The sequence below is a fragment of the Tachypleus tridentatus genome, unplaced genomic scaffold, assembly GCF_004210375.1.
Source record: "Tachypleus tridentatus isolate NWPU-2018 unplaced genomic scaffold, ASM421037v1 Hic_cluster_2, whole genome shotgun sequence".
Taxonomy (NCBI): Eukaryota; Metazoa; Arthropoda; class Merostomata; order Xiphosura; family Limulidae; genus Tachypleus; species Tachypleus tridentatus.
In genome coordinates, this window is record NW_027467782.1 from 12,009,911 (window position 1) to 12,081,999 (window position 72,089).

Genomic DNA, 72,089 nt, shown 5'->3' on the forward strand with positions numbered 1-72,089 from the left:
GATGGAGTGATGAAAGAAACATATATTGATGATTCACTGAAAGTTGGAACTCAACTTTCTGTTTTCCTGGAACGTAATTCTCTCACTGGCCATTCCGTTTTTTTTTAATTAATTTTATGATATTGGCTATCCCAGACAGACAAAAAGCTACAGTGTTTGGTTTACTCGCTTTATAGACTTAGCAGAAGTGGATATTTGATTGCTTCAGGAATAAGCTGCATGTTCTACTATGTTCACAGCATTAATAACAGGAACCAATGGCTTAGTGTTCCCATTATGTAAAAGCACAATTTTCACACTAACTTTAGATGAATTGGTAAAATGTTTTCTTTCTTGAGAGTATAATCAGTACTTGATTCTTCAATTAGTGCATCAACATTTGTACAGAAACACAAAGTATCTTGCATGCTGTAGTGAGAAGCAAGACTTTTATGATAAATTCCATTGCCGTAAATGAAAGTTCCCCATGCTGTTTCAGTATAAAACAAGTCACAAATCTGATCATTTAGTTCATCTTGTGTGATCAGATGAGGCAGTTTATGCTGAGATGCCACAGGGGTAAAATTATTAAATGAAGGAAGTAAAGATGATTCATTGTCTTTTTTGCAGTATAACTTCTATTTCCCACTTTGCTGCTGGATGTGACACAAGAAAATCATCCCCATGAGATACTGGTTTCATCACAGATGCAATCTCTGGATATTTAGTGTATTGTTTAGTTTTGTCTGAATATCCAGAAATATTAATGCAAAAATAACAGTAAGTTAGATGATCTTTGGGCTCACACTGTATCATTGAAATTGTCAATGACACAATTGTTCTTCTTTTATTTAGCCACTGTGTGAAGCCAGATTTGGAAACTGTACAACACAAATGTAGCATAAACTGTTTAGGTGGTTTTTGGACTTTACTAGAAGTGAAAGCAGTCAGTACATGAACTAATTTTCTAAAAAGTATAAAGGAATTATGTTTAGAGAACTAGTTTAAAATATTTTAAAAACAAAATTTTGATTTTATTTGATTATATCACAGGTATGATGTGAGGAAGATGGATTTTGTTTTGAGTGTGCACAGAGCCAGACAAAGTAACCAACTGAGTGAGTGAGTGAAAAGCAGTTGAGAGAGAGGTGTATCACTCTGCCCATTTTAAGCTCTGTTGAGGGACTCCTCAAATGTTCCTGGGCAGAAAAGGTGAACATGGGAATGAAGCAAAATTGGTGCAAGTCATTATAATTTTATCAAGAACAAGCAGCACACATGAACAATATATATGGAGTTTTACACCAATACAGTTACTGTCTGAAGTTATCAAAAATTTATTCCTTTTGTTCATTAAACTTTCTATGTAAACTTAATTTCACAGTATAAACCTATTGAACTGAACTGATTGTATGGTATTACACATATTGTTGATAAAGTAGTGAGATACTATAGTATCTTAAAATCTGGAGGTGATGGACAAATTCTGATTACGTGTCTGAAACCAAAACTATTTAATTACCAAATAATCACTTGAGTTTTCTATTGTAGCAAATGATTTGTTATGCAGTGTTACCTAGAACATTGTTTAGGGCAAATTTGTGTTATAAAGATAAAAAAGTTTGTTTGTTTTTTTTTTACTTACAATGGTGTGTTTACACTTTATATTTTATAATGCATGCTTTTGTACCAATTGCAATGTTTATTTATTTATGAAAAGTGTATAACTACCTTTCAAGTTGTTTTAGAAATAAAATTATTGCTAAAAAATACAAGTTTAAAATAATGCAACATTTTTTAAAGGGTCTTATTTTTTTTAGGTAGGTCTTGTTCAGGCTTGTAAATGAAAAGGATAATAATTTTAATAATATAATTAACTAATTTTTTAAAATATTAATTTGACCTATCCATACTTTTAGTGTGAATTAATGTTCTTTACTCCCTTAAGGGTGAGAGAAGCAGACAAGAAGAAGTTGGTAGAAACTGCCCTAAAACAGCTCAGACAGTTAACATCAAACAGTGATTAGTATAATTGTACTTAATTCTTCCCTTTGTTACATATTTTGGTTTCCTATAATTACTGGCTTGATGGAAAGTATCCATTCAGTTTTTTGTGTGTTTAATGAATTAGTAAAATGTGACTGTTCAATGTCAAGAACATTGATATCAATTATTCTGAGAAGTGACTGAACCAGGCTTTCAGTTAACATTAATAAAATATAAAGATTCTCATCATTACCACAGTTTTGTTAAAAATGGATAGTTCTAGCAGCAGAGCTTACCATATTAATATTTGCCTTACAAGGAAATTAGGCCAAGAAGTGCACTTTCTACTTATTTCTAACAAAATATATTGACCAGTTTTTAATTGTTTGGCTATATAGTTTTAAAATTTTGTGAGAGACAAAAACGTTTATAACACTAAATTATTAAAATTATTTGACCCATGTGTTGCTTTATTTCTCAGTTTTAAATCACTTTTTGTTTAGCCCATTTATTGTGTTATAGAATAGGAAAGTGTGATTCTGAGGGAAGTTTGATATTATAATTAAATTGTAATCATAACACAAATAATAAAAAAAAAGACATTAAACACGGGTCAGTGTTGTCTGGCAGATTTTAGTGTATTAGTCTATTAATAATTATACCTTGAGTGAAATTATAAGTAAAATATTACAATATAAGACAAACACTGAAATATTTTCTAATATAAAAAAAATAAAATTCATAAGGTTTCTAGCTGATTTAGAAATTTAGGGAAAAAAAACTTCATTATAGTATGAATGTAGACATTTCAAGAAATCACTAGGTAAATTAACATGTTGCTATTGTGGTACATGTAATAGTTCTGTTCTAATTTTCCATTTGATTTAATAGCTAGCTCATAACTGTTTGGTCTCAAGGTAATATATAGATAGTAGAAAATGAACTTGAATCATCTTATAAACTGTTGTTGTGACACAACTGAATTCCTCGTGTTTTCTGAATATAACTCAACAACTAATTGTAAAGTTACATACAGATATTAGAATATAAACAAACCTTGTAGTATAATAAATAGCAGCTATGATAGATCTAAACTGTCTTCTTTATGATTCAACACACTGATATAGTTGTGTTAAGAGAGTCATAAACAATATCTGTAAAGATGTGTTTTCAAAACAAACACCAAGGGCCTTTATGAGATTTTTAGAATGGTACTTAATACAGTTTCTCAAGTGTGGTCCCAGACACTAGAAAATCACAGTATTATGACAAGGGAATAAAAAATGGTTATGTGCTAATATGGTAATACTCTAATGTAGTGGGAGATGCTAAAAACAAACAAACAGTACTACAACCATGAAAAAGTGGCTAAATGATTGTCACTGTGCTGTACCTTGATGTTGCTATAAGGTGACTGTTTTGTGGTGCTAAATAATTTGACAAAGTTGTTTACCAAACTAATGCAGAAGAGCATATGATGTTACTACTATAGAATAATTCAGTTTATTTGTTACATATACAAGACAAATATGTCTGTAGTAATATTACAAAGTAGTATAATTTGTTTGTCATTGTATAAACAGACTTTTCATCCTCTACTTACATCAGACACTTAGAGCTGGCAGCTGGTTTTTACTCAATATTAAACATATTTACGTGCTGCGTATCTGAAAGCCAGTGTTCAGTTTATTTTGAAATAAATCTCACACATCTCATGCTTGTAAGAAATGTTTGGTAGGATAGTCTACAAATGGGAAAAGGACTTTTAAAGAATCTTAAAATGGGAATAATGTTTGACATGTTTCTCTAATAATTTGACACTGAAAGAAGTTAGTTGTGCTTAACTTTATGAAACATTTAAAGTTGTACATTTTACTTGTCATATAAGTATGCTACTGGTTGAATTGTAATTGACTAATTAGATAAAATAATTATTAGCTATGTTGTACTGTGCATTTTAGGCTCATAATGAATGATACATCATCAGGTTATTATGGGGTATAATTTTCAACAGTTTTTGTACTTTACATTAAATAAAACCCACTATCTGGTAGATGGTGTAGTTAAATACTTTTCCTTTGCAAAGAGGTTTTGGAATAGTCCATTGCAGTTAATAATAAGGTAATATAATTTACTTTGTTTGTGTGAATAATACATACTTCATGAAAAATATGTTAAGATCCATTTTTTTCATAACAGTCATTAAGTGTTGCTTTTTTTAATATCATTCATGCTTTTTCATTTATAAATTTGACTGCTCAGAGAGATGTAATTAAACATTAAGGGTTTTTTTTTCTCTCTAGCACTATACTGTTTCTGCTTCTGTTTGTTTAATTTGTTTGTTACATGAAATTCCAATTTTGAAGGTCCCAAACTTGTAGATGTTTACAACACTAGAACTACTAGTAAACATTTGTTAATGAAGAAGAATTTTTGTAACATTACTCCTGTTATCATCAGGAAATTGATGTACTTTCTTTTTAACTTATCTCTTTAATAATTAACAAAACCAATTCACTGTTTTAACTGATTGTAAACAGAAGACTTAGTACTCATGATTTACATATTAATTTATGTTAGTACAAGTATAGTACTATATCATGTTGTTGTTTTTTTAATTCATGGAATACCTATTGTGAATCATATAAGAAACTCAAGAGATTCAGACAAATAAAAAAAGGTACAGAGCAATATAAAATTCTAACAAAAGATAGCCATGTTTAGATAGTGAGTAAAAAATTATCATGTTTTGTTTTTTTGTTATTTGTTGTGAAAAAAAAGTCAGAGTGGCCTTTTAACTAATATAAAACAATTTGTTAATGATAGTGCAAGTTCCCTTGCACAGGCCTTCAACAGTTACAGAGATTAGTGATAAGGGTTAACATTTTCTGTGACCATTAGTTGTCTTAAGGGTTCAAAATATTTGTAAGCTAATAACCATCATGAAGGGTGGAAACTTCTGTAAGGTATCAGCCTCTGTGTTTCTTAAATGTTTTCACAAAAACTCTTAGTTGTTTACAATCCATTTTGTCAGGTTGGACTTCAATGGTCACATCATGATTCAAACTGCTTACTCTTGAATGTTCAACATTTAGTTGTTTCTTGTCCCAGCCTTTTGTATTACTTTGTTTTGACTGTAGGCAATTTTTTTTTCAGAATAGTATGTTACTGTGGACATGAATAATTAGTGTAAATATGTGTATATTGCTTTGATGTTTTGAACTATGAAGTGCTTCTTTATGCTTAGTTTTACACTTCTGGAAACAGCTAAAACCATTTAACTCAATTGGGGATTTTAACACTAGTTAAAAGGTTATAAAATTTGATAATATTGTCATGCTTTTGCTTTTGTGTAAATGATAAAAATTGATCAGAGAAACCAACTTTAAAACATAATATTTATAAGTAGACTTCAAATAAAACAAGTCAGAACTATTTTTGTGTGTGTGTGTGTTTGGAAAATATTTTATTAATCATTATAAACTTATAACTGCTACAAAGAAACTGTATAACATACTTATTTTTCTGGTTGTGTTAGATGTTGATGTTTTTCAGTTTGAAGAAATCAAGTTTTGTGGAATGTTTTTTTTGTTCAGTAACTGAGAAGGATATTTATCTGTGTTTTACATTGTATGTTTTTTTTGTTTGTGGGTTACATTTGTTTTCCACAAAATAGTTTATTGTAACTTATCTGTTTATACCTTTGTTGCTGAGTTTTTGGGAGATAGTTTTCAAGTGCCTTTTGTGTGCAAACTAAACAATTTCCATAAAATCAGTTTATAAGTTATTGGTAAATTTATCCTATTTAATAACACCATTTTTTTGCTTGAGTTGTATATAGAGCAATATTTACATGTTTATGTACACAGTATATTTATTACTTGTTTTGGTTTCTGAAAATATTGGATGGATGAATGGATAGAATACATTAAAAGTTAATTGTATACTTAGTGTTGTTTTGTTAGCTGGTGTTAATTTTTAATGTTTTAAACAGTAATTTGTATGTATTTAAGAGTACTATATTATATGAAACTATGTTGTTTTATCCAATAACAAACAAGCATACTTCAATAAGATGTTGGTTGTTGTTTTTGAAGTTAAGAAATAATAATACAGTTGTTAACAAAATGACTAGTACATAGTTTCCAAAAAATGTTTTGTAGATTGTTTTTATTATAGGCTGTGTGTGACTTACAGATATTGCTGTATAGTCACAGTTCTTTGTAGTAACATTTACTATGCAACTCTAGATACATATACTTCTCCCTCAAGTACTTTTGTCAGACATCATTTCATTTGTAGGTCATAAAAACGTGATGAATATAATCTACAGCCTTTGTTACTGTTTGTTTTTAACAACTAAAATAAGAAGACAATTTTTTATGATATACTATCAAGATGTTCCTCTCATTTGATACTTCTGCTTATAATGACGTAAAATTATTTTTATGGAAGTAAACATTACAACTTTATTCAACATACATTATTATTGTGGCATTATATTTTATTTCATAACATTCAGTTTGAGATGTTTTAAGGATAGTTTGGTACAGCTGTAGCAATGTATCCTTGTCTGATAAATTTTTTAGTGTTCCTCTTTCTTTTGTTCATGCAATCATATGTCCTAATGTGATATTAAGTACAGTGGTTGTGAAGGAAAAAGAAAATTTACTGAATTTTTAACATGATACAGGATATTTGAATATTTTGAGTTATTTGCTTGAATCATTTCATAATGTTCATTATGAAGAATGAGGATTTAACAATCTGGATTAAACAGAAGTTTATTTATACATTGCTATTTATCTTCAGTTAAGACATTTTACACTTTTCTGTTAGAGATTCCATCTTTTGATTTCCCATCCTATGTTATAATCCTTGTACAAATTTTACAACCCTAGTCATTCCCATTTGGTGATCACGTTTGTATGTATATCTTCCCCTTTAAATAGCTGATTGGCAAATAGCAAGATTTTGCCCCAGCTGTTATTATCTTTGAAGAAAGTTCACTGAATAAAGTAAATTAACATTTTTCCAGGGATATTTTTAGCATGATACAGCCATGTTCTCAAAGCTCTCTTTGCCTTCAATTGTAAATTCAAGAAGGTTTACTGTTAGTAATAGGGATAACACAAGATGAGTCTGTAAAAATATTTTATATATCAGTTTTTTTACTTCCAATAAAAAATTTCCTTACAAGAAAACGAGGACAGTTTCACACTATTAACTCATCATCTCTTTTGTATGCCTTTTTCAAGGAGCTTCCATTAATAAAAAATTAACTTCTCATACTGAACCTGTAGCTTAAGGTAGGCATGTTGCTCTCTTTATAATCATGAGGTCCTGTGTAAGTAAGTAATAACACAAAAAGTAATTTAGAATGTATAAGAGTGATATTCAAATGCAAGTAATACCACCCTAACCAACAATGGAATTACAAGAGAATGATTGTCACATGCATTTAAAAAAATTAATGTTATGTGGTAGTTAGTCTTTGGAAATTCTTAAAACTGTTTAACACCTTAAAACTTCCCCTTGTGGAGACTACCAAATAAAACTGATGGTCCAAAGATTTTGAGATGCTTGTTAAAATGTTCTGGGATATTTGTAATCAGTGTGATATATAATGGTCAGGATCGTGTAATTCTGTGATAAAATACTTAAGTCCTGTCTATTGACTTGAAGATCCCTTGCATATTTGGTCTGGCATGGCCAGGTGGTTAAGGCACTCAACTCATAACACGAGAGTCGCGGGTTTGAATCCCCCGTCACACCAAACATGCTCACCCTTTCAGTCATGAGGTTGTTATAATGTGAGACTCAATCCCACTATTTGTTGGTAAAATAGTAGCCCGAGAGTTAGTAGTGGGTGGTGATGACTAGTTGCCTTCTATCTAGTCTTGCACTGCTAAATTAGGACTGCTACTTCAGATAGCCCTCAAGTAACTTTGCACAAAATTCAAAACAAACACACAATTTATGCATATTTACTCTTATTTAAAGGAACTTTGTAACTTTGGACAGTGACATACTGGAAAAAAAAACCTGTTTTGTTTATTGCTAGTAAATTTTGTTATTTTCGTGCCATTGAAAAATAATTTTCTTTCTTTCTTCTTCTTTGTTTATTTTTCAGAGGTTTCTAAAGAAAATCAAGGAACGATCTTTGTCGCCGAGTGTCTATGAGAAGAAAACAAAGTAGTACTAGTCAGGAAGATTCAGAATTAAGTGAAGGTGTTAAAATTTGTTTATTTTAATTTAACTACTACATGAAATAAAAGTAGATAACTATCAGTTCTCTTGTGCCTCGCTGGTACAGCGGTAACTCTACAGATTTACAATGTTAAAATTAGTGATTCAATTCCCCTCGGTGGACTCAGCAGATAGCACAATGTGGCTTTGCTATGAGAAAAACGCACACGCCAGTTCAATTAGTAAAAGGTAAAAAGATTTTTACCCAATATAGTTATCATAGAAAACTCTAATTCAACATTTTCTAACTCAAAAATACTTTAGAATTGGTTATTTTATCATTTTGTAACATTTTTTAAATAAAAATTGGAAAGAAAATTTAAAAAATGTAAACACTTGTTTGCATACAGCTTTGAGGGGAATCTCTTGTAAATGGTGCAACTTTAAATTATTTTCAAATTTTCATTCCATCCCAAAACATTGGTTTATAGATAAATAAACTATCATACTTTAAGTACATAATTAAACATTTTATGTTTCTTTCCTTATTTTTATTATTACAGTTTTCAATTCCACCCTTTTATAATGTCACAGCATGTAGTCTGAACTACAATGAAGAAAAGCATAAAGAATATAGCTACAAATAAGGTTTGAATGCCATTAGATGGAGCATATTATAAACTGTTTCCATCAGTGTGAAGCAAGTAAAATATTTAAGCAGAGGTCCTCAGAGATGAACAGAGGAATCTTGTGAAAAGTTTAGTAAACATAAAACTAAACTAGAGATCTGATACTTTTATTTTTAGTTTCTTTAGGTGTGTTTCTAATTGTTAAAAGGTGTTTTTTGTATTAAATTATATCTGTTTGAAAGCTATGAAAAGTTTCTCTTACGACCAGACATTAGTTAAATTTAGAGGGTAGTGAAGGTAACACCAATATATTATTTTGATTCAAATCCTTATTTATTTTGTTAGGTTTATTGTATGTAAATAACACAAGTAAAATAACTTGATGAAACTTACATGAATAGATGACAACTGCCTGTTGGAGAAAAACAAGTGTAGATGATAACATTTGGAAAGTCTTCCACCTCTGGTCTTCAAGTGGAAGACTTCAAAATGTCATCCTCTACACTTGTGATTTTACAGCAGTTATCGTCCATTCAACTAAGTTTCATCACAAATACTCTGTTTAAACAAACAATCAAAGAATAGTAAAACAACGTGTTATTTTGTGAAGATAGATTGGTCAAGTCTAAGAATATGGTTAGCAAACATATTTTTAACTACTCTGACCACTTTGGTGGTGATACCTTTGTTAAAGTTCATGATGGTAGGTTATGAATAAATCTTTGTAACAGAAAGAGCCAGAAAATTTGAAAAGTATTAATTACTGAAGAAGGTATACAACAAATCTCAATAAAAAATGTATTTATTTTCATTATGATTGAATATTCATATCTTTTATCAGGCCTGCAAAACTGTGTCAATAAAGCACCAACTATCTGTACAAATGTAGCTGTTCTGTTTTCACAGTTTTCAGAAAATATTTACAGGGTCATCACTGTGACCAGTTGTACTTGGGCACAGTTTATAATTTGTCAAATTAGCTCTTCTGAGCCATTAGGTTTAAATGTTTGTACTTTAGCACAGATGTGACACCATTTAAGAACTTTCATGAAATTGTATTTTGTAAACATGAAAATGTAATTATATAAAGCTGTAGGTTTGAATTTGGGTATTTGTCTGTAGTTTGCACTAAATACTATAAAAGTGATTTGGAAGTCAAGATAATGAAATTTCATATCCAGAAGTACTTAAAATATTATAATTGTAAATTATTCATAGTGAAATGGTAAAACACCCTTTATGTTAAAAATGTAAAACTGTGACAGTTATGCTGTACAACATAGTGATTAAATGCTAACAAAGCTTTGTGGAAGCTTAACGATAACCACGATGTCACATTACATTTCCCAGATAAATATTCTTCAAGATTTTAATACATTTCACCATTTCAACTTGTGACTGGTTAGATATCTCACAATAATGTTAATATGATATTTTTATTTAAAAAAAATTTCAGGATTGGTAATTTTCAATTTTGTTTGTATAAAATACAGCTTTACTATAAAAAATATTGTCTGGTCATTAGTAACTTTAGTGACACAGATTTTATCGTATCATTATTATTTATCTCAGATGCATTGCATGGTATTTTTAAATATTGTAAGTATATATTTTAAAGTGTCTAACAGATTGTATTATTTCTGTATAAAATTGTTCAATATTATTACGTTCTTTATGACAGAGACTTTTTTACTCTGAAAATAATTTATGTTTTGCAATAGTTTATGTCAAACAACCTCATGTTGGATTAAAGTTATTAATGGTATTTATCAAGTTTTGGACTTCGTCATAACGATGACCAGAACAGTTTAAAATAGTTCCAATTTATCTTCTTCATTTTTTATGACTTCTAATAGATCAGATATTATTATTTCTTTGTTTTTTCTTGTCACATTTTTGAGGTTTATTTCAATAATAACTTTATATTTTTCATTTATATCTTTGTTATGGATATTTAAATATAAAACTTTGTAATTTCTCAAATGTCTGTCAAAATTCTTTATCATGTAAATTAGGGTTTCCCAGAATGGTTGATATTGATCCCCTTGGTTTGGTGAGACTGTAAAGGGGTGAATAAGGACTTAAGTGTTGATAGGAGGACAGAAAGAACTCCTGTGCTAAAGTTGGCCTATGCATCTAAGTGCTGTATGACTCTCCAAGTTTGTATGTTGTTAAAACTGCAATTAGTCATGTAAATGGTTGGACTTCTGAAGAGACAGAGAAATAGGTTTAATGTTAGAAACTTCAGAGACTCAAACTCTGAACCCTACAGTCCAATATTCATCAGGCAACTTTTAGAGAAAACCTCATTCTTTTTCACATTTTATGTTTCCTAATGATTGCATCATAAAAGTTGATTATATTTTGAAGTTTCACTTCTAATTTATGTTCTAAGAATTTGAGAATCAGTGACCGCTTTATAAATTTCTAAAGGGGTCAACATCTCAAAAGGCTTTAGGAAATCCTGATATTATTTTGATATATTTAGGTGTATGGTATACGATGTACTTGTGCTGTTTATGACCTCTAAGTTCTTATCATTCATGTTCTATGTAAAGTATAAAATCAGTGGCCTTTTTTAATCATTTCAAACCAGTTCATGTGTTTGGTCGAATAAACGTACGACAAAAAATTTGTCATTATCAATTGCTAACTAATTTCTGTGTGTTATGAAAACAATGATTCAGGTCATTCTGAGTCAGACTTAGAAGAACAGCAGTGACACAGCTAATTGCACCAGTGGTAGTATAACTGAGCATGGAGTCGAAGAAGAAGAGTTGAGTGACTACGGTGAGCACAGTGGACTTAGTGTTGAGAGTGTCACGAGCACTGCTGTTGACTGCAATGGAAGACTAGAAGAAAATTTGACTAGTAATAAGGCAGTTCTGCAAAACGGACTTGATTATATTAGCAAAAGGTAATAATTGTTAGCATTGGCAAAAATATACAGTTTCTGAATGAAGTTGCACAAATTCTTGAATGGCTATAAGTAAGCAAACTATAGCAGCAAGCGTGATAGTTAAATTTTCCTAAGACCAAGTTCCGTAGTTCTTAGCTATATTCAGTTGTATAAATGATAATTTATAGAACTGGAAAATTAACTTGATTAATCAATATAATCAATTACCTATGAGTATTTATAAATTATGCCATATAAAATAATTCATTAATTGGAGTTACTGTAAAATCAGTTGATGTTGCAAAAGTAATCAACTGATAAAGTTGATGTTCCCCAGTTTAGTGAAAATGTCGAGAGACCAGTAAATGATAAAGAAAATGATTCTACAATGACAAAACATCAAAACCACTAACCTCTCTGACAATGATGAACAGCTGGAAATACTGGAGAAGAGAATCCAAGTACATGGGAAACAACAAGGAAAGTAGAGAGCTAAAAAACCCTGAGTTCCACACCCAACGAGTAGTGAAAGAAAGGACAAACAGGGATTGCCATCCCAAAACAGACATTACACAGATAAGATAAACAGTAGTGATAAACATTTTATCCTGATACACGAAATCTCAAGATACCTATTATCAGAATATAAATGTAGAGCGAGCCACGAGACAAGCTCAGCCCTATCTTTCCTCAAATAAAATGCTAAGACGATCAATAATCCATATACAACTTTTCTCCAGGGGGGAAATGCAACACCGACATACCGCATAAGAGGTAAGACCTGTTGATAAAGAAATTACAAATTAGGTATAATATAAGCAGGACTGTAACAAAAAATCGTTCATAATATAATGAGAAGACAAAAACATCAAACCAAAGAACGTCAAGAGAGGAAAGGAACCAAACCACAAAGCATTTTAAACCATACTTTGCTAATGTCAAGTCAAACGGAATATTAAAGGAAGATTCAAGATGACCCAACCATCTGGCCTTGAGAAGATTCGTTTGAGCTTTACTAATCTGAGAGTAACGTCTCCATCACAGCAAGAGCAGTACCAATGGAAGAAGGCCAGATGTAAAGATGTTGACATCATGTGTATGGCAACACAAGTTCAACAGGAACATCATGAGATAACTAGATACTTTGAAGCGTGTTAAAAATAAAAAACGAAACATTCTCAGTGGTCAAGGTATGCAGCAGAAGAAACAATTGGCAATCATAACACGAACCTTGATGAAACTAAACAGAATCTAATTTTAATACAAAGGGTAAAATCACATTTTTAACAAAAAGTATAAATCGTTGGTTATTCGTAGAATTGCTATAAATGTATCCAAAAACAAAATATTAGGTACAGTAAAAAAGTACGTAAACAAGTAAAGTGATAGTGTAGATGGACAGTGTTTAAAACGATTTAAATCATTACGTTGATTAGCAAATTTATTTCGTTTTACATATACCTCATAGAAATTTTACGAATAACTACCATTCCATATGTTTTTATTTCCTATTTTACAAGGGTATGATCTCTAAAAAACAAACAGATGTAGTCATTACGTTTTATTTTACTCACTAGATAGCAGGTCACACATTATGAGAGAAGATTTTCGACCTCTGTTTTGATCAAAATCACAAAAAACAGTTACTAAATCATTAAGAAGTTATCGAGTAATAACGACATCTGGTCTTGTTTCACAGCTGGAAGTGTTTGTTGTTAAGCGCAAAGTGTCGCAGTGCAGTATCTGTACTCTGTCCAACACAAAAATCGAATAAATTAATATTTTAAACCTCAGATATAACGGTTAGCCTCCAGAGCTTTGCTTGAAAAAATATAGGGTTATATGTTTTGTCCATTGACGGAGGTCTCTAATCCCAAATTTTAAGTGGATAGCCACACCGTCATCCCATCAGAGATGGCATTTGATTGGCTAATTAAGCAAAGTTCTAATAAACTTTCCACCGTATTTACTGAAGAGAACTTAACCTCGGATTTTGCGTTGTAAGTCTGTAATTTTACCACTAACCCACCAAGGGACCTTGTAAAGAATGTTTATTTGCAATACTTTCACAAAAAGAAAATCTTGAAAGAACATTTAATTTTTATCTGTTGTTATAAATATTAGTTGAATGCATGTATTATATTTCTCGCTGGATAGAAGACAAATATGAGGTTTATAAGGCTAAAATTTGTCGTTCCAGTCCCCTCCATGAACACAGAATAGATAGCCTACTGTATAGCTCTGCGATTACCAAGAAATAACTACAATAGTAGCAATAATAATACCACTATAATATATTCACGTGTCTGGGCTTCAGATTTCTCGTTCTAGTTGGTGCGACCTCTACGCCAAAGTATTTTTTATTGTATTGTTGATATGCGTCTCAGAATAAAGGCCTTGGAGCCTATTTGTAGTTAGGAGTGAATTATCACAATGGACAATATGCCATGAGTCCCTTTCGTGCCTGAAAAATATCCATAAACACCAGCAAATAGAAACTATTTTAAACACTTGTGTTGTTGAGCACTACTGCAGGTAGGCGGCGCCAGTAAACACATCACGAAGCTTTTCTGTGGTGCATGTATATCAGGCTTAGAAGGTGCGAGAGAGACTGCCGAATAAAGAACAACTATGGACAAACGTCATCACAAGGGTAGGAAATCTAGTGTTCTGTGTCCACCACAACAGGTGATACACGAGTGAGGTTTATTAATCTCATGTCCTGGCCTGACATAAATTTTTAAAACAAATGATTTTCTTAATGTTAAGTAACTCCCCAGTGGCATAGGCGTACATGGGATTTTATGTTTTTAACCTTTTTGTTCTCATTTCCTTCTACTTATTTGTTTCAACAAAACGTGAATTGAAGGACGTAGAAGTTTTGTTTGTTTCTAAATTTTGCGCAAAGCTATTCGAGGGCTATCTGCGCTAGCCGTCCGTAATTGTGCAGTGTAAGAATAGAGGGAAGGCAGCAAGCCCACACGGCTGTAAGGGTTAGTATATTTGGTGCGACGGGGATTCGAACCCGTGGTTTACAAGTCGAACGCCTTAACCCACCTGGCTATGCCGGACCTTATAGAGATTTTCTTTTCAACTGAAGTAAGTTGATATGAGCCAGTAAGTTCCGTTTGAAAACATTTAGTTAAGTATAATGGTGAAAGTTTCTTATTCCTGTCTTGAACTTGTACTTCGTGTTTTATAATTAATTTGTGACTCTACTGTTATCATGCAGTACATGTAAAATGACTCTTTGACATCACATTTGTTTGGAACGAAAGTTCACAAGCGTTTTTGTTGCTTTTTGTGGCATAGTTTGTCATCTTACGGAAGATATTTCTTAGCGTAAAAATGATTGAGGAAACCAGTCTTCCCAGTAGCACGGTGGTATGTATGTGGACTTACAATGCTTGAAAACAAGTTTAGATACTAAATGTGTGCTAAACACAGATAGCCCCTTTCCGGAGCTTCTCAGTTAATAAGAAAGAACAAATTGAACTGTTCCCTTGCAGTGGCGTATAACGAAAATCCTAAAATTCCAATTTCAACATCAATAAATGTTATCGTACTTTAAATAACGGAGTCTAACAAATAAAAGATATGTTTTCTTTCTACTTTTAGAATATTTAGAGGTCTTCCCCAACTCACTGTGTGGGTATGCAACTGATGACCACATGCCAGGGTCATACAATTAATAGGGAGGACACTATACGGACCCTAAGCCATAAAAGTATAGTACCACGCATACCCACATAGCTGTTGGGTTTTACCCCACTTAAAACATTAAGCAAAAGAACGTCTTAATATATGATTTGCTACTAAATAACACAATGGTGTAAACTAAGTTTATAGGCCAATTTCTATTTTACAAACACTTTTAATTGACTAAAGTGTCACGTTATTTGATAAAAATAATTTTTTTTGTTTTATTATTTACTTTTTATTAGTTTAGGTGTATGATGTCACCCTTATAGTGTTTTCAATAGATAAATAATTTATGTACAACTTGAAAACACTATAAGGGTGACATCATACACCTAAACTGCCCTGACATCTAGTGAAATGTGAATTACATTCAGTAAATAAGATTATTAATTATTAGAACATGAGCTGTTAAATTATTGTGTGGACATTTGTTATTTATTTTATTTCTACAAATAACTTTAATAATATGATAAAAGTATAAAAGTAATATATTTTAAATATCATTTTATGTTTATTTGTCTTTCTGAATTATTTACTATAATATATGAAAAATACTATTAAGCACAATCTACATTACATAAACTAAATGTGTATATTCTTACTGGTTGAAGTATAATATTTATAATTGGTTAAAGATGTAATATTGAAGACATTTTACAATGTTATTCATTGTGACCAACACTTGTTTTAAAAAGTACAGTTTTCTTTCATTGTTTATTGTTTAACTATATGGTGTAATAAGCAACATTGACCACGATATAATATTTCACATTGTTCGTATGTCATTTGAATAAATGGGAAGAGAAACATAGTGTTCTAATTAGTAGTTTTAAAATCTAAAATACATTATTATACTTGTGTTGTGAATTGTTTGCATATTTCTTTTATCAGTCAGTAAGTAAAATACCACTGGTATTGTTATTTGAACAATAAACAGAGATGCGAGGAATGTGAAAAAGTATTACCTCTTGTCTATTGTTGGCTTTGTTCTTTCGAGGACTAGCCTGCAATGTGAGAAAGACACAGATGAACTGTACAAAGAGATGGGTCGATATGCAAATAATTAAACGTGTTAAAAGATAGAAATAAATACAGTTTCATAATATCTTATTATAAATGAAGCTGAAAGTTCATTCTCAATCCCATATCTAAAGGTTTTCTTGATAATTTGTATAGTAAAACTACTTACACTTATGAAATACTATTTAATAGTGGTATAGATATGTCTCGTACACAATGATTTTTTTAAAGATAAATTTAAGTATGGGATTTGATATAACTAGATTATGAGACATTAAAGTTCTTAATATAATTGTAAAATGATACTAAATGCATAATGAAAAATATTTGAAAATACAGAGAATTTACAATATAAATCATCTAAGACTAGAGGGTTTGTTTGTTTGTTTTTGAATTTCGCACAAAGCTACTCGAGGGCTATCTGTGCTAGCCGTCCCTAATTTAGCAGTGTAAAAATAGAGGGAAGGCAGCTACTCATCACTACCCACCGCCAACTCTTAGGCTATTCTTTTACCAACGAATAGTGGGATTGACCGTCACTATATACAACCCCACGGCTGGGAGGGCGAGCATGTTTTAGCGCGACGCGGGCACGAACCCGCGACCCTCGGATTATGAGTCACACGCCTTACGCGCTCGGCCATGCCAGGCCTTAAGACTAGAGGGAAAACAGGTAGTCATCACTACCCACCGCCAACCCTTGAGCTACTCCTTTACCAATGAATAGTGGGATTGACTGTAACATTATAATGCCCCCACGGCTGAAAAAGCAAGCATGTATTGGTGCGAGTGGGATTCGAACTCGCGACCCTCAGAACGCCTTAACCCATCTGGCCATGCCGGGCCCTTTTATTGATAAGCAGAAAACAACGTTTCTACCTTCTTAAGTTATCTTTGTTAACCTGACGATGACCTCGGAACGTTGTTTTCTCCTTATCAATAAAAGTATTAATACCCATACCAGCCGTTCTGAGATACATTTTTATTTCAAGTGGGGTTTCCGTCATGAAGATTTTTTTTTTTCTGTTGCGAAAGAAAGAAATACATTTGTATAATTTCGGTGTATGAAAACTATAAAAACAATAAATAAAATAATAAAGACATTTTTGTTTTTTCTTAATAATTTGCTAAACTGCAATTCAACAAACATAACATATTCTTCAGAATATTGGTTAAATTGTGGTGAATTATATATTGGTGAAGCAAATCGTTTAACATTAAAGATAAATTTATACAAACTCGTCATACGTAAGGTCCCCAAAACAAGGAGCATTTCATACTTACAAACATTTTAATGAAAGTATTTTGAGAAAATTTTAAATTCAGAAAGAATCCTGTTTTTCACGTTTCCAATATTTTGTCCCGGTATAGCCAGGTGGTTAAGACGTTTGACTCGTAGTCTGATGATCGCGGGTTCGAATCCTAGTCGCACCAACATCCTCGCTTTTTCACCCGTGGGAGCGTTATAATGTGACGGTCAATCCCACTATTCGTTGGTAAAAGAGTAGCCCAAGAGTTGGCGGTGGGTGGTGATAACGGGCTGCCTTCCCTCTAGTCTTACACTACTAAATTAGGGACGGCTAGCGCAGATAACTCTTGAGTAGCTTTGCGCGAATATTCAATCTATCGATCTCACATAATAGTTCATTTTTTCTCCAATTTTTATCAAAATGTTTTATTGTTCTTCGTAGCAGTCTATCTACTATTATTGACATGTTTGAATATTTATGCATAAACTTTGGTGACGCAGATCTAGGTATTTTATACCATCGTGAGTAATGTATTTTGTGTTGTCACTACGGGTAATTTCCGTTATGATTTGGTTTGTTTTGAATATCGCGCAAAGCTGCACGGGGCCATCTACCTAGCCCTCCCTAATTTTGCAGTGTAAGACTAGAGGGAAGGCAGCTAGTCATCACCACCTACCGCCAACTCTTGGGCTACTCTTTTTATCACTAAATAGTGGGAGTGGCTACCACATATAACGCTCACAAGGTTAAAAAAGGTGAACAAGTTAGGTGGGGCGGAGATTCGAACCCACGATTGCGAGTCTAGCGTCCTTTACAGTAAATGCCCGGCACAGCCAGGTGGGTTAAGGCGTTCGACTCATAATATGAGGGTCGCGGGTTCGAATCCCCGTCGCTCCAAACATTCTCACCCTTTCAGCCGTGGTAGCGTATTATATGACGATGAATCCCACTATTCGTTGGTAAAGAGTAAACCCAAGAGCTTACACTACTAAATTAGTAACAGCTAACGCAGGTAGCCCTCATGTAGTTTTGCGCGAAATTTCAAAACAAACAAACCTTCACAGTAAGGCTGTCAATTTTTCATCCCGAGTTCATGATCTGTATTTTTATTTTTTATACACGCATCGCGATTTTGAATTTTTAACCAACTTTCGTTAATTGTTATTTAGCGCTAATTTAACCACCTAAATACGTTTGATGTAATTTACAACGTTACTACTATTTATATATGCAAATATAATTTGAACCATCATAAAATATATTTATCTGTACATTCAAAGTTGCTGCTAAACCAGTTTTCCTATAGTCTTAGAATTAAGTATAATAACATATAAAAATTATATTCTATGAACATTAATTGCTTATGAAGAACGTTCCTTTAAACAAGCATGAAAAAAAAAACAGATACGTGAACTCCGACACAGTCAGTGTACAACAAAAGATGGTTTATTGATAAATAAGCACGAAACTACACAATGAATCATCTGTGCTCCGCCCACCACGTACATCTAGATTTATAAGTGTGAAGACATGCCGTTGTACCGCTGGAGATATAAAAAGATGGACTTCACATGTTTATTGTCCTTGTTGACAGTCCTTAAGTCTGTCGAGCCCCGCGGACTCCCTTTTGCGAAGGTTACGGTGACATGCTTACTTCATTGCTTTGACAGTATTAAAAACATCGTGTTGTTCATATATTTTACTAATCGTTTCAAATATCTCATTTTCATAGTTCCTCTATTTCTTCGTGAGAATTAATTAAACATGTAATATATATAATATTTGTTTGTTTGTTTTCCACAAGTTGTAAAGGCCAACACGTTGTCCAAACTTGATACATTCATCCTGCACCATTTTACCATTACTTGTACTTTAGTTTTATATTCATTAACAATTTTCACGACTTACCAGATGCTATTGAAATTCAAAATTAACCTTTGCTGTTTCATTTTACTACACAGAAATACAAAATTACTTATGGGCCTATTATTTAAGAAATGGAAGGTTTACTCAGGACACAATTAAATGGAAAGAAAAAAGACAGATATAGATAGAACCTTGTTTGGCTTGATGAAATCAGTAAATGGACTGGCGATTAGAAGCTTGAACTAGGAAAATAATTTTATGCGGGAATAGAGAACAGTAGAAAAACATGATCCTCCGTCCACCTTCTAAACTGGTGAAGACACAATGATTATTCCATTTTAGAATATTTTATGGACGATGTCATTTATAGAAATGATAAATGAGTTAAGTTTTTTTTTTCAATTTTTATTCTCTCCCACATTCTGAAATTACAATAGAAAACATAGAAAATTAAACTACTTTTATCAGTTATGAAACCTAATCATAAACAATTTTGAATTTTATCTAAAGTTTAACATAATCTAGCACAAGATGGCGGAGTATGCTGATAATAAAACTTTTTTTTCTCTTTCTTTATTGTTATAATTGTTTATTTTTAAAGCACAAAATTAGACCGTTTGAACCACGCAATTAATAATATTTTTACCAAGATAACCACGACGAAAGACCTAAAGCTTTTTTTTTTTCAAACTTATTGTTTGTTTGAATAGATTTAAGCAAAGAGGTACCAAATGGGCTCTCTGTGCTCCGCCCACCACGGGTATCGAAACCCTATTTTTATATGTTTTTTTATTTGTTTTAAATTTCGCGCAAAGCTACACGAGGGCTACCTGCGCTAGCCGTCCTTAATTTAGCAGTGTATGACCAGAGGGAAGGCAGTTAGTCATCACCGCCAACGCTTGGGCTACTGTTTACAAACAAATAGTGGGATTGACCGTTACATTATAACGCCCCTACCGCTGAAAAGGCGAACATGTTTAATGTGACGAGGATTTGAACACGCAATCCTCAGACTTGCGATGTGAGTCAGCAGACATTCCGCTGTGCCACTCGTGGGGGATGATGAAATTAATTATTATAAACTTTCAAATGTACATTATTTATTGATATTTCTAGATAAAAACTCTAATGTATTTTGTGTAATATTTTTGATAAAAACATCAGATCACGTAGACTTTAATTTTTTCAACATGAATTACTGTTTGTTGCTATAATTTCTAATTTACATGTTTATAACAATTTAATTTTATTATATGCATACGTACTGATATATCTTCAACCCTTCTGTATAAGAAAACACAGGATCGAACCTCGGTCATGACAAAACTAGTCCTTAGTAGGAGTATCCTGACAACGGCATCCTGACGAAATGATTTAGTATTTAGTAAGTTTTATTATTTAGGTACACTAATAAAAAATTAGATGTATAATAATAATTAAATTTTAGGTAATCATACAAGGTAGTATTTTTCTCGCCTTCTACTGGAATAAATCAGAAAGAAAAATAATGATAAAATATTTTATAACCTTTTAAAATTATAGTTAAATCACTAGTTTCCCGCCATCTGCCGGAATAAATGAAAAGAAGAGTAATTATAAAGTATTTTATAACATTTTAAAATTGTAGTTAAATCACGAAAACTTACACGTCACATGAACATGTTTTTATTTTATACCTCTTTAAAATTATCTTCAGTTTCTAGATTTAAAAAATCGAAATTTTATTTTTGGGAACCAAGTTTCTTTCTCTACACTGTAAATTAGACATTTATTCACTTTCGAATGGAAACAAAATTAGTAAATCATAAATATCGCAAAAACGAAAAACAATTCCAGAATTATATTATACTGAAACTCTTCCCAATTTGATTGCAAGGAATGAAATAAGATAGAATACGGTATCAAAAGCTAAGACGAAATGAATTTTCCTTAATAAGAGAACTTCAAAAGTTTCCGATAGAGGGCAGCAGTCCCACTGGTCATATTCTAAAATGTACGTTTGTTTGTTCGGAATTTCGCGCAAAAGTACGCCAGTATTGTCTACGCTAACTGTCCCGAATTTAGCAATGAAACACAGCTAGGGAAGGTAGCAAGTTATCACTACCCATCGCCAGCTTTTACTTACTTTTTTACCAACGAGTAATGAAATTGAGTATAACATTATAGTGTCCCCATTATAATGGCTGAAAAGGGCAAGCATGTTTGGCTGGGACGAGATTTCGAGCTCGTGAACTTCACATAAGGAGCCACGTGCTCTAACTTCCTCGCCATCATTTTAATACATTTTACAATTATTAGACTCCATAACATGTTCCATACGGAAGTGAAAATGCACAACCGGTGTGTATGGTATTAAAAGTTTCATTTTCAATTTTTGGGTAAGAATACTTTTTTTTAAAATATCAGTTCCCATAAAACGTGATATTAATAACCAATGACTGAAATAGATAGCTCAGTAATTTTATTGTGTTCTTGGAGTTAGCTCAGAAGTTCTTTTGTAATCCTTCATGAAACTAAATGAAAAGTTTTGCTATATTCTCCAATTAGGTTTGCTTGTTTTGAATTTTCACGCAAAGCTACACGAGGGCTATCTGCGCTAGTTATTCTTAATTTAGCAGTGTAAGACTAGAGGGAAGGCAGCTAGTCATCAACACCCACCGCCAACTCTTGGGCTACTCTTTTACCAACGAATAGTGGGATTGACGGTCACTTTATAACGCTCCCACGGCTGAAAAGGCTAGCATATTTGGTACGACGGGGATGCGAACCCGTGACCCTCAGATTACGAGTCGAACGCCATAACCTGCCTAGCCATGCCGGGGCCCTCCAATCAGGTTAGACGTTTCTCTCTAAACAATATTAACTAACACTTACTGTCTACCCCAAAGTAAAACTCTACCAAACTGTATCTGATGCTGTTAGAATGAGCCGTGTTGAAATTATAGAAATAAATTTATCTGCCAAATGTCTACTTTACTTTTGTAAGTTTCTAGAAAATATATCTGGAGGAATCAATAAAGAATAATGTTGACGCAATTGGCTGTTTACAATCTGGTTGTTTGGTAAAATTTGTTTTGAAAAAACAACAACAAAGTAATTAGTCTCCTGATTAAGTTATTGTTATTTTCTTTGTAAACGAGCATTATGGTTGTAGTTCATTCCAAAGCATAACGTAATTAAAGAAACCTTCTCGTAACAAAACAAACAGCAGATGGTTGAATTACGCTTCGGATAATGACAGAAACTTTCACAGACGCATCATATTTTTGGAAACTTGACATTCCCACACGTTAGTTAATTAAGATACAATAAACTTTAGAGAGTTTAAAAAAGTAGAACAAATAATGTGCTGCAGAAAGATTATGATTGGGTGAACTAATCTCCACGTATTTATTGATGTTGATGACGTCTTTACAGGGTATGAGTGTATAAGTTTCAGAATGAAGCTATTATAGTCTCTGAGCATGCTAACATTCACAAAGATTGGATGTTGTCTTTATAGTTTTTCCATCTCAATTTCTGTGGTCCTCTCTTCTATCATATGTGCTAAATCTTGATATCCTACATTGAGTGACGGGATTCGAACCTTCAACTTGCACATTGTGAGTTGAGAGCCACAATCATCAGTCCATGACAGCCCTTGATGCAAAACCAATCGTAATCAAATCACTAACTTGTATCGTGAGAAACTTGATGATTATTTAACCTGTTATTTATTTTCGTCAGCTTTTTCTATGTTCTAATTGACCGACTTACTGAAACAGTTATGTGGAACTTGAGAACAAATCGTTGTTGTTAACTCTACCCTTAGCAACAACTCATGCTTGGTTTGTTTCTCTGTAAGGTCGTTTATTCTCGACAAGAAAACCATGACGTCATGAGTTAAACAACTTTGACAGACTGCTGCACGTGGGATTTGGTGCCGGTTTTGATGCCCAGTGGCCTAAGGAGGACAGTGAAAAAAAAAAGGATTGAAGCAAACAGCAGACACAGAAACAGTAGATATGCAAGTAAGGATCGTCCGGAGTTGCTGTTGAAAACCTGGAATGTTTCTAGTTTGTGACTTAAACTTATTTATTATTATATGACGAGCTTTTCAAATAAAAAGTGCTAAAATTGTTCAAAGTTAACCCAGTCTCAGTGATACCCATAATATCAAAATCATCAGCTTTTCCCAGATAGGTATTGATAGATAAAATAATAAACTAATTGGTTGGAACAGGTCCATCTCACATGGGATCTTTTCATGATGTTGGAGTAAAATAGATGCCTCTGTTCTCATTAATTACAGTTGCAGAAGGTTCTGTCTCTGCTTCTAGAGGTGAGAGTGGGAGACTTTGTCCAAAAAATATAAAATACATTAAAATTACTCTACTTTTCTTTCTAGAATGATTTCAAATTGTAATATGAAACTATACTCATAACAGTATACATCCATTTACAATTAAACTTTACTTTTCTCCCCGTTTGACTACCCTTTGAACTGTAACTACTATTCGTGCCATTATAAGTTGCATCACTCAATATGCACGTAGCTCTCATTATGTTATTGAATTACACTACCCATGAACTACTTACTACCTAGTTGCTTGCATTCTTGTCTTGTAAAACATTTTTATTACATTATTATTATTTATTTCACCTAATCTAATCTTAACTAACCTTACAAAATCCCTATTTTTACATTTTAATTACCTTTAGAGTATTGAATAAAGAATAAACAGGAAAAACAAGAAATAAAGTACTTACCCAATTAATTTTTTTTCTTGGTGTCAAATGTTGAGAACACTTAAGCATATTTTTATAGTAATGATTGCAATGTACGAAATATTTTGTTAATTAACGAATACAAAGAACATAGACTAATAACATGCAAAAGGAAGATAAGTTTCTCAAACAATTACAATATTTCTGGCTTTCTAACTATGCAACAAAAGCTGTTACAAATTCACCCAAGTTACCTGTCATGATTCCGATGGTAACAAATGTTGTATTGTAAGAGAAACTGACACTTGTCTGTAACTTAATACAAAATGTCATAGAATAGATCAAACCTTGATATTCTATTAGTTACAGGTAAAATGTAAAAACAACTATTAACAAAAGAGGATGTGACAGGTGGGTGCAGTAAGAGGGTCTGATATTCTATGACAGCTTTGTAACCATACAAAATTGAAAATTATGAAAAATTATGTTTTGTCTGAGCAATCAAGATTTTATAGTGAGTAACTTTAATTTTGTACTTTATGAATGTGTGATGGATAAAACAGATGAGAAAAGATGTCTAGAAAAAGTGTCACACTCGGAGAAACACAGTATTTTTTAAATATTGCCCTGCAAAATTAAGATTATAAAACTTAAAGTATTAAAATATAGATTATTAGTTGAAACTTTACACTCTGTTAATTCATTTAATGATGTCAAAAAAGTTCATTAATAAATTGTGAACATAAGACACTAAAACTTTGTTTCATGCACAGTAAAGGATACCCAGGGCAAAAGGGTTAAATCTCAAATTCATATTAACAAATTAAAAAATAGAAGTTTATCTAAAACAAACAAGTAGAAACAATAGAAATCAAACACAAGTTAAAAGTGATATTAATTTGTGATCAGTCATGGTCCAAAGTTTGTTACATGAAGAATGATTTAAAAACACATGTCTATACAATAGAATGCCAACTGAGAAAGTTAGCATAGTGCTAGAGTGGCAGAAGTAGTTAGCAATGCCAGTAATAAATGACACAATATGATTGATGGAGGGTGGTCACATGATCAGCACATGTTCTGAAATGGTAAGAAAATAAAGGAGTAGAAAAGACTGGTGCACTGATAGCAAACATTTTTATAGCAATGCTTAAAGGGCAAACCAGGACTGAAATAGCTTTGGGTGAGAGGAAGTAATGTTGTTTTGGAAAAAGACATCAGTAGAAAAAGATGTTGCAATGGTATAGAGTAATTTGCCACTACAACCAGAATAGAACAAAAAAATAATACTTTGACAATCACAGAAATCAAAAGGTGATTTTAAATTACTGAAATACAAAGTTGATAACTTACCACACAGTAAATGAATATGTGTGAGGCTAGGACTTGAAATTAATGTTAATGAACAATACAATATATAAATTCAGAATAATAAATATTTCAATGAATAAATGAATCAGGAGTAAAAAGCAACAGACGTAATCACAAAATCACTAACAACAATTAGTAATAATCAGTAATAATATTCTTCATCAATATCTTGTGAACTAACTTGTGAAAGCTCAATGTAAGATTTTCATTCACTTGTTAGATCACAAGATTACAAACCATGAAACTGTAATTTTCTTAATGTACAACGTTTATGATATCTGTACATCACCACCAGGGAAAACTGATGCCAGTTTCATATTACATGCATGTGTACTCAAATTAAACATGATCATTTAGAAGGTAAGCTATTATTTTAATGCAATTAAAAATTCAGAGATAAACTAGACAATAGAAGGAATAATAAATGAATGCTAACAAAACCGTAACCAAATATAAAACATATTTTATTATTTCACAGTGTTGATGTAGCCTCTTTCTTGTAACTTTATTATACAAGTTACATGGTTTTAATTTTGTCACTTGACAAAGTATGTTTATCTTACATTAGATGTGAGACAATTATGGTAAGGTACTCATGACGACTCAATCTTATACTTATTTTATTAATCCATATTCACAATGTTAAAACTTTAATAAAACATAAATTTTTCATACCAAGCAATTATAGCCATATTATATTCTCTGAGTACACGCATCTTGACTGTGTAAAAGGATCTGAGAATGGTATCTGTAATAATTAATTTAAACTCAGCTAAGCCAATACAAATTTAACAGGTGATAACACACTGTTCATTAACAAGTCCCAGAATTGTTTTCTAGAAACAGCTGTTTAATATGCATAAATTTTGTTCAATAATAACTGCTATTCAAGTTTGATAACAGCTGATTAGCATGTGTCATTTTTGTTCAACAGGAACTGTTGCTCAGAAGTAGTACCAATTAATTGTATGTGTAAAGTTTGTTAAACAAGAATTGCTGTTTACATTTTGTACTAGCTGTTTAGTATGACTCATATTTATTAAAAAAACTGATGCTTAACTTGGTAGTGGCTATTTATCTTCTTAACATTGTGCAACATGAAAAAATATTTAAACTTGGTAAAAACTGTTTAACACATCAATAGACGTTAACCACCTGTTAACAGGATTAAACGTAATGTATTTCTATATCAGTTCCTGTTGAATTGTCAGAAACATGTTAGACTCAACATAGTTCAAGAGAAGCTAACATAAGAATACTAACTTGTCAATAAGAAGTAGTTACACACACCATTATTTCTTTTACAATGATATATATATATATAGATTATTTTTCAACTCTCCTTTCAATTAACACAAAAGGTGTTAATATTACTTGAAAACCATTGTTAGCTACATAACTTAAATGTTTTTGTTCTTTACATTTAAAAAATCTGAACATTAATGAATGATGATTTGTTTACTAGTGTGATGTTTTTCCAATTATTTGATGTTTTGAACACAGGGTGAGACCTCTTCTTTCCATTTCATAATCAGATAAATATTTGTTTGAAGATGTTTTATTTTATTTCCAATGTATGTTTCTTTCAAGTGCTAATTAAAACATCCCTTTACAATTTATAAAATAACTACTGTAGAGAACATTACGTTATAGATTTCAAGAAACTTACCATTGGAGGACTACAATATTATTAATATAAAGTTATTAATAATAAAAATTCAATTATAATAAATAAGTTATTACAAGTAAAACACACATCAACACAACCCACATTTCATCATCCTAAACATCTTTCTACAGTTTTACATACATCTTTTATCCTCACATTGTTCTTCTACTATTTCCTCATCCTCTGTTAAACCTTGTAAGGGATCTGTATCAGGTTTGGTTTCATACCTTTTGAAATCAAACAGGTAGCATCAAATCTGCTCACATTACAGAAAGAAACAAACAGTTCATATTAGTTTCTTGAATTTTGCACAAAGCCACTCAAGGTCTATCTGCACTAGCCGTCCTTAATTTAGCAGTGTAAGACTAGAAGGAAGGCAGCTAGTCATCATCACTCACCACCAACTCTTGGGCTACTCTTTTTTACCAACGAGTAGTGGGATTGACCGTGCCTTTATAATGCCCCCACGGATAAAAGGGCGAGAATGTTTGGTACGACCGGGATTCGAATCCGCGACCCTCACATTACGAGTCAAACGCCTTAACCCACCTGGCCATGCTGGGCCTACAGAAAAGGAAACAAGGTGTATAAGTTTATAATACTATAAAATAATAGAACCTTTTTATAAACATTGAGCTGAAACATTTATGTCTTGATATGTGATACTGACTGTGGACTAAGAAACTTATGGACATTTTTTATTGTTGTTTTTTAGAAGTAATTTTAAATCATTTGTGAAATTTGTTGGATACCCTGGTTAATAGATTGTTCCATTCTTACATCTGTTATCAACTAATGGAATGGTTCCTCTGATTTTTACTGTTATTTTGAGGTTCATCAGATTTTTGTTTTATAGGCAACATGATTGGTAAAGAAATATATTTGTAATATCTGTTTACCCTGTTCTGATATTTTTAAACGAGGTTTGATTTAGCTTCCATTTTATATGCCACAGAAAAGTGCTTGATTTTTACCATAATATTCAATGGTTTGATTATTTTAAAGACACGACTGTTAGACAGACAATTAAATTAAAAATTGCATAAGTGTAAACTTCATTTATGTATTGTGTGGTTTTCATTTTGTTGAATAACAAAAATGCATATACAATAATATTAGGAGCAGGTAATTATCACAGTGAATTGTTTGTTTGTTTGTTTTGGAATTTTGCACAAAGCTACTCGAGGGCTATCTATGCTAGCCGTCCCTAATTTAGCAGTGTAAGGCTAGAGGGAAGGCAGCTAGTCATCACCATCCACCGCCAACTCTTGGGCTACTCTTTTACCAACGAATAGTGGGATTGATTGTCACATTATAACGCCCTCACGGCTGGGAGGGCGAGCATGTTGGCGCGACCGGGATGTGAACCCGCGACCCTCAGATTACGAGTCGCACGCCTTAACACGCTTGGACATGCCGGGCCATCACAGTGAATCAGCCAATAAAATACATTGTTTGTATAACCTTATTGCTACCGACCAATCACAAATATCACAGGCAGTCGAGAACCGAGATTGGTTTAGTAATTAATTTTATGTTACTACAGGGTATTTTAACGTTTTCACATACTGAATCATCTTTATTGGAACAGATACCACGGTACCTCAAAACTGAAAACATGACATAGTAGACGTGTAATGGAATTAAAATATTTATAAAAATATGAGACTTTATACAGAAAGTTTAATAGCTTATAAATTTTGTTTTAAAAATAGCAGATACTTATAATAGTTGTGCAAAACGTTAGTTTTTGTGAAACCAAAATAATGTTTTCTTGTGACTAATATACAAATATATAATAAACACACACACAACGTTTGACAACGTTTATCTCTAGACATCGGTGTTTGTATAGTAGTGGACATTGTAACAGTAGAACAAACTTTTATATGAAAAATGAAAATAGCAAGTTAAAATAATAAATTTTAAATTATGGAAAACTTATTTCAGTTTAACAAAACTGCGAAATCAGTTCATATAATTTCTTATATCCTGAGACTGGTTATTTCCAGTTAATATATTAAAATTTCAGTACTTTTCATGTTATGGTAATTATAAGAACGCATAACTGAAAGCAAAGGAGAATATGTTATACGTTAGGCACATTACATATGTCATCTCAGTTGTTAAAGAGGCCTCTCGTCAAACAGTAGTAATATAGTTAATACGTCAAAAGGTTTCTGATGTATTAACCAGTCAGTGAGACCCCAGCGGTATATCTACGGACTCACACCACTAAACGCAAACTATAATATCATACTTTAGACGAAACTTTGTATAAATCCAACCAAATATAAAAGAGAAACAAAAACGGAGAGATAAATAGAACCAAATCACAAACTGCAGACGATATCCTGAGGAATTCCGATGTTTGTTTCATCGAGTTCTCTATATGTATTAACAACTTTCTCAGTTAGCGAATAAACAGTTAAACTGTTTCGATATATTTCACTGTAATTATTTGTTTTGAATTTCGCGCAAAGTTACATGAGGGCTATCTGCACTAGCCGCCCCTAATTTAGCAGTGTAATTTGATAATGTAGGTCCGTAAACTTTTAGTTAAACCACCGAGGAACAAAGAGTGTAGTGTTCACTTATAGGAATAAAATAATCAGCCTTATCTTTCTCCACCTATGTGCTATACCTTTTGTGAAGACAGTGTAATATTATTTTATATGTATCTACAAAACTAGTTTAGAATTAACGAACTTTCTTCTACAAGTACTAAATAAACTTTTATTTTACAATTGAAGAAATCATCATTTTTAGGAAAGTACAAGACCTCTAGTAATAGAAAAGATAGATTGGCCTAAAACAACGAATTAAATACCTACTAATGCATTTTATTTTAAACTGAAGTCCATGTTTAAGAGAGTTGTCGTTATTTCAAACTTTTAAATATAATTTTTACAATTTTGCGAAAAGTAAAACTTATTAATATATTTTAATTTCAAATATTACGTGTAAATAAATCCCTTTTGCAAAACCCTAAAAAGCCATTTTTTTTTCTTAAATAACATTCAAATTCAATGAATAGCAAATAAATTATTTTAACTAAACTTCTGTCCTCACCTTTAAATGAAATATTGTAAAATGAAACATCTCTTCCAGTTTCCTCCACAAATCATTGTGACCTTTTTCATGTTTTTTGTTTATTTGTTCTTGACAGAAGGAAGTTTCTTTGTCCTCTGTGACATATGATTAGGTTTTACATAATATTTGTTAGATGGTTTGATAGAAATGTTTCGTATACAATTTGAAAGAATGCTAAATATGTTTTGTTAAGATATTAAAACATTGTCAACGTTAACCAATTAGAATTTGGTTCTAAGCAACCATAAATTGGAATATCGTCTGTTAAAGAAGAATATTTTAGCTGTAACAGCATTTCCACATGAATGATAACAAGTTCCTAACAGAACACGATTCAGTTTTTATTACTTAACCAAACATAAGATTTTTTCTTTGAAACCACAATAAATTAGAATATGTCGCTCAGTGTTTCACATGTGTTTCTATAACTCAAATCTATATGAACCAATAATGTACAACAATATTGTACATTGAAAATATGTAAATTTCCCTCATGCAATCAGGGGATCGATTCCTCTCGGTGGGCTCAGCAGATAGCTCGATGTGGCTTTGCTGTAAGAAAACACACACATACGCTCTCATGCAAAGAGCCTGAAGTTTTTCTATAGTTCCCAGTAATGTGTGAAGCCAGTAAGGGAAAGTGAAATAAAATAATTCATTAAACAAAAATTATGTCAATTAATTGTTGTTTGAGTTTAACACTTTAAATGTTAAAACATTATTGAAGCTGTTCTTTCGTTTCTTCATATCTGAATATGGAAAAATACAGTTGCAGGCATAGTTAAATTGACGTGGTTTGGTTTGTTTTGAATTTCGCGCAAAGCTACATGAGGGTTATCTGAGCTAGCTGTCCCTAATTTAGCACTGTAAAACTAGAGGGAAGGCAGCTGGTCATCACCACCCACCGCCAACTCTTGGGCTACTCTTTTACCAACAAATAGTGGGATTGACCATCACATTGTAACGCTCCCACAGCTGAAAGGACAACCATGTTTGGTTCGACGGAGACTCGAACCCGCAACCCTCAGATTAGAAGTCGACCGCCCCAGCCACCTGGCCATGCTGGACATATTCACGTTTCAAAAGAACATTCTTGCAGGGCATTTCTCTGATGTTTTGACTTCTTGCCATGTAGGAAACTGTATTTCCGTTAGGTTTTTTTCAGTGATTAGTGAAAGGATAATTGTCTGACGGTTGTTCACTTTCTAATGTCAGTCAAACAACGTCCTCCACTATACCAGTTACAAGGTCAATATTCAAACTCTTTAATAGCGATTAACTTGAGTCAGTCTAGAAAAAACCTCTTTGTTTTTTCTGTCTTCCTTAAGTACTTACAGTGGTTATTTCCTCACTCAGAGTTGCTGGTTTTCTTTATAATTCACTTTGTCCATCTCATCCTTGATTTTTATCTATAACGTCAACATTATTATTGGAAATTAATATCATTAATTCTGACTGAAATGACCAAGAACGATGTAGTTCCGGTTTTCTTGGTTACATTTACAAAAAGTGTATATATACATATATTTATCTTTAAAATTAATATTTATCTTACAAAAGCTACTTTTTAAGTAGAGTTTAATTTATATTTATTTAGTGCTTTGCACAAGTCCCTTGTTGTCTCTAAAGTTTATATTGTGAATTTTCATCTTTATATTCCATGGTAAAGAGTTGTTCAAGAGTTCACGGAGGATGATATTAACAAGCTGCCTCATTTGTAGTGTATTAACTTCAAAATTACGGACGGCTGAACAACCACAAATAAATAAAAATATGCGTAGTGATAGTCATTCTGGACAAATTTTACGTTATCAAGGAGACTGAGCAACGTGATATTTACTGTCTGAAACACAATACTAACAAACTGAATCTGAAGAGTAGCTCAATACAGCCAATCTTACTGATGATTTTCTCTCAAACATTCACAAGAACTTCAAACAGAACTCTCCAGTAAAAACGACTGTCTTTTGTGGCAAATAAACTATATTTTTTGCTGTACTTGTTAAGACAAAATAAATATGAAAATGGGAATTTAAAAATATGCAAATATTGATTGTAAACAAAACAAGGAAACCGGATTGGAGATGCTGTAAACATTATTTACTGAAACTAGAAACCCTTATTTTGGTTCCATGCTTTTACCTTTAATTATATTTGGTGTTTTCAAAATGACCTTTCTTTCCTAATCCTTTTATGGCGTCTATTTGCAGATTTGTAAATTCTCAGTTTTTATTTATCTTATTTTGTATACTGGATTATGGGCAAAGGCTTACTGGGTAAGGTAGCAAACTTTATACATTGTAATGATAATAAACATAACTAATACCTAGTTGATACGGTTCGTGATTATTTACTGCACTATTGACTATTTGATCGCATTTGTTTGAAATATAAAATGTTAAACTGCAGATGGAGATTTGTTTGAAAATATAGTGAACATTAATAGCTGCCGTGTAACGACATTATGTATATATAGTAAAGGAAAACTATATACAAGACACAACCTCCACTACGTGAGTATAACATTTTATAAGTACGACAGCAGTCTTTCAAATAAAACATGTAAGACTAAAATGTAACTATAAATATTTCTTCTTGTCTTTTAAAGTAATTATTCTACGATGTGTGAAATAAAGTTGATATCATGTGTATTGATTTATTTACTACTTCTCTTCATGTATAATATAGGGGCTGGCTTCTTAAAAACACCGACTGTTTGTTTAGAATTAAGCACAAAATTACATGGGCTCTATGGGTATCGAAACTCGGTTTCTAGCGTTATAAATTAGTAGATGCACCGCTGTGCCACTAGAGGTGACCAAGTGTATAATGTAGAAAGCATTTAATATCTACATGTTACATATAAATATATTTATCTGTTATGGGCTGATAATTCTTCTTTCACCTTATATATAACATTTTTAAATGGGTCGTTTTGTACTGCTTTTCTTTTTTACAAATTTTTATATAGGTATAGTCTTAGTTATAAACAACAAAGGGTTTAAAGTGTTTGAACTGGATTGAATATTTACTATTTAAGGTGTTTTCGTCGTCACATTCTATACGGTTTTGTTGTGATCCATTTTATGAAACACTGCTGTGGTTCATGATAAAATTTGTTTATTATGATTTTGCTGGCTCTCTTTATTTATACTGGTTTCTATTTCTCACTTAGTCCAATAATATAAAATTAAAAATCTCCCATTATTCACCATATTTTCATTGCCACTCAAATCAGAAATCAGTGCAATATAAAAATACAATATTAGAAACATTGCTTTACGTGTATCATTTCTGCAGCTGACCAACTGTAGTGCAATTAGAAGTGATGTATTTCTGTCTTTTCTTTTCGTCCGTAGCTTCCTGGTTTATCAACATATACTTGATTATTCAATAATTATCTGTGAAGAAGACACTATATGTATTATTTTTACACTGTTCTGTCTGAAGAAGTACAGAATTTTATTCAAGTTTCATTTTTCAAATGAATTTATGATTTTATATGTTTTAGTTTGTGTGTTACTGAAATAAAGTCTCGTCCTGTAATTGGAATAAAGCTTCTTGGTGTGGTGATTTCATTTTTATGTCATATTATCTGTCGTACATTATGCAAGTGCTCTACAAACTTCACCCCTACATCGCTTACTAGTAAGATTGGTATTGAACCCTGGATATTCCGTACAAAGGCCAAGTGGTTTGTCTACTGAGCTAACGTACTGGATATTCGATAACTAAGTACAAAGTCATTGGACATCTTCCTACTCAATGTTATGTATCTATAAATTGTGTTTTAGTTGTCTTCTACTCGCTATGGTACGTCAATCTATATCCATACAGGATTTTAATATATTTAGTATTTCCGCTTCTAATTTATCTTTCTTAATTGCTCAGTAGATAAATCGTTTAAAATACTAAAAACAAATATCTAGTCCAATCTATCGGTTAGTTCGTCAACTGTACTTGAGAAATATCAGTTTTGGAAGATTATTCCCCCCATCAACTACCTTGAAAATACATCAGCGGTGTATCTTTAATACCTTTGAAATCCCAACTGTGCTTATATTCAACATCAATGGTTTCAAGCTCTTGATTAACAATAATTTCTCTTTATTAACCATTTTATGACAACTAATTCTGCTGTTCTATCGACGTGGTTTGGTTTGAATTTCACGCAAAACTAAAGGTGGGCTATGTGCACTACCCGTGCCTAATTTAGCAGTGTAAGACTAGAGGAGGGCAGTTAGTCTCGAGTTAGTATCTGTGTGCTCTACTCACCCACTACATCCTCACTTAAAAATAAATAAGTCGTGTAACAACATGTACTATCAGTCGAAGTTCCAACAGCTAAGCTAATTCAACAACTCGGTCTGCCTCCTCACCGTTACGTGATTGGTGAAGTCTTGGAGGATAATTTTGGAGTAAATAACAACAGGTTGGGTAAAATAAAGAAAGAAGTTGAGGTAGAGAAGTTAGTTTAAGGTTCTTTAAGTGGGGTAAGTAGAAAATAAAATTAAATAAGTAACTATGGCTACTGCTGGCATAGACACCACTACTACCAGAAGGGCTGATGATAATGTAGAAGCTGTATCAGATACACCCACTCAAGTAGGTTCATGAGGCACTAGACACTACTCTTACCAGAGGGGCTGATGATAATGTGGAAGCTGCGCCAGATCCACTCACTCAAGTAGGTTTGTGAGACACTAGACACTACCACTACCAGAAGGGCTGATGATAATGTGGAAGCTGTGTCAGATCCACCCACTCAAGCAGGTTCGTAAGACACTAGACACTACTACTACCAGAAGGAATGATGATAATGTGGAAGCTGTGTCAGATCCACTCACTCAAGTAGGTTCGTAAGGCACTACACACTTAACGTGCACGATATCTTTTTTTCACTGTAAGCTCGACGAAGATGTCGAAAGTTTTGTAGATGCATTAAATGAAGTTCTTAGAATATCTGGTTGGACTGACGCACAGAAATCAGACATTTTGAGACTAAGAACAGCAGGAAAAGCAAAACGTTTCATTGAGGCATTGCGTGAAACTGTAGATTTTCAGTTTGTAACACGTATGCTGACAGAGGAATATGGTAAACGAGAAGAGAAAGGCCAAGCACAATCATGGCACAATTACGAAATATGAATCAAGAAAAAGGCGAGTCTGTTCGAGTGTTTGGACATAAGCTACAAGACCAAGGTAATAGATTACGTAGAACTTAGATTAGATGATTATCCAAGATACACTAAAGTCTGAGTATGAGCGAAGGTCGCTTAGTGATAGAGCTCGGAGTGATGTTAATGATTCCAATACCCCACGAGCAACCTTATTAGATTTAATCGAGGAAACAAGAGAGCAACAGATATACAGGCACAAGCAGTCTGTAATAAGTATGATAAGTAAGAGTACAAATGAAACAGTAAACTGGCGAGACGGACAAAATAAGTGCGAGGACTTGTAGTGTTTTAAATGGGGTGAGGCTGGCTACATAGCAAAAAAATTGTTTCATAAAACAAAATAAAATGAGCCTGTAAGTTGTTTTGCGTGTTGTATTTTACGTTTAGTGAGGATTTTACAGGAAGGATTAATTCAGAAGTATAAGATCTTAGTTAGACGATATCTTGTTGAGATAGAAGATTTGTTATTAGGATAAAGGATATTAAAGATAGCGTTTAGATTTCAGATCTGACTCAACAGAAACGTGGTTTACTAGAGGCAGGTGGAAATGTCCTGAAAGTTTTGTTAGGAACTGCAACCACAGATGATTTACGTGAATTAAACAAGAAAGTATGACATCAAAGACAAGTATCCAGAGAAATGATTCATTTAATAGGTGAACAGATGACTATAATGAATTCATTAAACCAGACACTTGAATTACATGAACAGGAAATTAAAAGCGTATCTATATAGAGCAGGGGTTCCCAACCTTTTGGCACTCGCGACCCCTTACCTAAAAGTTTGAAACCCATGTGACCCCCTACTTAGGGCTTACTATCAGCAGCTTAATTTTTCTTTCATTTTCTGTGAAGGAGAGGGAAAGAAACATCTAAAAAATATTTTAAAATTATGTAATTATTTATTAGCAAATTAAATCTCATTGGTCCAACCTGAATTCACAAAAAGAACATATATTTCTTAAAATAATATTAACATAGGTTTGAACAGCTATCCAACCCAGCTAGTGAGATGCCTGATGTTGCATTTCAGCAGCAAGCTTTGAAATTCGTGGCCGAGCGTTTGTTAGAGCCAGTCTCATGTCATCTCCAACATCCAATCTGTTCCTATTCTTTGTTTTTATATTGACAAGAGTGGAAAATCCTGCCTCACACAAGTAGGTAGAAGCAAATGGAACAAGGACACGTAAAGCTATCATGCTGACTTTGGAGTATGACTGATACATAGCGCACCAGAACTGAGTCACGGATTTCACCTTGAAGAGATCACGAGCTGAAGAGTTGTTCCTTAGATCCAGAAATTCATCTTGGATATCATCTGGGATGCTGTATACATCAAGTTCAGTACAAAATGGGTTCCTTACCAGAGCCTCCTGTTCCTGTGATAGCTCAGGGAAGTAACGCTCGACTTCCTTTTCTAGAGACTGAAGATGTTCGGTTATCTCATCCTTGAGGAACTGATCCAGTTGGATCTGAGACTCATCCGTCACTCCACAAAGTTTTTCAAACATAGCGATATTTCCAAGATTGGTTTTCCGACACCAGTTCTACAGTTTGGAAACAAAGCCCGAAGACTATCTTGAAAAGGAGAACATGTGTTTCCCTTCCTTCAAGCTTCAAATTGAGCTTGTTCAGCTGGTCAAAAATGTTAGCTAGTTACGCAACCTTTTTGTTCCATGCTTCATCTTCGAAGTGAGCTACAAGATCTTTCCTTTCTTGAGTCTCCAGGAATAGCTTTATTTCATCTTTCATTTCAAAGACACGATTAATAACGTTTTCTTTCGACAACCAACGTACTGCTGTGTAGAAGAGAAGGACTTCGTGGTCAGCATTCATGTCTTTGCATAGTTCTTTGAATAGGCGAGTGTTGAGTGATTGAGTCTTCACATAATTTACAATTTTAATTACAGATTCAAGCACTTCCTGCAGAGGGCAGGGAGAGTCTTACTGGCGAGAGCATATCGGTGAATCATGCAGTGGATGCCCTTTGCTTGAGGTGCTAGCTTCTTCACTCTCGACTGGAATCCTGATTTCGATCCCAGCATAGCCGGTGCCCCATCCGTACAAACCCCACACACGTTTTCCTATTGAAGATCTTCGTCTTGAAAAAACAAAATTGAAACTTTTCCATGACATCATCAGCTTTTCTTGTTGTTTCAAGTGCACTGCAGAATAAGAATTCGTCTTTGATGTCACCTGAATTAATGCATCTCACGAAGACAAGCAACTGAGAACATGAACTTACATCTGTTGACTCGTTGAGCTGAAAGGGGAACCCTTGATTTCAGTCAAAACCTGTTCCTTCACATCCATAGACATTTTAGAAATGCGCCTCTGTATAGTATTATTTGACAGGGATACTTGCTGCATCTTCTTTGCACTGGCTTCTCCAAGAATAAGATTTACTGCTTTCATCATGCAGGGTTTAAGAAGTGTTTCTCCAATCGTGTGAGGCTTTTTTTTTATTTAGCAATTTCGAATGCAATCTCATATGAAGCTTCCACTACGGCTGCACTCTGCTGCTGAAACGACCCACTTCTATCGATTCTTTGGCTTTTAAGACACCGTTCATGCCGTTTGAAGAAATCCAAACCCTTCTTTGCGTGTTCTGGATGTTTCATCTCGAGATGACGCTTGAGTTTTGATGGTTTCATTGACTCTGTACTCAGGACAGCATGGCACAAAACACACTGTGGTTTCTCGATGCTGTCGTTGGCGAGCACAGTGGTGAAGCCAATGTTGAGGTAGCATCTGAGTATCTGCGCCGTTTAGCCATGAACACAACTCACCTCTACTGCTTACTTATCTCCTTGTTAAAATAAAATAAAAGTGTTGAATAATGAACGCTTTGGAAACTGCAGATCTTACACTGACTACTTGTGGGGGGTGCAGGTAGAGTAATGATGGGGTAAGTATTGGGAGGGAAGGGAGCGTGGCCAGTCGCGCGATTCGTCATCCACCAATCAGCAACGGACATGTGACTCACGTGTCGACAGCGAGCACACACACACTTAATCACAGCTAAAGACACAAGCATACGTACATGCGAGTACACTCACATACTCGCTACTCACTAGTACACACATACATACAGTTGCAGACACATACACATTCACACAGGCACATTCACTCACAGGCACGCATACATACACCCATAATATCACCTAATGACATTGAACTAACGTAGCACACGTTTTGCTTTGCACCGAAACGAAAAAAATGTAAGAGCATGAAAATGTAATTGATGAAATAAAATTAATGTTATCCCAAGCTACTTCTAACAAGGTTACGTGACTCCCCTGCCAAAGCTTCGCGAACCCCAGGGTCGCGATTTAGTCATTGTGTTCAAGCAATAGCATTGTCAACATTTCCACTCACATCTCCTGTGTCACACATTGGGTAAAAACATGACAAAGGTGAAAAGGTTGACAAAGTCTGAACGTGGCAGCATTGTCGAGCTGCAAAATTAAGGTATCTCTCAACATGCCATCGCTGGTGAGACTGGGCGCAGTAAAACTGCTGTTGCAAATTTCTTAAAGATCCTGAGGGATACGGAAGGAGAATTTTAAGTGGTCAGCCAAGACCATTTCGCCGGCGTTGAGCAGGAGGATTCGACGGGTTGTCCGGCAAGACAATAGTCGATCGTCGAACCAGATTAAGATCCTTACGGACAGAGAATGCAGCTCAAGAACAATAAGACAGCATCTACGAGAGAAGGGCTTTAAATATCGTAAACGTCTTTAAAGGTCAAGCCTCCTTCCACACCACGAAACAGCTCGGTTACACTTTGCTGAAAAGCACCAAACACGGGACGTAGAAAAGTGGAAGAATGGTTTGTTTTTTCTATGAGAAAAAAGTTAACCTAGATGGTCCAGATGGCTTCCAACGTTACTGGCACAATAAGGATATCCCACCAGAGAAATTTTCTACACGACACAGTGGAGGAGGTTCCATCATAATCTTTCTCCTTCCATGGAACAATAGAGCTTCAGGTTATACAGGGGCGTCAAACAGCAGCTGGCTACATTGGCATGTTGGAGAGAGCATCCTTATTGACTGAAGGCCCCCGCTTGTGTGGAAATAACTGGGTCTTTCAGCAGAACAACGCTGCAATCCACAATGCCCATGATTCTTTGGGACCATCCAGCGTGCTCGCCCGAACTGAACCCAAATTGAAAATGTTTGGGGGTAGATGACAAGGAAAATCTATAGAAATAGACGTCAATTTCAAACAGTGCATGATATTCGTCAAGCCATCTTCACCACTTGGAATAATATACCAGCCAGCCTTCTGCGAAATCTTATATCGACCATGCCAAAGCGAATGTTTGCAGTTATTCGCAATGACGGCCGTGCAACTCACTACTGAGACCACTTATTGGGCATTTCCTACCCTGTTTAGGACTTCTTTTTGGTATGGTCTTAAACTTTTGACCAGCTAGTATTTAGGTTAATTTCATAATGTTCACATTTTCCCTATTAAATGCTAAATAAAAAAGTTTTTTATTTTTATTTTCCCTTTTCTTATTTTCATTTTTTGAAGTTCTACTCAAATAAGTGGTTGAGTCTAACAACCCAAAATGCATATTTCTCCTGATGTTCCTTGGCCTTAAGATTTTGGCCAGCAGTGTATATATATTTAGTGAATTAATGTTTTATATAATAAAGTTTCAAACACACGTGTTATTATTTAGTTTGATTACGTAATACTTCATCTTGCGTGAGAGGACGTTTTAAGTTATAAGTTTCTGTATGTTACACGCACACCAGGGAATAATATATGGGAGTCATGGGTAAAACAGTTCGAAGCTTCTACCGTTAGCTCCTGTTACTACTCAGGTGTTAGTGAAATTAATGACAATGATATCCTTTCATTTCATCAACTACAAGTTTTACAAATTTCACGTACTAGCCTTACGTTCATTGAGGGATTGGCAGAATTTCTAAATCCCAAAACAGTCGCAACTTGCTAATTGTTTCCCCCATACCTATCGGTTCTCTCGAAAATCTCTTGTTCTTCGTTTAAATGTGTAATTGGGTAAAATGTAACGAACGTACTAAATAACACCCGCACGTTAACGTTACTCACGTTTTTATACTGCTGAAATTGTTTATTTCACTTCCAAGGAGATTCCATACGTTGAACCACGCACAAGACGTTAAAACTCCCACCAAGCAAACGATAACAGAAACGTATAAATTTGAAACAAAAACGAAAGACAGTGTTTAGTCTCTGAATATTTCACAATGTTGACGTACATTAACACACATCAACACATTATATGCTCACCTGACTATCAAATAACACACATCAACATATTATATGCTCACCTGGCTATCAAATAACACACATCAACATATTATATGCTCACCTGGCTGTCAATTCCAAGAATTAACAGCATGAGGAAGGACACAATTGACCATAAAGGGGGAGGTGACAACTGTAGAACAACTTCTGGATAAACAAGGAAAGCTAACCCTGGACCTGAAGAGCGTGTTTGTACTCTGAAAATAACACAGCAGGTCACTGTCTGATAATACTCAGTTTATATTAAGATGTTGATACACTGTAACTTACCAAAAACGTTTCATTTTAAATGTTTTAGAAACAAGATTCAAGAAAATATTAATAAGGTTTGTTCTGAAATATTCTGTTATACGTTGATTTAGTACAGAAACAGAGCTTTTAGTGTTTATCTAAACAACTGAAGCACTAGAAGACTGAATTATCTTACCGGACTTCACAACGTCAGCAACTTCAGTCCCGTCGCCTTTCATGTAGACCATGTGACCGAGGACGGAAAATATCATAGTACCAGCAAATATGCTGGTAGCAGGGTTAACAATATATAGAATATATCCGTCTCTAGAAATAAAGATACAGAAACAATAATGAATGTGTTCAAAGTGTACAATAATAGCTATTGAAAGAATAACGAATACAGAGTACAGAGAATTATTATATTGAACATTTTTGTGCGAATCATTGTTAAATAATCAAATAAAAAAAATGTATTAAGAGTTTGTTTGTTTTTTTGTTACCGGAAGAAGTTGTGGCTAAACTTGTTGTAGCTTCCAAGAGTTACGACGGAACCGAAACCAATACCAAAGGTGAAAAACACTTGCGTTCCTGCTGTCACCCAGACCTAATAACATTAATACGATAAATTAATACTGATTACAAAGAGTTCACTTCTTTAAATTTAACACTAATTTAGTTTCGTTACGTTTTGATTAAAGAATTATTAACTAGTATTAGAGCTTGATAGCAAATAAACGAAAAAAAAGTCGCTTGACAGTTACTGATTAACAATGACACTGTTTTCACTAAAGACGTAAACTACAGTTACATTAGATGGGAAGTTTTATTTGTTGCCTAGCCTGGTTGTTAGTGTTTGTCTTCAGCGTCAGGGCATTAAAATGTACGGTTAATCCCACTATTCGTTGGTAAAAGAATATGCCATTGGTTCTGTCCAACAACCTTTAACATCTAACATAAATATTTACTAGTGTTTATATCGTATATAAATGTAATAATAATAACACTAGTATATTAATATAATTACAATAACATTTAAATCTGAGTATAATGACAATAACATGTATATATAAATGTAATAACAATAACATTTATATATATTCGTTGGTAAAAGAATATGTGATGGGCTCTGTACAACGACTACCTTCGTTGTGAAAGTATAGATTACATAATGTTAGAACTGTTGACATATTTGAGACGTAAGTATGAGTTATATATATCCGGAAAAGGTGAAAAATACTAAGGCACTAGAAGTAAACAACAATAGCTACCTTTAAAGATAGGAACTAAATTCCAGACCCCGATACCACCAACGCTGAGGTACTGACCAATGGCCACTTCCAGGAAGAATAGAGGAACAGCACACAAGACTAAACAGATGAGGTAGGGAAACAAAAATGCCCCTAAATAACAAACAACAACATATAATCTATCACAACCATCGATTTAACATTTAGTAAAGTAAAGGTTTCATGTATATTATGTTGGATTAAACCACAAGACACATACCTCCACCATTTTCATAACACAAGTGTGGAAATCGCCATACGTTTCCAAGACCGACAGCGTAGTTAAATTCTGTGTGCATAATTACGATAGTGTTTCTAACTTGGCAGTAGTTACTTTATATATATATATATATTATTGTTATTATTTTTAATCAGTGTTTTTTTAAATGACTGTGATGCATTAATTAGGTTATTTACTCAGATCCTTGTGAGATGGATTTCCTGCTGTTGTTTTAGCGTAAATTTACTCAATGAGTTACCTTCTCTCTGTCCACAGCGAGGAATCGAACCGCGGATTTTAGGATTGAAGACCGTAAAATTATCACTATTCAGTTGGGGAAATATATATTGGTTTGTTTACAGCACAAAACTACACGATTAGTTATCTGCACATTTTTTTTTCTACTGCGGGAACTAAACCTGGAATTTAACGTTGTAACTCAGTAAATTTCAATGTCCCTAACTTTCAAGTTTCAGTCAAGAAAACAAACAAATACAAGAAAACATAACAGGGAAATTATAGTATACCAGTAATACTAATAAGAGATTCTTAAAACTCAATACTAGGAGAAAAACTGTGTGGGAGAAATTCAGGGAAGTGTAGGTTTGAGTTTTATGGTTTTTAACTAGGTCCTCAAGTCACACGTAAGTTCTTTCTTTAGAACTGATATTCTTCCTCGATAATCTCAGTTTAAGCCTCGATGATTATCTGAGTCTATTAGAATAACAAGAAGAACTATTAATATTGTGACAAGGCTCGACTTTTACATGGAAGTTTCGTTGTCAAAAGACACGTGTTGGTGACTTTAATTTGCGAGGGGATTTAATAACGCATTACGATGTAAATATTTCAGTATTACGTAAGTCCTGGTGATTGCTCAAGACGAGGAGAAAGCTCTTCTTGTGAAAATCTTTTTTAAATAATGAATAATGAGATCTTTATATAACGTTCAGGAGTCTCGTAAGCTGAAAGGATCCTCATTAACTTTCCGTTTCACATCACACGTAGAATACAAGAAGAATGTTAAATAATCTTCGAACCAGCTCTCCCAGACTCATCTAATCCTTTTCATTCGGAAGAGAGGTCAGAATAAGGCTATCATGACAGGCTGTTTTCATGACAAAAAAAAGGGTCAGAAACAAAATGAATGACAAAAGTACGTTCAAATACTAATAATAAAACATGAAACATAACATTAAATAACTTAAAATAGAGTTCGATGTTATAAATATAATTTTTATTACTTAACAATAGTATAAACAACACTCTAAATACCAAGAAAAGTTCACTAGCCGTCCCTAATATAGCATTAGTTTAGTTACTAGATGGAAGGCAGCTAGTCATCACCGCCTAACGTCACTTCTTAGGTTACTCTTTTATCAACGAATGGCGGGATTGAACGTTACATTGTACCACCTCCACAGCTGAAAGGATGAGCATGTTTGATGTGAAGGGGATTCTAACCCACGACCCTCAGTTGCGAGTTGATTGTCGTAATCACCTGACCATACCGGGATAACCTAAAAAAAGGCAGAGACTCTCTCCTAGAACAAACGTCTATAGCGTATAGTCATTAGTTTCGTATAAACAAGTAACACGTTTTGTTTAGGCTTGGTATGTCAATTCAGTAATAAACTGTGTGTACTTTCAATTAGAAACAGCCACGTTTGAGGCTGAATTGAGAAATAAACAAGTTATTAATTAACGACAAAAATAGCCAATTTTTTATCTCCATGCTGTTGGTTATACCTAACTGTTTGTAAAACACATTTAAATCTAAAGTCCTAAACACTGCTAGCATTACTGTGCATGAACATTTTCATGGAAATTTCGAGAATGTTTCTTTGAACATTTGAATCTGGAACTATCCGGTACAGAGAAGTATCTGGAACCACGTGAAACGAAGGAGAACCGAGAACGGACCGTTCAGTATAGAAGAGCTTCTGGAACGTTTTTTTACAGGTTTGGACAGCGTGGAACAGAGCAGTATCTAGAACAATGAAGTAAAGAAGGAAAGCTCTGGCCGCACAGGTAAGAGGGGGAATGGAACTGTTCAGTCTGACTGAAGATGAACTTACAAATGAAGTAAAATGTCTTCCCAACAAATTGCTGCTACAGCATAATGACCTCTGAATCAAGTGATTAGTACTGTTATTCTCTGTAGGGTAATAACACCCTGATATCCAGTGGTGTAACTCAATACAGGACAGTATTCCTTAATACCTAATGGTGCCACTCAGTATAGAGCAATTCATACTTGGTGGTGGTGCTACTCAGTTTAGGATAACACATCCTAATACCTAATGGTGCCACTCAATATATAGTAATCAATACGTAGTGGTGCCACTTAGTACAGACCAATACCCCAATCTGTATTTTTGTTAACCAATAAAAATACTTGCTGAGGTAGCACAAAAGGGCATCATAATGGGATTCTTTTGTGTGTTATAATGGGGTTGTTTTGTGTGTTATAGTGGGGTTGTTTTGGTATGACTTGATATAAACAGATCTAAAGCTGACTTGAGCAGACGTAAAAATACTTGTACAGGTACAACTGATTTAAACAGATGTAAAGATACTCGTACAGGTGTAAAGGTACTTGTTTAGTTCCTAATAAGAATTATACAAGAAAGAAGTAGTGAGACCTAAGAAAACGCCAGTGGGACCTAACCTCGTGTAACGATACTTGTACAGGGCTTATATGGGATATCGAAAAAGTCTCCTTATATATAGAATGTTGCAGTAATGATTTTAGAAGTACTAATGAAACTCGTAGAGGTGCCTTTTGTGTTTTAAAGTATGCCGATACTCATGAACGAAACAAAGTACTTGATATGAAGTGAATACAATAGCTACGCATGTTGTATTACATGATTTAAAGTTTCTCTATATCTTCCATTTGTTTTTTAAAGTGCAACTCTAGAATAAAAGAGCTGTTATAAATAAAAAAAACATTAAATTGACCTAAAATTTACAAAATATATATGTGTATTACTTTATAATTATGTAAACAAAGATTATAATAAATTTATTCTGTTATCTGTCTGCACCTCCGTCTGTTTAATTGTCTATTTGTCAGTGCATACGCCTGTTTAATTGTTTATCTATCAGTACATCTGTCTAGTTAATTGTCTGTTTCTACATCCATCTGTTTAATTTTCTATCTGCGCATCTCTGTTTCATTGTGTAGCTGTACATAATCTGTTTAATTGTCTATTTGTTTCTACATCCGTTTCTTTAATTGTCTATCTATCTGTATGTCCGTGTAGTTAATCGCCTGTCTGTAATTCCGTCTGTTTAATTGTCTATCTAGCTGTCTGTTTGTCTATCTATCTAGATATTTGTCTGTCTGTCTATCTACGCGTATGTTAAAGAGTTGACATATAGTTATCATTACAGTCTGTCAAAACAAGAAACACCCAACTTGACGAATTTTTCTAGATTAAAATGAAACTTGTCTCATTATAAAATACTACATGATGTTTTTGTAAGGTTTAATGAGACACTGCTAATGGTGAAAGTTTCCCACTTCAGAACCAACAAGAATAAATGTTCTACTTTAATGATGAAACTGTTTTTCTTTTGGTGAAATTCAAAACCATCGAGGGGAACCTTTCTGTCTTTATATATGTATATAATGAGATGTGTGTATTCTTATATCTTTGTCTAAAATCATTTAAGAAAAAAACTTATCACAGATGCATGAAAATGAGTCTAGCCTAGTTTGACCTTTTTTAAAATGGGACCTCAACCTACGTTACTAATATTTTATTTGGAGATAAGAAGTTAACTGTTTCACAATCAAACTCTAACTACACTTAAGTTTTATTTAAAAATAATCTGTAAAAGTGTTGGATGTTTGTACGGTTGGTATGGGTATTAAAACTTTAATTCCCATACACTGCGAGTTGTGGGCATGAAAACAACGTTGTTATGACACATCATTGCAGAGATTTATCATTTCTTTTAAACCGAATTAATAGCAAAATAATAACAATGGGTTATAGATTAGCAAAGGTTATCTGCTGCCATCTACCGGCAAATATGCAAATTTCCCGTGTTCACAACTTCATTTAGCTGTCTGTCACGTCACCCTAAGGATGAAGGTCGTTGTTTACGACATTGGTAACTACATTGACCATTTTCGTGTTCATTGATTCGAATTCTCCTTGGTGTATTTAGTAAATCCCCAAACTAATATTGCTATAATACCAATGTAATTCATTTTTTACAAATAATAGTACGCTAAGGAACTTTATGATGCGTTTATGTTCAAATAAATTGTTAATGTTATTGATTATTAAATAAATATAATTGTTACTGTACTTCATTCTGAGTTCTGTGACTTCAGTATCAGTTTGTAATATTTTTAGAAGTGTTCCTACTTTTTAATAGGGCCCGGCATGGCCAGGTTGTGGAGACACTCGACTCGTAATTCGAGGGGAGCGATTTCAAATCCCCTTCACACCAAACATGCTCGCCTTTTCAGACATGGGTGCGTTATAATGTGACGGTTTATTCCACTATTCGTTGGTGAAAGAGTTGGTGGTGGGTGGTGATGACTAGTTGACTTCCATTTAGTCTTACACTGCTAAATTAGGAACGGTTAGCGCAGATAGCTTTCATGTGGCTTTGCGCGAAATTAAAAAAAAAAACTACTTTTTGATTTATACCTCAAATTGATGTGATAGAAAAGTTTGTAGTCTGAAGAATAAAACCATACATGCGATAATACATATTTGCTATTAAAAACTAACTTAGAATAAACCTGAATCTAGTTTTAAACTATTCGAGCTAAACGCTTCATAACTCGTGCATTCTCTGAAACTTATTACTTCTTACGAAGGTTGGTAACATTATTCTGTCTTTCATTATTTTCTTCTCTTATAATAGCTTTTACACTCAGCGATATAATATTTACAAATCAGGGTTCGATTCACCTTGGTGGACTCAGCAGATAGCCCGATGTGGCTTTGCTATAAGGTAACACACACACAATATTTACAAAAGAGCGAACAAGAAGTAAATATTATATTAAATGTAACATCAGAAAAATAAGGAAAAGATTAAAATATGATCGTGGAAACAAGAATCTGCATAATTTTATTCATATTTTAAACAACTATAGACGAAAATAAGTTAAGTATCTGGTTAATATTAAATCATAATTAGAAATTAATAAAAGTGCCTTAGGCATCGGTTCACTTTACTTACCGTGATGTTATGGTTTTGAAATAGTTCTCTTTCGCTGTTTTTATATATAGATGTGGTATAAATATTTAAATACGCCAGCTTATAACCCTATGAAATATGTTTCGTAGATAAATTGGTTAGCTAGCTCAACTTAGACAAGCTAAGGCACTCGACTCGTATTCCGAGAGTCGCAGGTTTGAGTCCCCATCACATCTAACATGCTCGCCCTTTTCAGCCGTGGGGGTGTTATATTGTGACGGTCAATCTCACTATTCGTTAGTAAAAGAGTAACCCAAGAGTTGGCAGTGGGTGGTAGTGACTAGCTGCCTCCTTTCTACTCTTACACTACTAAATTGGGAACGACTACCGATAGCCCTCGTGTAGCTTCGCGTGAATTTCAAAACAAACCAAACCTTACAAAGAAGTTAGTAAAATACTATTTCTTTCAAGTAAAATATCTGCTTCTGCATTAGTCTTAACATAATTGAAAGAAATACTCAGATTAGTAACGCTAATACAATAGCTATATTACAAACAAAATATTTGCTACGATTAAAAGAGGCTTACGAGTTAGGAAGAGAAGAATACTTGATCAAATTGCTAATTACATTTTAACCTCATGCACTAAACGATCGAATTAAAAAAATTAAAGCAATGTTTCTCAAGGCTACCAATTTTCATACAATTCATGTTTTGCTTTGTATTCATTGTTGAGTACGTTATATTAAAATAGTTTTAAATATGCAAATCACCATTCATGCGAAAACTATAATCAATATAAAATTCCGGTGAAACGGTGTATAAAAAATTGTTTGGCGTTATATTGTATTATTACACGAAAAACAGGTCATTTCAGTTAGGGTACGTGACAATCTTTTAAGACTTAAAATGTTTATACAACCATATCTTGTTCAGAATAAAGAATTTTATATTTTCAAAATGGATATATCCTTTGTTCTTAAGGACATTGTAAAATGAAAACAATATGGATCAGCTTAGGATACCAGATCCATCGAGAAAAAAGTCTACAACAAGCTGGGTAGCCATGATAAACAAAGTGCTGCATCTTGTTGTAGTAGAGGATCAAAGAACACTAAGGTCAGAGACTATTAAGAGCCCTCTGTGTGCCCTAGGTAACAGTATGCAACATAATCAAACAGAATCTTTGTCTGGAAAACTGACACAAGTTACATGTGCACATTTTGCTTCAACGATATATTAATCGTCGTGTACTTCAAAGCAGCTATAAAATGAAACATATATTTATACTCCATATGAAGACGTAGAGATGAAATCGTTGGATACAATGCATGTAGATTTCTATACGATCAGACCATTTAAACAGACCCTAGAAAACCGTTGTTCTTTCACACTGGTTGACTTATGGAAAGTTCTCACGGAGGAGTGGCAGCCTCATGACAGAACCATTGCTATGGGAACTACGTCACAAATCTATTTTTTATGATGCATTGTGGTGAGATAAGCCGGACTGGATGTGAGTACATGGACTGTAATGGCTTGATAAGCTTCGAAAATCGATTTATTATAACATAGCAATAAAGACTGTCTTATCCACTAAATCAATCTAAATACCACCCAAGACATCATATCAGCAGCCTTTTCAACAATCCATTGTCCTTTTGGAGGTAAGAAACTCAAGAATAAACAAAATACTTCAAACGGGACCTAACAAATGATACAAACAATGGCATTATAATATCTTTAGGCTTGTATGCAGTATTTCTGTACATACAAAATCATAGTTGTTCAGCCACTAGCGACAACACATTGCTGGATGTCTTTACAAACTGATCAACGAGATCCTTTTCTTTCATACCACTGTTGAGACTATTCTATTCATAGTTATACTCTAATTCACATTATATTATCTCAAGACCATTTTTCTTTTTTAACAGCTTTTATCGAAATGGTCTTGGGCTCTTTAAACATTTCATCCGTCTTTATAACTTAGTATGTAATTTTTATTCCTATCAAAATTTTATTTATGATAATGCCATTCGAAGAACACCATAATTTTGTTTGTTTGTTTTCTTATAGCAAAGCAACATCGGGCTACCTGGTCAGAACACCGAGGGAATCGAACCCCTGATTTTAGCGTTGTACATCTGAAGACATACCGCTGTACTAGCGGGGACCACCATAATTCTAAAAAATAAACATTTATTTATACATTAATTACAACAAACGTCTATTTTTATGTAATTTTTTGATAAGTTAAAATCGTATTCAAGAACACTTCCCTGGTAAGTACAAATTTATATTTTTCCTTTTTTTTGTTTAAAAATAATTTCAGTTCTGCTAGAAAGTAGCTAGCCAAAATGCACGTTACATAAATAAAACAAATGTGGATCACAAGCATGCGTTTGCACAAAATAATATTTCAGAATAGTACTACCTATGTTCTACACATTAACGATTACAGAATTAATGTGTTCAACATACAAGTATTTCACTCAAATGCTGTGATAACTTTGCTCAGTAATTCTTTCGTGCATTGTCTTTAAGTAAATGCTTCAACTGTGACAATCAGTAGCATGTTTCAGTAACAATCTAAACAAACTAATCTGTAATAATCTAAATTCCAAAGTTTATCGCAAGCTGTGTAGATTTGAAAGTATCAAATCAGAACCCAGCTAACGAATCGAATTCTCAATCCAGATTCACAATCGAATGAATCTCAAAGCTTCTCATGGTCCTACCTCATACAATATTCTTTATTGTAGCCCAAGAGTTGGCGGCGGGTGATGATGACTAGCTGCCTTCCCTCTAGTCTTACACTACTAAATTAGGGACGGCTAGCACAGATAGCCCTCGAGTAGCTTTGTGCGAAATTCAAAAAAACAAACAGAACAAAACTACACAGTGGGCTATCCGTGACCTGTCAACTACAGATTTGTACTAGCTGAAGTAGCACAGATAGCCCTCGAGTAGCCTTGTACGAAATTCCAAAACAAACAAACAAACTAGCTAAAGATAATTGTTAAATAATCCAAAATTGTATAAAGGATATAAAATAAACAATCTCGCTCTTTCTTTTATTGTTATATTCCCAATTACCTCATTATTTTATAATCTGTTTTGTTAAACATAATAATAAATTAATTTAACTGATTAAGTACTTGTGTCTTTAAATCAAAAACTGAAAACCTATGAAAAAACAGTGGAAATAAGTCCTATTCCAAGGTATGTTTTGTCTCTCTTCTTGATTCAAAATCCTATAACGAAGTAATACATTTTCTGACAATTCATGGTTACCATATAAACATCGAATGAACCAACACTATTGATGATTGTACACACCGACTCATACTGATCAAGCTTGAGCTCGATAAACGATTAAACTTTTTAAAAATGTTCCAGATTTCGCTTTATTAAAGGTTCAAGAAGTTAATTTTGAAAAAAAGATTGTATCATTTCTTTCTGTGTAAATGTTACACAGCACTCTATATGTTTGCCCTAGGCCTGCACTCTTAACATTAACCATATTAACCACAAAAGATACTTCAAACCCTACATGAAAAGTATGATGAATTGTTGTTGTTTTTTTGACATACTGATCACATATGTTTACAAAATGGAACTATTTTCCATACAGTGAATGTTATGTAGCTGTAGTACTTATAAGACAGTGCAAGAAAGAAATATTACAAACAAAGTCTGGTGTTATACCACTGCAAGTTTCTTGTTGATGATAACCTATACTCACCGTTTCAAGTAAAATTTGAGTTTACCACAAAAACTTTGTTTTATTTATAAACATACATATATAAGTAGCGGTGGGTGGTGATGACTAGTTGCCTTCCCTTTAGTCTTACACTGCTAAATTAGGGACGGCTAGCACACATAGCCCTCGAGTAGCTTTGCGCGAAATTCAAAAAAACAAACAAACTATCTAGCTGAGTATCCACGAGCGCAAATGACGTCGGATTCTAAACATTTATATTAGATACATACAAAATAGGCCCACTTTTGTATGCAAATTGTATTAAATAGGCTATGTTGATATTGAATTATACCAAATACGTTTGCTTGGGAAATACTTTGATATAATAAAATGTATTCATTGGGCATTTAATGCCCTGGAGGTTTCGGTGCTGGACTCTCAATCCGAAACGCCATGTCAATCAAAACTCATGCTATCAGCTTTTGGGGTGTTACAAAATTATGGTCAACTCTGTCATTAGTCGGTAGGTAGCCTATGAGTTCACCATAAGCATAAAACAGTTTGTCTTAACAATTGTAATTTCTACATTTGTTGAAAGACCAAAGTTCAATAATGTATTTATTATTCCAGCATTACCTGAAGAGGAGAAATCAATAAATGTTTGTATATACTGTAAAGTTCATTTGTTAATATTTGTAGTACTATAACAAATGTTATGAAAATATTAAAACTGTACAGTGCTTATCAAACAAAAATAAATAATACATACTCGGCGATGGATTAATCCAAAAGAAAGAGAGAAACATTTAGGCTAATTTTAGGTCTAATTTACCCTTCAAATAATATTATTAACTCTTGAAACACACAAACTACCCTACAGTGTTTACGTTTTATCGAACTTTTCTCACATAACGTTATGGTTAAGAGGAGTGGGTTTTCATTTAGCAAAACCACTTGCGGCTATCTGTTAATTCTACCAAGTTGAATCGAACCCATGATTGTAGCGTTGGAAATCTGTAGACTTATCTCTGTACTAGCGAGAGACTGATGGTTAAGCTAATACTCGCTGATTGAATGCTGATCTTGGTGGAAGAAGCTTGCATTTTATAAATCTAACAACATATATTTATGATATGAATGCGTTTTTCAAAACGTTTTCATTATAATGTATTATTGTCATAATACATTAGTATTAGGCCTATTGTAGATTTTGTCACTTCACTATTTATCATGTCTCTTAAGGTTTGTAGTATTATTATACACTATTCTTCAAAATCCCTAAGGTTCTAGGTTTAAAAAAAATGTAGTTAATAATATAGTAGGCTTCCAGTTGATGTTTCATGATTAGAATAACTGAAGAAACATTTTTGTTTTTGACTAACGTCCCCAAGAAATACAGGAATTTTACTCTAAACCGTCAGAAGAGGCTTATCCCCACTCTTACGTTTAATGTAAGTCATTATCTGTTGTTGAATATAGTTATGTTGAAATTGAATATTTTCATTTTTATCATCATTCAAGCAGTTCTTATAAGACGAGATTGTTGGAAACCTTCGTTCAATGTCGACAACAACACCAATCTTGAGCAAATCTCCTGGTGATGTACAAGTATTTATATCCTGTTTTGAATATGTTTACTATTTATCTCTATCACTCAAGGCAATATTAAATAAAAATTTCAATATCCAAAATTTATTCTTGTTAGCTTGGTACATTCCAAATGTATTGCATGCGACTCCCACGTGGTTAATGTCGTATCCTAAACTTAGTGTTAAGTTTTTTTAGAGAGCTTTCGCTCTAGCTTGTGAGTATTGAATATAATGATCATGCGGCCCGTGCTTCTAATTCCCTAAGTAATCTTGCCCCTGTGAAAAAAGTTTGGTGACCCCTGAGCTAGAAACAAACAGAAATACAACCAACATTTTTATTTACCAAAAGGTTATCAAAGAAGGTGACATTAGCAAAAGCAATTGTCATATCGCACATAGTGAGTACACATCTAAATTTCACTAAGCTGCAAAAAAGTTAGTGAGATTTATAAAATTGGCGTTTAGCTTTCGAAATATCTTCAATTTTCGGTTCTGAATTGCTGCATCCAATCATTAGAATTGCTTTCAAATGTTCATCAGTCAACCTTGATCGAAGTACCGACTTCACATACTTCATTTTTGAAAATGCTTGTTCGCAGACATAAGTTGTTCCGAACATTGATGCCATACCAGATGCGAACTGCTTCAGCCTTGGAAATTCATCTTCAGGTATGCAGCTGTAAAGTTCAATAAGTTGCCCCTCTCTGTGTTTTGTTTTCAACATGTCATTTCCTTGCAAATCGATGACCTCCAGCTGAAGTTCCACTGGCACGTCATCAATGACACAATCAAAAGGATTTTGAAAAAGGAGAATGTCACTTTCGATTCTGTCGAGATCCGAAAATCTCTCTAAAAATGCTTATTTAAATCACCAATAATCTTTTTCTGAAACTTCAGGTTGGCATCTTCTGTGATTCCAGCATGAAACTCATTGAAACACTGAAAATGAGAGAGGTTTTCTCCTCCCAAATGTGCTTCAAAGTTGCCGTCAATAAAAGGTTTTCCTCGCTCTGCCATCCTATGCACTATTTTGTAACTTGTACGAGTGACAGATTCATTTTCAGCAAACTTTCTCGTGAGGAGAATCTTTCGAGATTCAAAAAACACGTTCCATGGATTCAGATGTCTCAGAAAGGAAATTTACTGTACTTTTCAACTATGTTGAGAGATGTTTTGTTTCATAGTGACGCCGAAGATTGTACTCTCTCAAAACGGCAACACTTTCTGTGCATATCACACAAGTAGCTTTCTGGCTTTTTGTTTCCACAAAGTACTTTCCTCCCCATTCTTCATTGAAAGCACGACACTCAGAGTCCACTTTTCTTATTTTAAAAGCAGTCATAACGATGGGTGAAAAAAACAAACAGGATCTGAAGATGAAAACACAGAGCGCTGTGAGAAAAGTATTGTACTGGTCCAAGAACGCACAAACAAAATATATTGAAACGTACGTTTGCCACGAAACTTACCTAAGAACAAGTTTCGAAAAGCGCATAACCAGACTACTAAGAGAAATGAGCTTGCTGAAGCGGTAACCCCTAGGCCGCCGAATTTACAAGACATATCGATAGGACGAGGGTTAAGTCTGCTCTTGTTTTCGAAATCCTAATGCTTTTAAAGATACGTGCCTCGATATGAATAAACGGGCAGCAAGGGCGAAAGAAGAAATTTCCTATTAGTTAATAAAATGCGCGTGACAGCCTTGTTTCTTTTATCATAACGTCTTGTGTTTGTCAGCTTGAAGCGACCATCGGTTTGATTTATTTTGTTATGACAGTCGGACATTTGATGAAATGTCACTTTTATTTCCAAGCGGCTAGTTGCTGGCGGGCCGGACAAAATGACGTCGAGGGCTGTAGTTTAGTGACCCTGCTCTTGCCGATGGAAAACAGGATTTATCTGACAATTAAACATGATATTTGACGGTTCATATGGGATGGTGGAATACATAAAGTGAGTTATGATATTTTGGTATCTTCGAAAGACAAAGGTGATCTCAATTTAACAGACGTCAAGATGAAAAAAGGCGGCGTTTAGGTTTAAATGGTTCTTCAGATCAACAGATTATAACACACTTCCATCTCTGTTTATCCTCTTGCCCATCTTTTAAGCAAATTTGGTGATTTAAATTTTGGGCACGATGTGTGGTATTGTGACATTCTCCCACAACACAAAATGAATGTTCCTACATTTTATTGAGAAGTATTAGAGTCATGTAAAACGCTCGTTAGGTGTCGTCGAATCTTCCTAAATAACACATAAATTGTTTTCCGGCAACCACTGTTTCTCAATGTTTTGTTCCCACTATGAGATAAAGCACATTCTATAATAAAATTTATTAGCGCGGGACTAATTCGCTTAAGGGGCTTCATTTACGAATTTGTCCCTCGTTGGTTTCCTAAAAACTATTGTCAGGATGTATCTGAAAGTGTGATACCTGTTCACGTTAGACAGTATTACAAAAAGTTATATGATGCTATTCCAGAAGAATGGGAAGACTTGGTTGAAAGAGAGATTCCCACAATTACAGGTACAACAAAATTTATTTTGAGATGTGTGATTCAGATGGTGAAAATGTTATCCACTAAAATGATCTTCCTGTTAAAAACTGATTCAGTTAATATACCGGAACTCCATCCCCGCTACTGAAGAAATTACTGTATGGAAAGATATTTTAAGAGATACTAACTGGAAAAAAATACATAAACATACTTATCACCTATTCAAAGGCTTGTTTTGTTGATGAGGATTAGTTATTTTATCACAATGCTTTAACAACGAACAATAAACTTGTTCATATGAAAAACATGATACTGGCTTATGTACACTTTGTGGAAAAGAAACTGAAACAGTGAGACATTTATATTACCTGTGTCCAATGGTTCAACCCTTATGGACGTTAGTATTCGACATTATTTCCTTTATCATACAAAAAATTAGTACCAGTGAAACAGAAACGACGAATTCTTGTACAGGGCTTCCTAGAAGGATTAAGAAAAGATGACAGCCTATAGTGTAAGTTTTTGATTACATTAGCTAAATATTGCATTGTGACTGTTAGGAAAATTTGTTTAGCCAAAAATATCCATTTAAATCTGTTGTCATTTTATAAGGGTGAGTTGAGAAAAAAAATAAGTTTTGATTATTCCAGGTATGTTATTCATAATGATGTCAATTCTTTCTTTTAATTTTATTCTAAACTTGTTCGTCCTTGTTCATAACGTTACATTATTGTGTGTCTTTTAATATGAGCAATTACAGATAGTATCAGGTGCATTCAATTGTATATAACTGTGTATTTGTTTTGTATGTAATATACGTGATTATGAGGCCTCTTCAAGAGGTTTGTAAATTGAAAACAAAAGTTTGTACTGTTACGTACTACAATAACACAGAGGATATATTTATTAACAAATTATTATCACACCGATGGTTGCTTTAAGCTAGCAAACACAAGACGTTATGATAAAAAAGAAACAAGGCTGTCACGCGCATTTTATTAACTAATAGGAAAATTCTTTTTTCGTCCTTGCTTCCAGTTTATTCATATCGAGGCACGTATCTATAAAAGCATTAGGATTTCGAAAACAAGTACAGACTTAAACCTCGTCCTATCGACTCGTCTTGTAAATTCAGCGGGCTTGAGTTACCGCTTCAGCAAGCTCATTTCTCTCAGTATTCGTATTATGCGCTTTCGTAATCTGTTCTTAGGTAAGTCTCGCTGAGCAGGTATTTGGGTATTGATGTTAAATACCCAGGAGGGTCAGGTACATCAGACCTCTTCCTCCCTTCCGAACGTTGATGGCGTCTGTCTTTCAGGGATAAGTTTTATAATAGCTTTGGGCCAAAGTAAAGTATAACTCTATACTCAGGTCCATTTCAGGGCACAGTTTATGCAAGAAAAGTTTTTTTTTTTTCCTTTAGTTACTTCTTCCTTTTTTTATACATTTTCTGTAATTTCTTTTGATTTACATTTTGATTTTTTGTATTTTTCATATATATATACACACATATATATATATTTTTTTCCATTAATATACATATTTTTGTATTTTTCTCTTTTTTTTCTTCTTTTGCTTTTCTCCATGGAGAAAATACAACTACTACTAGTAATAACCATTTAAAAAAATAAATAAAATAAAATGAAAAATAAAAATAAAATAAAAATAAAAAAATAAAAATTCTTAGGTGGTTTCTGTGGCAAACGTACGTTTCAATATATTTTGTTTGTGCGTTCTTGGACCAGTACAATACTTTTCTCACAGCGCTCTGTGTTTTCATTTTCAGACCCTGTTTTTTTTTTCATGACTGCTTTTAAAAGAAGAAAAGTGGACTTTGAGTGTCATGCTTTCAATGATGAATGGGGAGAAAAGCACTTCTTTGTGGAAACAAGAAAACAGAAAGCTACTTGTGTGATATGCACAGAAAGTGTTGCCATTTTAAAAGAGTATAGTCTTCGGCGTCACTATGAAACAAAACATCGATCAACATATTTGAAATTTTCAGGAAAGTTCCGTTCTGAGAAATTTGAATCCATGATACGTGTTTTTGAATCTCAAAAGAATCTCTTCACGAGAAAGTTTGCTGAAAATAAATCTGTCACTCGTACAAGTTACAAAATAGTGCATAGGATGGCAGAGCGAGGAAAACCTTTTATTGACGACAACTTCATCAAAGAGTGTATGATGGAAGCAGCAAATGAGCTGTGTCCTGAAAAAGACAATTTCTCTGAAAGTATCAGACTTTCAGCAACCTCAGTTGTACGGAGAGCAGAAGAACTTGGAGAAAACATCGCATTACAGATACAAAAAAGCCAGAAACTCCCTATGGTATTCTCTGGCACAGGATGAGTCTACTGATCTCTCAAGTACGTCACAATTTCTCGTGTTCATTCGTGGAGTTAATTTGGACTTTCAGATCACGGAAGAGTTGACATCAGTTTGCAGCATGCACGAAAGAACAACTGGAGGACATTTTCATGGAAGTGCATAAAACTTTGCAAAACTATAGCCTTCAGTGGAATCAGCTTAGAGGTGTTACAGTTAATGGAGAAAGAAACATGGCTGGAGTAAAGAAGGGTCTGGTTTCAGTCATTTCTGCAGTGAACTGCATACGGAGTCATGCACTTAAACATCGACAGTTCAAGGCGTTTCTTGGAGAAATTGATTCGAATTTGTGTGACTTGTTTTATCACACGGCGGTGAGGTGGCTCAGCTGCGGTAAAGTCTTGTCTCGTTTTTATAAGCTGAGAAGAGAAATGTATATATTTATTATCGAGAAATATAGAGCCGATCCACTTCTTTTTCAGAATCCTTTTGATATTGTCATTGATGACGTGACAGTGGAACTTCAGCTGGTGGTCATGGATTTGTAAGAAAATGACTTGTTCAAAGCAAATCACAGAGACAGACAACTTATTGCATTTTACAGCTACATTCCTGAAGATGATTTTCCAAAGCTGAAGAATTTCGCATCTGGTATGGCATCAGTGTTCGGAACAACTTATGTCTGCGAACAAGCATTTTCAAAAATGAAGTATGTGAAATCGGTACATCGATCAAGGTTGACTGATGAACATTTGAAAGCAATTCTAATGATTGGGTGCAGCAATTCAAAACCGAATATTGAAGATATTTCGAAAGCAAACGCCAATTTCATAAATCTCACTAACATTTTTGCGGCTTAGTGAAATTCAGATATGTACTCACTGTATGCGATGTGACAATTGCTTTTGCTAATGTGACCTTCTTTGATAACGTTTTGGTAAATAAAATGTTGGTTGTATTTCTGTTTGTTTTTTTTATTATATGTGTGTATTGCATGCTACTCCCACGTGGCTAATGTGGCATCCTAAACTTAGTGTTAAGTCTTTTACAGAGAGCTTTCGTTCTAGCTTATGAGTATTGAATATAATTATCATGTGGCCAACGCTTCTCATTCCCCAAGTAATCTGGCCCCCTGTGAAAAAAGTTTGGTGATCCCTGAGCTATACAGTTAAATAAACTTATTCTTACTGTACGACATCCTTACATGTTGTTGTGTCTAGTCACAGAGATCTACAAAAATCTAAATGTGTCCTTACTCTACAACATCCTTGCATGTTATTATGTCAAGTAACTCAGGCCTATAGTTGTACAAATTTGTTCTTACTCTACAATATTATTAAATGTTGTTGTATTTAGTCATTCAGTAGTACAGTTAAACAAACTTATAGTTACAATATAACTTCCTTACAAACTGTTGTATCTAGTCACTCAGTAGTACAGTTAAACAAACTTATAGTTACAATATATCCTTCTTAAAACTGTTGTATCTAGTCACTCAGTAGTACAGTTAAACAAACTTGTAATTACAATATAACTTCATTACAAACTGTTGTATCTAGTCAGTCAGGTGTACATTTATAATAATTTGGTCTTACAAGACAAGATCATTACATTTTATTGTGTCTGGTCACTTCACTCTACAGTATCCTTTCGTGTTTTGTGTCTATTCACTTAGAAATACAACGAACCTAACTTGTTCTTACACTACAACAGCGTTACATACTGTTGTATCGAGTCACTCAACTGTACAAGCATCCACATTTCTTGTTGTTTTTTTTACAAATTGTAAGATACCACTTGGCCTAATCATTCTGCTGTAAAGGTATCCAAACTTGTTCTTACTCTACAACATCCTTACATGTTGTGTCTATTCAATCAGCTGTAGAATGAACCAATCTTGTTCTTACACTACAACATCCGTACATGTTGTTGTGTCTAGTTACTTAGATCTCCAATTATCCAAACTTCCTGGTTCTCTAAAAATCTTTTCGTACTTTATTTGTCTAGTAATTCAGGTCTACAGTTATCCAAACTTATCCTTACTCTACAACATCCTGACATGTTGTTGTGTCTAGTAATTCAGGTCTGTTGTTATACAAACTTGTTCTTACTCTACAACATCCTGACATGTTGTTGTGTCTAGTAATTCAGGTCTGTTGTTATACAAACTTGTTCTTACTCTACAACATCCTGACATGTTGTTGTGTCTAGTAATTCAGGTCTGTTGTTATACAAACTTGTCCTTACTCCACAACATCCTGACATGTTATTGTGTCTAGTAATCTTACTCAGGTCTGTTGTTATACAAACTTGTTCTACTCTAAAACATTCTTATATGTTGTTGTGTTTACTCACTGAGTGGTAGAGTCATACAATCTTGTTGTTACACTACAACATCCTTATATACTATTGTATCTAGTCAGTCACTATATATTTATCTCCATTTTTTCTTACAAAACAACATCATTACATTCTATTGTGTCTCATCACTCCTCTCCTCAGTTATCCAAACTTGTTCATACTCTACAACATACTTACATCTTTTTGTGTCTATTCATTCAGTTGTACAGTTATCCAAATGTTTTAGTTTTGTACAAATAATCAAATACTACTGTGTCTAGTCACTCTGCTGTAAAGGTATCAAAATTTGTTCTTACTCTACAACATTTATATGTTGTGTCTATTTGCTCAGCTGTACAGTTCACCAAGCATGTTCATACACTACAACAATATTACATGTTATGTCTAGTCTCTGAGATCCAGAGTTATCCAAACTTGTTGTTACTCTTCGAAATCCTTAGATAATGTTGTGTCTAGCCATTCGACCCTACAGTTATTCAAATTTGTTGTAGCTTTACAACATCCTAACATATTGTTGTGTGTAGTTACTCATCTCTATTGTTATTCAAACTTGTTCTTATACAACAATATTCTTACTTGCTGTTGTATGTATTCACTAAGCTCTACATTTACCCAAAGATATTGTTACTCTGCAACTTCCTTACATGCTATTGTATCAAGTAACTCAGGTCTACAGTTATACAAAGTTGTTATTACTCTACAATATCATTACATATTGTTCTTTCTACTCACTCAGAACTACAGTTATCCAACCTTGTAGGTACGCTTCAAAACACCAACATTATGTTGAGTCTGGTCACTCAGATGTGCAGTTATCCAAATTTCTTACACTACAACATACTTACATACTGTTGTGACTAGTCAATCACCTGTACAATAGCTGTACACCTATCGAAACCTGTTCTTCCACTATAACATTATTACATTCTGTTGTTTCTGATCAATAAGCTGTACAGTTATCCAAACTTGTTGTTACTCTATAACATTGTATCTTACTGTTGTGTCTAATTCTACAATTATAAAAAGTTGCTCTTATTCAAATCCACACATATTGTGTTTAATCACTCAGCTTTACAGTTATCCAAACTTGTTCTTACTGAACAACATCCTTACATGTTGTTGTGTCTAGTCACTCAACTCTAAAGTTATCAGTACTTGTTCTTATAATACAACATCCTTGCTTCCCATTTTGTCAACACACTAAGCTGTACAGTTATCCAAACTAGTTGTTAAACTAAAACTTCCTTCCATACTGTTGTATCTAGTCAGTCAGTTGCACAGTTATCCAAACTTTTTCTAATAAATCTACATCCTTACATTCTATTATGTCTGGTCACTCTGCTCTTTAGTTATACAAATGTGTTATCTCTCTACATCTTTACATGTTGTTATGTCTAGTAACTCAGGTTTACAGTTATACAAACTTGTTCTTACTCTACAACATCCCTACATTATGACGTGTCTAGTTACTCAGATCTACAGATATTCAAACTTTCTGGTACTCTTAAAATCCTTACATATTGTTATGTCTAGTAACTCAGGTTTACAGTTATACAAACTTGTTCTTACTCTACAACATACCTACATTATGACGTGTCTAGTTACTCAGATCTACAGATATTCAAACTTTCTGGTACTCTTAAAAATCCTTACATATTGTTATGTCTAGTAGCTCCGGGGTACAGTTGTTGTGTCTATTCACTCAGATATATAGTTATACAAACTTGTTATTACTCTACAACATCCTTACATGTTGTTGTGTCTGACTCAGCTGTACAGCTGTCCAAACTTGTTGTTACTCTACAACATCCTTACATGTTCTTGTGTCTAGTCACTCAGCTGTACAACTATCCAAACTTGTTGTTACTCTACAACTTCCTTACATGTTGTTGTGTCTAGTCACTCAGCTGTACAACTATCCAAACTTGTTGTTACACTACATCTTTCTTATATACTGTTGTATCTCGTTAGACAGCTGAACAGTTATCAAAAAGTGTCCTTACAAAACTACATCCTTACATTCTATGGTGTCTGGCTACTCAGCTCTACAGTTATACAAACTTGTTCGTACTCTAAAACATCCTTACATGTTGTTGTGTCTCCTATCTGAGAATAGGCACACACATAGACCAAGAACAAACAAACAATAAATCCCAAGATACAATAAACTACAAAATCATATACTGCTGCATACCATATGTTCCCGACATCAGCGAAAAAATAACCAACATTTGGAAAAAAGACATAACAAAACACAACATTCCAGGAAACACCAAATCTATTCAATAACCATGTACAAAACTGAAGTCCATACTATGTAAAAACACAACACCAACATAATTTATAAAATACAATGCAATAACTGCCACGACTTCAAAACTACAGAAACAAGAAGAAAAATGGAAACTAGATTCAATGAACCTACAAAAAAACAAAACAGAAAACATCTTCACACGTTTTTGAACACTGCAAATCAAATTAAAACAACATAACCACAGAAAACAACCAGATATTAAGAAGGGAACCAAATACAAAACGCAAAATCAAAGAAGCTTTACTTATACAGCAACTAAAACCAAAATTAAATCATTATAAATTGTTTTGAATTTCGAGAAAACTACTCGAGGCCTATCTTCGCTAGCCGTTCCTAATTTAGCAGTGTTAGACGAGAGGGAAGGCAGCTAGTCATCACCACCCACTGCCATCTCTTGGGCAAGTCTTTTACCAATGGATAGTGGGATTGACCATCACATTATAATTTCCCCATGGCTGAAAGGGCGAGCATGTATGGTGTGACGGGAATTCGAATACGCGAACCTCAGATTACACATTAATTTTGGCTAACAACTCTGAACGACACGAGTATATTCATTATTCAGATTTGGCAAACTTGATTCTTCATTTTCAGTCGATCCATGGCGTCGTTTTACATGAACATTTTGATTTAATGAGTATAATTTAGTCATTATTAATTACTGTTGTGTAGTGTTATGTCTAATTATTGATTAATATTAAGTGTTTTCTGGTGTTAATTATTAGTATTAAGTGTCATTGATATTACCGTTGAGTTTCGCAACAGGTAATAATTGAGATTGTTTGTAATAAAATAAAATAGTGGTACCTTTTCAAATGTGACTTCTGGCATTTTTGAGATGTGCATACTCTTTATTATGTTACATGCTGATGAAGATGCATTTTGTTACTGACTGACATCCATGTTGATGTTTTCTCATCTGTTGCAAGATACTGCACGTTCTGTACCATGGCTGAGGGGGTATGACTTCTTTCAGGTCTCTTTTGGATGGTTTTGACGTTCCAAGTTGATCTGTACATGTATTCCTTTGTTTTCCAATGTCAAAATTTTGTGTAGAAAAGGGTGTTAAATAACCTTTCTAAATGTGACCATTTTTTGGTAGCATTATTGTTCCTATGACGCCAAACAAGTTATAAATGTCCTTCACTTACATGCCTTTCAACTGCTATTTATATCTGCTATGGTTATTGCAACATTTCTTGAAGTAATTATTCAGAATTGTCTCAGTAAAATGCACCCAACCCTCTTTATACTCTAAATTTTTGTTTATAATGTACTGAACCCTCAGTTTACTCAGGTGTTTGGTTTATAGTGTACCCATCTTTTTGCAACTAATGGATTTGATGACCCCCATTGGTAACTCTCAGATTAATTGTACAATCTCTGCATTTAGTTTTATGGAAACAACTTTTTTTTTTGGTTATGTGTAGAAATGACCATGCTCTTAATTTCACCTGAAAAGATGATCAGAGAAATGTTAAAACAAAATTATTACTTGTCTTAATTCGAGGCTTTTTCTTATGTGGATGAGTTTGTGTTCCCAAATGTATTTGAAAACGTTACAAGAAAAGTAAATGTCATGAATAAAAACAAATGTACTTTCTTCTATAAGATTACACACACAGGTGCTGACTTTCACACACATGCAGTTATATCTAATATTTCATTGTTCACCAACAAAATTAGGTTTATGATAAAGTTTATTTGGAATTTGTGGAAGCAATTGGTGTATGACAATAGTTTAAAAAAAACATCAGTATACTTTGCAAAACGTTTTCCAATTTAAATCTTATAAATTGGATGGACTTTGCATGTTAATTCACTGGGATCATATAAATTATTTTTTATAAATGTGACTCGACTACTAAATTTCATATAAACATATACGAATAATTAAGTTGCAAAGTGCGTTATTTTCAGTTGCATTATTCTCTATATATTTTCCTTGTTGCAACAGTGCACATATTACTAAAAGTTGGAATTTCTTAATAAACCACATACATACACAAACAGAAGTTATATAAAAAGAAACAAATCTAATATGTAAGTGGTGCATATATATTGTACTATGATTAGCATTATATGAATAAGGGGACTTTTCAATTTCATATTATTTATTAATGGAGACATTATTACATCCAGGGTAACTCTACTGTAAGAAGTAAAATCTAGCACTGATAATTGTTCATTCAGTTTAACTACACTGGATACACTAATTCCAGAGTCATCATAACCTGTCACTAATTTATATAAGCTTGTTCATAAATTATTTGAAAAAAAAATCTCAGAACAAACACTTTTTGTGCTTTTAATTGATGTGCAAGAGCTGTTATCTTTCTTTGTCTCTTTGTATAAAGAAAATAAGAACTATTATATATGTCATTGACAGTTTATTACTAGTTTCATTTATAACATAAACAAACGAAAAAAATGTATAAAAAAACTGTATGATGCTCTCACAACTCTGTAAATAACATTTTTCCATAAGTTGAAAACGGATTTTATAATAAAAAGAATATTGATCAGGGAATATATGTATATGATGTCATGGTAACAGAAGTGGAAAAGTGAAATACAAGGAAGATAATAATCACTTTAAAAAACATTTATCACTTCCATGTGGTGCAAAAATTTAGTTAAATATAAGTTTATGTTCTTGGATTTTGCAATGATACTTTTTTTGTGGGGATCATGTCATAAAACCAGTATACTCATGTCACCAATGCCATTGTGATTTGGAAAGTTGAGATGTTTGGGATCTGAGGGTTTCAGGGTGTCATTGCGTACAAGTCAGAGATGTTTACGTCCAGTAAAGCAAATAAATAAGTAATGCAGTCGGATTTAAATTGGTCTTTTTACGTGAAAGGTAGAACTGGAGAGATTTAATAAGTTAGTGATATAATCACATGCAAGACAAATAGCTTGCCAACACAGACCAGTTCTGTCAGTTTGTACAAGTGAAGGTGATTGATTCTGTCCGTAATTTGGAATGTACTGGACAGTCTTTGAAATTCCTTTTACATTTGAAAGAAACTGAAAGTGGAGTGATAAAAATGTCGAGAGATGTGTTTTCTCTTGTCAGTAAGGTAATGTTGCATTGGATAGTTCTACCACTCTGTCTAGTTGAAGGAAGGTATGTAAAGACTAAAGGATCTCTGTCACTATGTGGTTTGTCTTTAGACCAGAGACAGCTTGCAATGAAGAATGTGGCAAGTTTAGCCTTTTTATTGGTGTTGTTGGGATAATTCTGATGTCTATAAATAACGAGTAATGTCGTTTGTAATGTCAGAGTATAGACATCTCAAATGTAGGAATTGACCCTTAAAGGTAGTGTTTGTACCAAGAAGGATAGAAACAATTAAAATGTAAATAGAAAGAGCTCTCAGTGCATTTGTAATGTACGTTAGCAGCAAATGTAGATCTGGAAATGCCAGTAATGATGTCTAAAAAAGATCTGTATATTTAAGAGACTGAGAAAAAACAAAATGAGATCATCTTTTACAAATCATTCAATGACAATCTCACTCTCTGTTTAAAGAAATTCAACACAAAGAGTACTGAAGAAATTAACAAATCTTGGTAACAGCTTTTAATATGTGTTACTTGTGTTCAACAGGAAGTAATGCTTAGAAGTGGTGGCAACTGTGTGTCTCATGTTTGTTTAGGTTTTGAACCAGCTGTTTACTATGTCTGAACTTTGTTGAAAATAACTAACGTTTAGTTTTGGTATCAGCTGTTTAACTCCAAGATTGTATAACATGAACCAATGTTTAACCTTGAAAGAAACTGTTTAACATATTCCTAGACTTTTCAACAGGCAACTGTTAATGTTACATCACTTTTAATCTTGATGATAACACAATTTCTGACTTGTTCAACAGGAACTGATATAGAAATATATAATTTTAATCCTGTTAACAGATGGATAGGGTTATTTAGTATGCTTCAACATAGTTTAACAGGAACTAACATAAGAATGCTAAGCTGTTGTTAACAAACAGTTACAGACACTATTATTTCTTTCAATATGACATACATACAGATTTCTTTTGATCTCTCCTTTCATCTCTCGCCCATGTGTTTATTTTAGTATATGCTATTTCTGGTGCATAAATTGGTAATGCATATGCAAATATTCATTATGTAGTAACTCCTAAGGTGCTTTATTTGTACATGCGTGTGCAGGTGTATAAATTGGTACTTGTTCTCACAGATTATTTTATAGTGGTTTGCACAGGTGCTTTTTTTCTACATGCGCATGCAGGTAATGGTTTGATTTATAGATGCATGCACATTTGGTTATTTTTGTACTTGCATGCACAGGTATCTAATTTGATATATGTGAGTTTAGGTGTTTATTGTTGCAAAGGCACACACAGATGTGTAAATTGGTACATGCACTCACAGGTAGTTATTTTATAGTTGTTTGCCCAGGTGTTTGTTTGTGTAAGTTGGTACATGGACGTTTAAATGTTTATTCTAGCACATTTGCACACAGATATGCAAAATGGTTAATGTACGCACACGAACTTACCTTCGTAGACGCACGTGCAAGTGCATAATTTGTAAACGCGGGAACAGGTGCTTATTTTCATACGTGCCATTGCTAGTGTTTATTTTGTAGTTGTGCGTATAAATTATTTTATCAACTCTCATGCAGATCCAGAAATTCGTAGAGGAACATGCAGGTGCTTATTTTGTTCATGTGCTTGTAGGTGTTGATTTTGTAGTTGTACACACATATGTGCTTTTTCTCGTGTATGCCAGCGATTTTAATAAATTGTTAGATGTGCTGAAAGGTGTTGAATTTCTTTTATGCGCCTGTAGATTCATATTTACTTACATTTGTACAAAATTAGTAAATTGGAAAAAAAGGTTGCTGGTGTTGTAATTCTTAGATGCGTGTATAGGTGCTTATATTTTCACATAAGAAGGCAAGTAGTGTGCTGGAAGTGTAGACGTAGCCGTTGCGAAAAGTGCCGGGCGGTTGGCGGCGGGTCCTTCAATTCGACGTCCCTAGAGGATCGTGTCGGCATTTCGATCACCTGGTGCCGCCGACTACCTGCAGTGGCCTCAGGACACCTTGAACAGCGTGGAAGACCGAAGACCAGCGAGCGGGAAATTCGATCATCTGCGCCCGCCGCATACCAACTAGGATATCCATCTTCTCTGTCTGTTTCGAGCTTGTGTGGACTCGTAATAGAGTGCGACGGTGTGCTGGAAGTCTAGACGTAGCTGATGCGAAAAGTGCCCGGGCAGTTGGCGTCGGGTCCTTCGATTCGACGTCCCTAGAGGATCGTGTCGGCATTTCGATCACCTGTTGCCGCCAACTACTCGCAGTGGCCTCAGAACACCTCGAACAGAGTCGAAAACCGAAGACCAGCGATCTAACTTATCCTTAGTTGTTGTTCATCCTTTACTATATATTTCGATCTGTGAGGTTCTAACTGATCTTTAGTTGGTGTTCATCCTGTATTACATAGCTCAATCTACCAGGTTCTAACTGATCCTTAACTGTTGTTCATCCTATACGACATATCTACATTTACCAGGTTCTAACTGATCCTTAGTTGCTGTTTATCTTGTGCTGCATATCTCAATCTACCAGGTTCTAACTGATCCTTAGTTGTTTATCTTCTACTACATATCTCTATCTACCAGGTTCTAACAGATCTTTAGTTGTTGTTCATGCTGTATTACACATCTGAATCTATCAGGTTCAAACTGATACTTACGTATTTTCCGCCTAATAAGCCGAATTTCTGGCCCTAAATTTTGGACCTGATTTTTGGGGGTCGGCTTATTGGCCGATCACTCCTTTCGGAAATTTCTTCTTCTTAGGAAATGTTTTTCTTTTGAAAATTACCATAGGCGGTAATTTTGTCCCATCAGCAAAGCACGTTAAGACTACAGTGAAACGTTGTTTCTGGAATTTCATTGGTTACCTAATTACAGTGAGTGGAGCCAATAACGAATGACATACTGATTCCATCTCTGTCTCAATACGACACGTTCTGCTTTACTACAGAACGCCAATGATCACACACAACATGCATGCTGACGCTGAAACGAGACTAAGAAATCATTTTGAAGAAACTTGTCACTTCTTAAAAATAGCTTCGGCTTATTGGGCGGTAATAAGCAAAAACCCTCATTTTCAGAGCTGAAAATTGGCCTTGGCTTATTCGACGATTCGGCTTATTAACCGGCAAATACGGTAGCTGTTTTTCTTCCTAAGCTACATATCTACATCTACCAGGTTCTAACTGATCCTTAGTTGTTGTTCATCCTGTATTACATATCCTACATCTACCTACCAGGTTCTAACTGATCATTAGTTGTTGTTCATTCTGTATCAGATACATATCTGTTGTTCATCAATCTACCAGGTTCTAACTGATTCTTAACTGTTGTTCATCCTGTACTACATATCTCAATCTACATGGTTTTAACTGATCCTTAGCAGTTGTTTATCCTGTACTTGAAATATCAATCTACCAGTTTGTAACTGATTCTTAGCTGTTATTCATCCTGCGGTACATATCTCAATCTATCAGGTTCTAACTGATCCTTAGTTGTTTATTTAGTATTACATATCTCAAAGTACCAGGTTCTAACTGATCCTTAGTTGTTGTTTATCATGCACTACATATCTCAATCTATCAAGTTCTAACTGATCCTTTGTTGTTGTTCATTCTGTACCACATATCTCAATCTACCAGGTTTTAACTGATCCTTAGTTGTTGTACATGCTGTACTTCATGTATAATCTGGTTTCAATAGTTTTAACATCATAGTAATGTTTTCCGGTTACTGTCACACATAATAATGACAACGCAAATAATGTATGCTAGATTAGTTGTTCATTCTCTACGTCATACCTCAATCTATGAGGTTCTAGCTCATTCTTAGCTGTTGTTCATCCTGTGCTATATATCTCAATCTACCAGGTTCTAACTGATTCTTAGCTGTTGTTCATCCTGTACTACATATCTCAATCTACATGGTTTTAACTGATCCTTAGCAGTTGTTTATCCTGTACTTGAAATATCAATCTACCAGTTTGTAACTGATTCTTAGCTGTTATTCATCCTGCGGTACATATCTCAATCTATCAGGTTCTAACTGATCCTTAGTTGTTTATTTAGTATTACATATCTCAAAGTACCAGGTTCTAACTGATACTTAGCTGTTGTTTATTTTGTGCTTCATATCTCAATCTACCAGGTTCTAACTGATCCTTAGTTGTTGTTTATCATGCACTACATATCTCAATCTATCAAGTTCTAACTGATCCTTTGTTGTTGTTCATTCTGTACCACATATCTCAATCTACCAGGTTTTAACTGATCCTTAGTTGTTGTACATGCTGTACTTCATGTATAATCTGGTTTCAATAGTTTTAACATCATAGTAATGTTTTCCGGTTACCGTCACACATAATAATGACAACGCAAATAATGTATGCTAGATTAGTTGTTCATTCTCTACGTCATACCTCAATCTATGAGGTTCTAGCTCATTCTTAGCTGTTGTTCATCCTGTGCTATATATCTCAATCTACCAGGTTCTAACTGATCTTTAGTTATTGTTCATGCTGCATTACATATCTGAATCTATCAGGTTCAAACTGATACTTAGCTGTCGTTCATCCTGTACTACATATCTACACATACCAGGTTCTAACTGATCCTTAGTTGTTGTTCATTCTTGAGATAATATCTTTCATCTACCAGGTTCTAACTGATCTTTAGTTGTTGTTCATGCTGTATTACATATCTGAATATATCAGGTTCAAACTGATACTTAGCTGTTTTTCATCCTGTACTACATATCTACATCTACCAGATTCTAACTAATCCTTAGTTGTTGTTCATTCTTTACTCAATATCTCAATCTACAAGGTTCTATCTGATCCTTAGCTGTTGTTCATCCTGTACCACATATCTACATCTATCAGATTCTAACTGATCCTCAGCTGTTGTTGATTCTGTAATACATTATTAGAAGATTAGAAGTTGGCTAATAGTAGTTCAGTATTTAAAGGAAATGATGACCATTGTCCAGACAGTTATAGGCCATTTAATATTACATCAGTAGTTGGATAGGTTTTGAAAAGTATGATTTAAGATGTATTGCAGCATTACTTAAAGCAGTTTGATATCAGTGTCATAGAGCCAGCATGATTTCAATAAGGGAAAGTATTTCATTACAATGAGAGACTTACTTGAAGAAAAATGTATTCTCAAGATGGTTGGTATGGGTATTAAAACTTTAATTGAAATTAAGTACAGATACCCCTAAGAAGGGTGAAATGTTGTTGTGTATTTTAATTGAAGAAAAAGTCTTTTTTAAAAATCTTCTGATCTTCTTAGAAGGTGTTACTGTAAGAGTTGATGAAAGAAATTTGAATTTGGTTTTCCTTGATTTTCAGAAAATATTTGATAAGGTACGTCATAAAAGACTGGTAAGAAAATTTAAATTTGTGGGTGTGAGGAAAATGTTATTAAACTGGAAATAAAACTGTCATGTGTGTGGAAAGTAGAAAATAGTTATAAACAGAGTTAGGTCTGGCTGTGTGGTAGTTACAAGTGATGTGCTTCTAGGCTATGTGCTGGGTCCTCTGCTGTTTATGACTGGTATTAATGATATTGATTCTGGAAAGACTAATAATTGTTTACAGATAATATTAATATTTTTGGGTTGGCTATCTTTATCAAAGGTGCTGCAGATTTATTGGAAGATTTAGATAATTTAATTAATTGAGTCAGTATGTAACAGATAATGTTTAACTATTCAAAATTAAGATGATGCATGTAGATTTTCATTAAAAACTGTGGTTGAAGAGAAAGATCTTGGTGTTGTAATCACAAAATCACTGAAGTCATTTAAACAGTGCATTGTAGTCAGCAGTAAGGCTGATAGAATTTTGGGTAGCATCTGTAGAAATATTGAATATATGATAAGAGATATTGTTTAACTGTATAAATCATTCTTAAGGCCTTATTTAGAATACTGTACACAGTTTTGTGCTCCATTCCTGAACAAAGATATTGAATGGTTGGAGAAGGTTCAGAGAAGAGCTGTTAGAATAATATGTTGGCTAGGGTACTGTTTCAATTTCTTTTGGATGTGACATTTGACTAAGATGATTAACATTATTAGGGGTAGGAGTTTAATATAAAATATTGCCCCATTGATGTCAATAAAGGAATATGATAGTAAATGTGATGATCAGTGTTGCGAGATCTGGTAATTTGTCTAGTCATCTTTTAAAAATCAGTTTCAAGCAGTAAAAATGGATTCAATTGTTAAATTATTGTCTTCAAAGAACTCTTGTTTATGAGTATGGAGATTCAGTGACACAAAGTGGACAAGTTCAGGTACACTCTGACTATCACAAGGAGTTTTCCACACAATTACACAACTTCTAATACATGCACTGTCAGAAAAACACATGCAAGACTATTGTATATCTCTTCATGTTTTTCATAATTTTATTCTAACATTAATATAAGACAGATAAAATGTTG

General features: G+C 33.7%; 1 protein-coding gene and 1 long non-coding RNA gene across 25 annotated transcripts in view; one reads left to right on the top strand and one right to left on the bottom strand.

Annotated features, from left to right (window-relative positions):
* Positions 1-12,169, top strand: part of LOC143243422 (uncharacterized) — a 57,888-nt gene extending 45,719 nt beyond the window's left edge. For 9 of the 24 annotated variants that reach the window (XR_013024537.1, XR_013024541.1, XR_013024539.1 and 6 more), the window contains 3 exons: positions 1,033-1,191; positions 8,099-11,700; positions 12,020-12,168. This is a non-coding gene — a long non-coding RNA (uncharacterized LOC143243422). The other 15 variants (XR_013024551.1, XR_013024547.1, XR_013024550.1 and 12 more) reach the window with 6 other exon arrangements.
* A 13,875-nt stretch (positions 12,170-26,044) lies between these two features.
* Positions 26,045-42,667, bottom strand: LOC143243287 (sodium-dependent neutral amino acid transporter B(0)AT2-like). The gene is made up of 6 exons (XM_076487139.1): positions 42,589-42,667; positions 42,379-42,482; positions 41,583-41,686; positions 41,276-41,406; positions 40,913-41,045; positions 26,045-27,831 (listed from the first exon to the last, which is right to left on the bottom strand). The coding sequence occupies exons 1-5, from the start codon at positions 42,665-42,667 to the stop codon at positions 41,014-41,016; spliced, it is 450 nt and encodes a 149-aa protein (XP_076343254.1). The 3' UTR covers positions 26,045-27,831; positions 40,913-41,013.
* Between the last annotated feature and the right edge of the window lie 29,422 nt (positions 42,668-72,089).

Bases quoted from the DNA above. Each gene is read 5' to 3' on its own strand.
- LOC143243287 (XM_076487139.1), bottom strand. From the start codon at position 42,667: ATGCACACAGAATTTAACTACGCTGTCGGTCTTGGAAACGTATGGCGA. The intron at 41,687-42,378 runs GTCTGGAATTTA...TAATGTTATTAG, and splicing joins TCAGCGTTGGTGGTATCGGG to GTCTGGGTGACAGCAGGAAC. The intron at 41,407-41,582 runs GTAACAAAAAAA...CTTTATTTCTAG, and splicing joins TTTAGCCACAACTTCTTCCG to AGACGGATATATTCTATATA.